Here is a 72,089-nt window from a genome sequence, read left to right on the forward strand (position 1 = left end):
GGCATTGAAATACACAGATTAGGAATGAGGGAAAAGACTGAGAGATGGAGAAAAGGAAACATATCTCAAGAAAGTTTGCATTTTGGTTGTTGTATTCTTTCAAATATTTGCCTTGATTCTTTTGAGAAAACCTATAATGCAGATCGGCATTAATTCTTAAGGCTTTTAGAGTTTAAAGCTGTTATTGAAGACAATTCCATGTAGGAATTAGCCCGTGTAAGAATATAACACATGGGAGGGTTGTGACTATGAATTCTTAAGAGAGTTTTTACCACTTTACTTTCTACCAGAATGTGTGATGTTCAGTTATCTTTGTGGTCCTCTTTGAGGCAGTAGAAACCAAGTTGATATCTAGCTCACCATTACAATGAGGGTGTAGACACCTGGAAATCCAACTTCATGGATTCTTATTAGACTTCTTAGAACCCTAGACTTATTCTTTCACTCACTACAAAGGAACAAAATAATGTTCACAATCATCAGCCTTTGAAGTGAAACTTGGTTCCAGGGCTCTACCAGTCTTTCTGAGTTCCCAGCTTTATTCAATCCCTCATATGAATATTCCTTTATTTCTTGATAGCTCATGTATTGGATGTCCCAACCAGAGAAATTAGACCAAAATAAATAAATAAATAAAAGGAATAAAAAGCATCTGCATTGAAAAGGAAGAAGCAAAATCATCTCTATCCTAAACAACAGAAGAAAAATAGACTGGAAAAAAAATTTGAACAGAATCTCTGGGAGATGACAAAAGGCTTAACATTCATGTCATTAGCATCCTGTAAGGAGAAGAATCCTATGTAGAATCCTATACTTTGCAAAAATATCATCAATCAACATGATGCAATTGACACTTGAGGTGTGCATTATGGCCTAGGATATACTCTGCATATATTCTGTGAACCCTTGAAATGAATGTGCTTTCAGTTCAGTTCAGTTCAGTTCAGTTCAGTTGCTCAGTCGTGTACAACTCTTTGCGACCCCATGGATCACAGCACGCCAAGCCTCCCTGTCCATCACCAACTCCCGGAGTTCACTCAAACTCACGTCCATTGAGTCGGTGATGCCATCCAGCCATCTTGTCCTCTGTCATCCCCTTTTTCTCCTGCTCCCGATCCCTCCCAGCATCAGAGTCTTTTCCAGTGAGTCAACTCTTCGCATGAGGTGGCCAGTGTACTGGAGTTTCAGCTTTAGCATCATACCTCAAAAAACTTAAGACAACAGAAATCCTATAGAATGCATGCCCTTACTACAATGGACTCAAAGTAGAAGTCAATGACAGAAAGATTAGAGGAAAATCTCCAAATACTTTGAAACTAAGTTATACACTTCTAAATAATCCAGGGGTCAAAGAAGAACTCCCAAGAGAAATTTTAAAAATACATTGAACTGAGTGCAAATGGAAATGCAACATATCAAAAATTGTGGGACACAGCTAAAACAGTACTGAAATGAAAACTTACAACACTGATGTATAAATTAGAAAAGGGGAAAAGGCTCAAATCAATAATCTAAAGAAAAATAAGCAAAATAAGTCCAAAGCAAGTAGAAGGAAGTAGATAACAAAGACAATCACAGAAACCAAAGAAATTGAAAGTGGAAAAAATGATAGAGAAAATCAATGAAATAAACATCTAGTTCTTTGGAAAGATGAATAAAATTGAGAAAATTTTTAGCAAAACTGGCAGAGAGGCAGGGGAAAGGAGAAGATTCAAATAAATCAGTATCAGGAATGAAACAGTGTAACAGTACAGACCATGAAAATTACAGATGAAATTACAAGGTGAAAAGACAAAGCACCACAACTCACTCAGTATGAAATAGACAATTTTAGTAGCCTTACAGCTATTAAGCAAATTGAATTTGTAAGTTAGAAACTAAAAAAGAAAAAAAAATCTCCAGGATCAAATAGTTTCACTGGAGAATTTTACCAAACATTTAAAGAATTAACCCCAGTTATATACCACATCCTCCAGAAAACAGAAGAGGAGGAAATGCTTCTTAAATCATTTTATAAAACATTTATAGTGCTGGAGTTCTAGCCAGCACAAGAAAGCAAAATAAAAGGGGAGGGGAATAAAAGGGATATACAAAAAGGGAAATAAAAGGGATACACATATGTGAAGATATTCAGTTCAGTTCAGTTCAATCACTCAGTCATGTCGCACTCTTTGCGACCCCATGAACCACAGCACACCAGGCCTCCCTCTCCATCACCAGCTCCTGGAGTCCACCCAAACCCATGTCCATCAAGTTGGTGATGCCATCCAGCCATCTCATCCTCTGTCGTCCCCTTCTCCTCCTGCCCCCAACCCCACCCAGCATCAGTCTTTTCCAATGAGTCAACTCTTCACATGAGTTGGCCCAAGTATTGGAGTTTCAGCTTCAACATCAGTCCTTCCAATGAACACCCAGGACTGATCTCCTTTAGGATGGACTGGTTGGACCTCCTTGCAGTCCAAGGGACTCTCAAGAGTCTTCTCCAACACCACAGTTCAAAAGCACCCATTCTTTGGCGATGTGAAGATGTGAGAGTCCAACTCTCACATCCATATATGACCACTGGAAAAACCATAGCATTGACTAGACGGACCTTTGTTGGCAAAGTAATGTCTCTGCTTTTGAATATGCTATGTAGGTTGGTCATAACTTTCCTTCCAAGGAGTAAGCGTCTTTTAATTTCATGGCTGCAGTCACCATCTGTAGTGATTTTGGAGCCCCCCAAAATAAAGTCTGCCACTGTTTCCACTGTTTCCTCATCTATTTCCCATGAAAAGATGGGATGTGAAGATATTAGTCACTCATATTTTGCTGGTGAGAATGTAAAACAGTACAGAAACAGTGACAAACAGTTTGGCAATTTTAAAAAATCTAATATGTCAAGACCATATATTTCAGCACTCCTGGGTACTTTTCTCAGGGAAATGAAGACCTGTGTTTACCCAAAAACCTGTAGACAAATGTTCATAGCAGTTTTATTCACAATAGCTCCAAACTGGAAACAACCCAATTATCCTTCAACAGGTGAGTGGTTAAACAAGCTGTGGTACAGCCACACCATGGACCACTACCCAAAAGGAACAAACTCCTTCCATAGGCAACAATGTGGATGAATTCTCTGGCGTATCACAGTGAGTGAAGAAGCCAATTCTAAAGGTCATATACACTGTTTGATTCCATTTATCTAACATTCTTGAAATGAAAAAAGTTGTAGAACTGGAGAACAGATCAATGCTTGGTAGGGATTCTAAAAAGGGTGGCAGCAAGAAGGAAGTGAGTATGCTATAAAAGGGCCACGTGAGGGATCCTTGTAGTGATGGAAACATTCTGTATCCTGATCCTATCGAAATCAAGATCCTAGGGGTGATACTGCACCATGGCTTTTCAAGATGTTACCATTGAGGGAAATAAGGTAAAAGGTGCATTACACATCTCCCTGTATTATTTCTTACAACTGCCTATGACTCTACATTCAAGAAGAAAAAAGTTTTGTTTTTTTTTTTTAAATTAGATCAGTTAGAATCAATCCTAATTGATCAATCGCCTTCATGTGATAAAAGGACTTGCCGGCTGCTGCTTGACAACAAGTACACAGGCTGCCCTGAAAGTGCCAACAAATGTCCTTTGTGCAGCCTGCTTGGTGATTATACCTCACGGTTTCCATCATAATTACAGTGGGGCTCACACTATATTTCCTATGCAGGAAATCACTGTATTCCCTTAGTAGTTACTCAGGGTCAGACACCTTTGGCTGTGAAGAGTTTGCGGTGGATGGCTGGCAATCTGTCATGAAGTCAAGAACTCAGCTGAATTTGGAGGCAGGATTGGGCAGTGGTCCACACTCCTAATATGTCTGCTGTGACTTGGGGAAGTGTGAAGAGCATTCTAATCATAAGTAGTTTGTTTTCAAGAATGATAGATCCCAGATAGTGCTTAATTTCTCTCTTTACAGCAAAAAAAAAAAAAAAGCATAGCTCAAGGAGGCCATGATGATAATTCATGTACATGGGCTCATTGTCCATCTTCACTTGGCTCCCAAAGCAGAACTTTGGCCAAGAAGCCTCAGCACAGAGTTCTCCAGGAGAGAGGTGATGCTTGGTTGACTGCCTGCTAGGTTGGAGGTACGTCGTGGACTTCATTCCACTGAAGCCTCACAATACTACCATGGCATCCTTTTTCCGAAGGAAAACCTGAGTCTCCAGGAAAGTAAAGGGATTTCCCTGAGGTTACAAGTGGAGTTAATGAGAGTTGAAACTGGAGCCTAAGTCACCCTCACCACAAAATTCTATTCGTCATTGTTTTGCCCCGTGGTAGCAGATGCTGCTCCAACTTCCCCAAGACACTGGTCTCACAGCTGAGAGTAAGAGCAATGTCAGCATTAAACAGAAGCCAGAAGTGCCTTGTATTCTGGAAACAGTACTGGATTTTGAAACCTAAATCCCAGATTCTCGTACTGCCTGCAGCTCCAAGGCTTCTACGTAAAGCCTTTCACTTCTGTGAGCCTGGGTTTCCTTGTTTGTGAAATAGTTATTGCAACAATTAAAGTAGATAACGAATGAAAAGTACAGTATAGGGCTTGGCTCCTAGATCAATCCATGATGGATATTGCAGTTGCTGTTAGGAATTCCTTGAGCTTAAGAAAGGGCAGGACACTCTGGGCCTAGCTAATCATTAACCCCTAGTTTGCAACAAGTACCTCTAGGCCACCTGCTTCTCAGGGATTTGTTCCAGGTACACGCAGTGCAGGAGTCGCCGTGTTTCCTCTTTGGACGTTGCAGGCTCAGAGCCTAATTTAGCACTCTTAAGTCCTGCCAATCCATGTGCTCCAAGGGGAACGTCACTGACTTAAGTGTTATCTTCTCTAGAAACCTTCCAGAACTGAGATTCATCAGCTGCTTGCTCCTCTCTCTCTCAAACCACAGTTACACGGCATTCATTGTGTGTCTGTCCCCCTGTAAGAATGTCAATGCCCTGGAAGCAGTTGTTGGCTTCAATAATGTGGCCTCAGGACCAAGCACAGGGCCTCGGAAAGAGAAGGCAGGTGATGCATGTATAAAAAGAAGTAGACAAATGGCACACACAGGTATGATCTCCTGGAGGCTGTGCTGGCTTTTTGCCTTATAGTGATCAATGTCAGTCCTCACTGCCCTGGGGTGTTTAATGTCAGAGGGAGAATGGGGATGTGCGTTGGCCTTAACTGCAGCACTTTGTGTTGGGCAAACAGGAACTTCTCCAGCAGAGCCGATGTTATCACACCTGTCAATTTTCATATTTACATTAAGTATATATAAAGAGGGCATCCCAGGTGGCACAGTGGTCAAGAATCTGCCTGTCAATGCAGGAGACCTAGGAAATGTGAGTTTGATCTCTGGGTCAGGAAGATCCCCTGGAGGAGGAAATGGCAACCCATTCCAGTATTCTTGCCTGGAAAATTCCACAGACAGCGGAGCCTGGTGGACTACAGTCCATGGGGTCGCAAAAGAGTCGGACATGACTAAGCGTCTGAGCACACACACATGTAAAAAGAACCTTCATGTGAGAGATTCAAAGCACTCTGACCCCTGGGCTCACCTCTGTAACAGTCTCATGTGTTCTTAGCATCCATTTTTCAATTTCTTTCCTAGAAGCAGAATCACAGCTGCTTCTCAGCTTGAGCTCCTGGACGGGTGGCAGGACCAACAGGGATGCTGGAGGAGGTCTTCACCCAGTTACTCCCACACTTTTCTGATGGCTTGGCAGCTGGTCGTGGTTGCTGGTGGGGAGTGTGGTCTGAGAGAGTCCGGTACAGGAGACTGTACAAGAGTACCTCCTCTTCTTTACTCTCTTCCCTGAGGGGGAGACATGGTGTTTTCGAATCCCAGCTCTGTTGCTTTACTGTTGTTGACTTTGTGCATAAAAGACTGATGGTGTGTTTCTGAACAGAATAGTAACAGTCATCCTTACGGGGCTGGGGAGAGAGTTTATCTATCAGTTCTGCAGTGTCAATTGTCTGTCTGCTATGTGGCAGGCATTGCTGTCAGTGATGGGAATACTTCAGGGAACACATTAAACAAACATGTCTGCCCTGATGGTTCTTACATTCTAGAAGAGGGTAACAGGCAGGGAAGAACACAGTAAGCAAATGTTATAGAAGGTGATTAGTGATGTTGGAGAAAATTCTGGGAGCAGGAATATGGGTATTGGGAAGAGGGAGTTCAGTTCAGTTGCTCATTCATGTCTGACTTTTTGCAACCCCATGAACTGCAGCACACCAGGCCTCCCTGTCCATCACCAACTCCCAGAGTTTACCCAAACTCATGTTCATTGCGTTGGTGATGCCATCCAACCATCTCATCCTCTGTTGTCCCCTCTCCTCCTGCCCTCAATCTGTCCCAGCATCAGGGTCTTTTCAAATGAGACAGTTCTTCGCATCAGGTGGCTAAAGGATTGGAGTTTCAGCTTCAACATCAGACCTTCCAATGAACGTTCAGGACTGATCTCCTTTAGGATGGACTGGTTGGACCTCCTTGCAGTCCAAGGGACTCTCAAGAGTCTTTTCCAACACCACAGTTCAAAAGCATCAATTTTTCAGCGCTCAGCTTTCTTTATAGTCCAACTCTCACATCCATACATGACTACTGGAAAAACCATAGCTTTGACTAGATGGACCTTTGTTGGCAAAGTAATGTCTCTGCTTTTTAATATTCTGTCTAGTTTGGTCATAACTTTCCTTCCAAGGAGTAAGCATCTTTTAATTTCATGGCTGCAGTCACAGTCTGAAGTAATTTTGGAGCCCCCCAAAATAAAGTCTGCCACTGTTTCCACTATTTCCCCATCTATTTGCCATGAAGTGATGGGACCAGATGCCATGATCTTAGTTTTATGAATGTTGAGCTTTAAGCCAACGTTTTAACTCTCCTCTTTCATTTTCAAGAGTCTCTTTAGTTCTTCACTTTCTGCCATAAGGGTGGTGTCATCTGCATATCTGAGAAGAGGGAGTATGCAGTATTAAATAAAGCAGTCAGTGAGGCAGGGGGCTCATTGAGAAGATGACATTGGAGCAAAGACCTGAAGTTGGTAAGAAGAGCAGAGACTTGGATATCTGGTGGAAAGTGTTCCAGGCAGAGGGAAGAGCAAGTGCAGAGGCCTTAGCACTGGGATGTCCCTGAGTGTTTGTAGAATGGCAAGGAGGCTTAAAATGCGTAGTGTATGTGTGCTCAGTTGTTCAGTTGTGTCTGATTCTTTTGTGACCCCATGGACCATAGCCCTCTAGGGTCCTCTGTGCATGCAATTTTCCAGGCAAGAATACTTCTCCAGGGGATGTTCCTGACCCAGGGATCGAACTTGAGACTTTTATGTCTCCTGCTTTGGCAAGCAGATTCTCCACCACTAGCACCACAATTTTCTAACCAAATTTTTTAAAAATATTTTTTAAATGTAATTTAAAAAACCAGATCAGTTATGATACCAAGTTCACACAGTGAAAGGGCAAGAGGCAAGATAGTAAAGGGAGAGAAGTGAGACATGAAGTCAAAGGAGATGGGGAGAATGTGTAAGACCTGCAAGCCATTTGAGCATTTTGATCAGAAGAGAGAACTGATCTGATTTGAGTTTTAAAAAGACTCTTCTGATGACTGTATTGAAGGAGGCTGTAGGCTGACAAGTGAAGAAGCCAGGAGGGCACGTTGTCAGCGAGGGTTGGAAATGATCTGTGTAAAGAATACAGAACCGTGTCGAGAATGGAGCCTGGCAGGTGATGGAGCATCAGTAAACGTTAGTGCTATTATTCTAGTGTTAACAAGGGACCACTAGCTGGTACGCATGGCCCTGGTGATGGGGACACTTAACCACTGTTTCACCTTGGCCTTGGAAACCTGATGAGCTCTTTAGAGGAACAGTCTCCTTTGCCAGTGGGGCAAAGTAGTAAAAGAAATCCATGATGTCTGCAGTTAAGGCATGTCTACACTGGAATCCTGGCACTAAAGCTTTCTCTGTGACCTTGGGAACATTCCCTCACATCTTCTTGGGCCACAGTCTCTTCTCTGGCAAACTTAATAATAACAGTCCCCTCCATATAGGGTTATTGTGAGCACTTATTATAATGACACATGTAAAGTGCCTGGCAATAGCGTGCACTCAAAATGCTAGTTTTAGTCGCCATTCATCATGCTCATTCATGCTGGACTTATTTATAGTCTATATTTCTCTAAGTGGTGCTTATTTCTTTTAAGTATTTTCTGATTCAGAGTCCTTCTGAAATAAAAAGCCTTTAATGTTTCCTAAACTTTCATGTTTAATAAAATAGTCTCTTTAATTTTAAAAGGACGAATGGTGTAGGCATGTACTAATCACTCCTGGCCAGATGCCCGTGGGAAGCTTGTTTGTTCAGATTATAAGGCTGAGCCAGCACCCAACTGAGTGCTGGGCATGTATTAGATGCTCAGTAAATGTTTGTTGAATGAATGCGTCAGGCTATAATCAAGGATCCACTAGTCACATAACTGATGGCATCGTACCCTAATGATAGGCAAAAGGGAAGCTAAGGGCTTATTAAAATAATGATGCTTCATACCTATGAAAGCTGTCAATATATTCGTTAGGTTGGTTCTTACAGTTTTTTAAAAATTGGTCTTTTAAAATGTTTTTCTATGTTACACAATTTTAGACCCTCAACATGAGAGCACTGAATTTGGAGTCCAAAACTCTGAACTGCTATTCAGTGTTCTCTCTTAACTCCCCTGGTGGCTCAGATGGTAAAGAATCTTCCTGCAATGCGGGATACCTGGCTTTGATCTCTGGATCAGGAAGATCCCCTGGAAAAGGGAATTGCAACCCACTCCAGAATTCTTGCCTGGAGAATTCCATGGACAGAGGAGTCTGATGGGCTACAGTCCACGGGGTCGCAAAGAGGTGGACACAGCTGAGCGATTAACACTTCACTTTCACTTGGTGCCTTCTGCCTGGCCTTAACATGTGACCTATAGTGTCTGGAAAAATCAGAATTAAAATATAAATGATCCTGCATAACAGTGAAGCTGAGAATATCCCAGAAACAAATGACCTGTGAAAGTCCTTTATGGATCCAAGCCCAGGTGTAGTGCATGGGAGAGGGGGGCCGTGGAAGCGTAAACCACTCTTTCCTTCTTCACAATTTAAAACTGAGGTGAAGCTATGTGGGCCACATGTAACTGTGGGTAATATTTATTTCTTATAAATAATTTTCTTCACTTGATGGTTTCATATTATAAAAACAACACATGCTTATCACAAGACCAATGCCCCAAAGCTCTCTTTGCCCACACTAATCTCTCTCTTCCTTTCTAGATAGCCAAGGTCAACAAACCAATGTCAATTTTTCCATCATTTTCTCTTTTCTCATTCAGACACAATCAAATATAAAGACACATGCATAGGGCTCTATTTTTTTTTTTCCTGAAATGGAACCATACTATGCTGGTTAGTGTATATATATGAATATATGTGCACATATACAGATAAGAGGTTTATTTCATCGGCAAACAAATGTGGGATCATATTATACACACTTACCTGTATCTGGCTTTTCTCACTCAACATGGCCTCTAGAAAAATCCCTTCCTAACTTTCATGCATTGGCGAAGGAAATGGCAACCCACTCCAGTGCTCTTGCCTGGAGAACCTCAGGGACAGGGAAGCCTGGTGGGCTGCTGTCTATGGGGTCGCACAGAGTCGGACATGACTGAAGTGACTTAGTAGCAGCTGCGGCAGCAACTCAACTGCTATAGTTTGAATGTATTCTTTACAATGACTGTTAGTTCACGGCTAAGAGAAATCATGATTTACTCAACCATTTCCCTATTGATGAGCATTCTTTCAGTTTCTAGTCTCAAGGCAAGTTAAGTTACTTCATTTCTTCATGTTTTTTTTTTTTTAAAACCTAATCAAGCTTAAAATGTTTTGAACAGCAAAAGAAACCATCAAAGAAATGAAAAGACAGCCTATGGAATGGTGGAAAAAATATCTGCAAATGATGCAACCAGTAGCAGGTTAATATCCAAAACAGATGCACAACTCATACAATTCAATGCCGAAAAAGCAAGCAACCTAATAAAAAAATGCGTAGAAGACCAACAGGCACATGAAAAGATGCTCAACATGGCTAATTATTAGAGATAAGCAAATCAAAAACACAATGAGCAATTACTTCACACTGTATAATAAATATTATCTGTAGGATGTAGAGAAAAAAGAACCTTCATAGGCTGTTGGTGGGAATGTAAATTGGTGCAGCCACTATGGACAACAGTATGAAAGTTCCTTAAAAAAAGTAAAAATTTGAAATACCGTGTGTGTGTGTGTGTGTGTGTGTGTTAATCACTCAGCCATGTTTGACTCTTTGCAACCTCATGGACTATAGCCCACCAGGCTCCTCTGTCCATGTGAATTCTCTAGGCAATAATATTGAAGTGGGTAGCCATTCCTTTTTCCAGGGAATCTTCCTTATACAGAGATCAAACTTGGGTCTCCTGCACTGCAGTCAGATTCTTTTCCTTCTAAGCCACCAGGGAAATCCATGATCTACCAATTCCAGTCCTGTGTATATCTGCAGAAAATAAAACTCTAATTCAAAAAGATGTGTGTATTGTTCATAGCAGCAGTATTTACAATAGACAAGACATGGAAGCAACCCAAGTGCTTTTTTTTTTTTTTTTTTACATTCAAAGATCTTGATATTTTGGCTCTTTTAGAGTTCTCAAACCCAATTACAGTATCCCCTTTTCTTATGTTTTCCCTATCCTTTTAATGGAATACCACCGAAGTCTTTCTCTGTGGCTATATTAATTGCCCCTTTTTCCTGTTATCTTGGCTTCTCCCTGGGGCAAGGCATACCTTCAGCTCACACATTTCCACTTGTCCTTATTGAGTAAAGTTTGTTGGGGAAGAAAAGGCTGCCTGGGCAAGGCAGGGGCCAGAAGGGCAGCCCACCTTCCCAGTTGGAAGGAACATCTAAGGGTGGAATCTCCAGTCCAGAGGGACATGCTAGTCCAGGAGGGAAGTTCAAGTCAGTATGCGGGGAAAGGAGGCCAGGCATGCCAGGTGTGACACTCCATTCGGCACAGGGTCACAGGCCCTTGGAATAGGCAATTACAATATCAGCTGAAAGGTTGTTAATCACCAACATGTGGCAAACAGGACCACTTCACCACTGGGGCTCCCTGGAACAAGTCTTTACCACTGGCATGAGCCAGGTAAAGTAGAAAAATCCAGACACATAGATTCCATGGCAACAGTGAAATAGCATGCTTGTCAGAGGGACCGAGATAGAAAACCAGTCCTGTGGGCCAGACTAATGCACAAGGGAGAGGGTACAGGGCTGGTAGGCAGTGGACTGGCATGTGGCCTTCCCTAGGATTCCCTGAGGCTGGAACCAAGGCCCTTGGTGTTCTGGGCTGGGCTCAGAGACAGAGGGCAGAGGTCACTGTAGTTGGGTGGGTCTGGAGAAAGAGGAAATAGTGCCATTGTCTTAACCAAACAATCCACATGGCTGTCTGTCGCCAGGCTGCACCTTCCAGACAGGTAAACAAATAATGATACCTAGTGTGACTCTTGCTGTAATAGACGTAAGTATAGGGATTGTGGGAGCACAGTGCAGAGTTTACTATACGAGGCCCTCCGCAAACGTTTGTGAACTGACTATTGAATGAAGCCTCTGTGCTTTCGAAAGAAACAGGAGAGAGCCTCTGCTTTTCCCTAAAGAAGGCAGGAAGTCTTCCAGAAGAGTTAGGGTTAAGTGGGTCTTAGGGTAAAGAAGAAGGAAAGAGAATTTTGTGCAGAGGGAGCTGTGCACCTGAGTAAGGAGATAAGACTGAGATAAGACTGAGGACATATGTTAGGAAAAGCCAGAGGTTTGGTGTGGCTGACCGTGTGGATGTGACTGAGAGGAAGTAGGAGATAGAGTTAAAGAAGCAGGTAAGGCCCTGCTGCAAAAGGCCTTAACTGACAAACCAAGGAACGTGAATTTAAGAGCAAAGGAAACCACTGTCACCAAGAAGACAGTGAGAGAGTCAGTGATGTGGTCAAACACATCAAGACTGTGTTTCTGAGAGGCTAAGTAAGAATCAGATGGAGACACATCAAATTATTTTTGTGCTCTGTTGTGGCACAATGTTTTTTTATCTTTATGGCTATTTGAATGACTCCTAACACTTGAGCATTTCATGTCATGTCATCCTCAAATACCGCCAAAATAGTAAGGTGGTCATGACTTGGTGTTAGAAGACCTACCAATGAGGCCATCAGAAACTAAGAAAGTTCTGAGCATCAGAAAGATTCAGAACACAAAATCAGGAGAGATGGAATCCCACTACTGGGAGCCCCTGAAATACTTAGCATTTCTATTGGTTATTTGACAGGGTGCCTGGAGAATGCTAAGGATACTAGCTAGGGAATCAACAGGCTTGACTTATCCTACCCCCCTGGTAGCTCAGATGGTAGAGAATCTGCCTGCAAAGTGGAAGAGCTGGGTTGGATCCCTGGGTCAGGAAGATCCCCTGGAGAAGGGAATGGCTATCCACTCCAGTATTCTTGCCCGGAGAATTCCGTGGACAGAAGAATCTGGTGGGCTACAGTCCATGGAGTCACAAAGAGTCGACACGACTGAGTGATTAATACTTTCACTTTCGTCTTGCTTTAAATAACCCCAGAACCACATGGAACTTGGGCCTCATGCATTGAGAGACAACTCCTACAAAGTGAATTGAAACTGGAAGTTTCTGGAAAATATGTGAAGTTCCCCCTTATCTTTCTGTCACCAGAGTTGGGACCTGGAATGCCATAACAGGATGAGGAGGTCATGAGGAGTCCAGTGCCACTTCTGGAGCTGGTGGGCCATGAGATGACATTTTGGCTATTAATTAGAGCTCACTTCTGCAGGCTTCCGTGGCGGTTCAGCTGGTAAAGAATCTGCCTGCAATTTGGGAGACCTGGGTTCAATCCCTGGGTTGGGAAGTTCCCTTGGAGAAGGGAAAGGCTACCCATTCCAGTATTCTGGCCTGGAGAATTCCATGGACTGTATAGTTCATGGCGTAGCAAAGACTCGGAAATGACTGAGCGACTTTAACTTTCAAGCATAAAATATAGTAATAGTTTAGCTTTTAAAAATTATGAAAAGATAAGAATCAGGATAACAGTTGAGTGTAATCTAATAAAAATTGACAGAAATAATTACATTTGTTTTCCCTTTTGGGGGGGGCTTCCCTGGTAGCTCAGCTGGTAAAGAATCTGCCTGCAATGTGAGAGACCTGGGTTCAATCCCTGGGTTGGGAAGATCCCCTGGAGAAGGGAAAGGCTGCTCACTCCAGTATTCTGGCCTGGAGAATTCCATGGACTGTATAGTCCATGGTGTCACAAAGAGTTGGACACAACTGAGTGACTTTCACTTCACTTCTTCACTTCACTGGCAGAAGCTAAGATTTATTTAGCATTCATTGCCTTAGTCCTAAAAATAAAACCCTGGGAAGTAGGTGTTGCTGTTATCACTTTTCAGGTGAGGCTCAGCGAAATTAAGTAACTTGCAGAGATCAGACAGCTGATAAGGGGCAGGCCTGAATTCAAACCCAGACTCTAAAGCCTGTGCATTCCCCCTTACCACTCCTGCCCCTTACCACTCCTGCCACTCTTGATACATAACCTGGCTGCTTTTCACATCTAGAGTTTAAAAAAATACTCTTAGGAGAGCCCTTAAAATTATCAAGTTCCATTAAGTGTTATTCTGAAACTCTATAATATATTTTAATGTTAATGTTATTCCCCCAGTTATGTCTGACTCTGCGACCCCATAGGCGGCCAGGCTCCTCTGTCCACGGGATTTCCCAGGCAAGAATACTGGAGTGGGTTGCCATTCCCTTCTCCAGGGGATCTTCCCAATCCAGAGATCAAATCCAGGTCTCCTGCATTGCAGGCAGATTCTTTACTGTCTGAGCCACCAGGGAAGCCCAATATATTTTAATAGTGGATGTTAATTATATTTGTGGCTGTCCCTCAGTTTTTTTTTTTTTTAAATAGGCTTTATTTTTTAGAGCAGTTTCAGATTCACAGTAAAATTGAGCAAAAGGTACAGAGATTTCCCAAGACCTTCCCATGACCTCCTGCCCTCAACAAGCATAAACTCCCCCATTATCGCCATCCCCTATCAGAGTGGCACACTTGTTACAGATGGCGGACCTGCATCAACACATAGTTATCATACAAAGTTCAGGATCTACATTAATGTTCAGTCTCAGTGTTGTACCTTTTAGGTTTTGGACAAATGTATAAAGATATGTAGCCATGATTATACAGAGTAGTTTCACCACCCTAGAAACATTCTGTACTCCGCCTATTCATCCTTCCCTACACATCATCTTTCAACTAACCTTTCTCTGGGACATTCTCCTGATTCCCAATGTAATGATCAGAAATCCAATTTTCAGGAAACCTGGAAGTTAGATCACAGTGTATTTTTGGCTTCATCAGTTGGATACATCCAAACAGGACTTCAAATTAGAAGTGAGCATTCTGAAGCAATGGGATCTTCCTAGGCATAGGAGCCAGTGCTTGCTTGACTGAGTCCCTGAGGCGGGGCTGGCACCAGGAATGCTGAGATGGAGGCTGTGCTAAAGCTGAGTTCTTGGCATCTTATATTTGGCATTGGTAGTGGTGACAATAATAATCCTCTTCTCATCCGCCTTTCTATAGAGTGCGTGTGCGTATGTGACAATTTTTTGAGATATATTCACATATCATACAATTCACTCAATTTAAAGTTTTAGAGCATTTTTATTAGCCCTCCAAGAAACCATGTCTCTTAGCTGTCACTTTCCAACTTCCCACCCTCCTCCACCCCCCCAAGCCCTAAACAACTATGAATCAACTTTCTATTTGCCTATTCTGGACATTTCATATAAATGGAATCATACAATATGTGGGCCTTTGTGACTGGCTTCTCTCACTTGGCATGAAGTGTCCAGGGTTCGTTGATGTTGTAGCCAGGATCTGTACTTCATTTCTTTCTTCTGCCAAACAATAATTCATTGTATTGTGGTTTTGAACACTGTTCCTGGAAGCACAGCCACAAATTAGTTTCTTGAGATTTTCTAAGAATTTTGACATCCTTTTAAATGTCTTTTAATAAATCTGTTTTCTGCTTAAATTAGCCAGAGTGGATTCTGTTGTTTGCAACTAAGAATCCTCACTGACAAATTTGGGGTCATTTAAGATTGTGATTTTAAAAATTTACTTAGACCAAGTCAACCATAAACTAGGTAGTCTCGAAGGGCCATTCACACTCTCTGGTGTGAATATCACATAAATATCATATTTTAAAAATATATTTGCCTTTAAAACATATACACAAAAGTCATGTCTAAAAGTAAAATTTTCAAAGGATGAGAATTAGAAAATAGCAAAGATATGTTATAAAAATTTTCTTCCCATGCCACAGTGGATTATCTTGCCCATCAGTTGCCGACACCATTGCTGTCTTTGGTTCTCTGTGCTGGTATCACAGTTAATCTTCACACGGCAGATCTGTCTAGGTTGGTTCCCTGCTCAAACCTTCCAAAGCTCCTAGGTGAAATGAACTTCTAATCATCTATCATCCTCCTTTCCCATGCATCCCCTTCTTTGGTTTTATCTCAGGACAACTCTGCTCCAGCTGGTTGGCTGGTTTTTCTGCTCAAGCCCAAGACAGTGCAGTCTCCAGGACCTCCTTCTTGATCCTGCTCACCCACCTCAGAGAACACTCATCAGAACACACAGCCCATATAATGTTGAGCCACATGTATAGTGAGCTTTAATAAAAATATCTTAGATCTATTGACTGAAACTTCAATAATCAAATGACTTTAACACACATTTTATATTTACCAGCTTCCCTGGTGGCTCAGTTGTAAAGAAGCCACCTGGCAAGGTAGGAGCCACAGGAGATATGGGTTTGATCCCTGGGTCAGGAAGATCCCCTGGATAAGGAAATGGCAACCCACTCCAGTATTCTTGCCTGGGAAATCTCATGGACAGAGGAGTCTGGTGGGCTAAAGTCCATAGATTCACAAAAGGGTAAGACACAACTCAGTACAACAACGTTACATTTATAATTCTTATCATCAGCCCCCCTTTCCCAAGGGAAAACTCAGTTTCACAAAAGTTGAGGGACTGGTCCAAATTCACACAGCTGGAGAAGCCTAGTTTCAACTGGTATCCAGATTGGGCTTGCGCTTCTCTCACCATCCACTGTTCTTCTGGTGGGATGAGAAACAAACATGAGTATTAAATTTGGTCCAACCCCTGGGGCCTCTCTTCAACCAGGCACTAGTCACCAGCCAGAACCCCTTTTCCCCTCAAATTCAAGAATCCCAAGTGGGGATAAGACATTCACACTACCCACTTCACAAGGCTGCTGGCGGTATTAATGAGCTAATGTTTGCAAAATACTTTGAGCTTCAAGAAAAGCCAGGTGCCAAAGAACTACAAAGGACTATTAAGACAGTAGACTTAAAATCCCCTTAACAAGCTCCCTGCCCTCAGAGCTAATCTGGTCTGGATCCTCCTGTCCTTCCTAAAGCCCTGGATCATTGCTCACCTCTGTACCTTGAGGGTGAGAGTGATGTCTTTTCTTCTTCCTCCATTTCCAGGACTCTCATCACTTATGAATTGTTGAGCCACAGGTATTTTAATATGGCATGCGGAATCCTTCCAATGCTCTGAATCTTATCATGATGAGGGTCCTTCAAGAGGATGTAGCCTATACTTAGATTAGGACAAAAGACTCAAGGAGAAATAGGTGCACGACCAAAGATCATGGCAAGATCAGTGGCACACAGGCCATGAGCTTTGCGTTTACACACCACTGATGCACTAAGCAGCAAGACTGGAGAGCCTTATACCAGTTATCTCTCACTCCTCCCCCAAGGCCAAGTCCATCGGGGGCAGCTGGGGTTGGGTTTAGGCTGGCAGGGTCCCTGAGACGTTCAGCCAGCCCCCATCCATGTCTAGATGTCCAGATGGGGAAGAGCAGTGTGGTGGAGGGAAAGAACACAGGCGGGATCTCGCACACCCCTGAAATTCTTCTCCAGCTCCCTGTTCACTGTGGGATCTTGGGCTGGAATTGGTCAGTGGGCCCTAGTTTTCTGACCTCTGCTCTGGAGCACAAGTCTGAACGTGTCACTCCCAAGCTCACTGCCCTTAATCCATCCTGTGGGGATCAGAGCTTTGGCAATATAGATGCTCTCTGCTCAGCTTTTCCCTTTGGCATTTCTGCCAGCCCCTGGTCATTCCTTGAACACTCCCATTTGCATTGTTTTCCTCATCCCTGCATTTTGTCACACACAGTTGCTTCTTTTCAGAGCAAACTTCCTCATCTTATTGGCTTGGAGAACTCCTTTGCTCAACCCAAAAGTTGAAAGTTCCCTTCTTCGTTGATCTTTCTTGAGACTCACCTACAAGTTAATTCTACTAACTGTGTTTTGTGCCTACCAGCACCAAGAATCCAATCAGAATTCAGGGAAGCTGGGATGGTTGGGACCCGCCGTCCTCCCAAAGCAGATGGGTAACTAGGGGACTATAAGAGAGCTGTGACAGAGGAGAGGACAGAGTGCCGGGAACAAGGAGGGGCTGGGCATAAGATAGATGAGTGGCAAGGAAAGAGGTGGAAGCTCAGCTGGTATCTGAAAGGCACATATGATTTAGCCAACAGGAGAATGGAGGATGAGAAGTAGAGAGATTCACCCAAAGCCAGCAGCACATGCGTAGATGAAAGATTCTCTAGAGGGGTTTAAGTCTGCATGGCTCGCCCACTAGGATAGCTGCTGCTGCTAAGTCGTTTCAGTCATATCCGACTCTGTGTGACCCCAGAGACGGCAGCCCACCAGGCTCCTCCGTCCCAGGGATTCTCCAGGCAAGAACACTGGAGTGGGTTGCCATTGCTTTCTCCAATGCATGAAAGTGAAAAGTGAAAGTGAAGTTTCTCAGTTGTGTCCGACTTCTAGCTACCCCATGGACTGCAGCCCACTGGGCTCCTCCGTCCATGGGATTTGCCAGGCAAAAGTACTGGAGTGGGGTGCCATTGCCTTCTCCACACTAGGATAGCAATTCATCCTTATTCACCAATGGAGAGCCAGCACAACTTAGGCCAGGGATCAACAAACTACAGCCCAAGACCTGATTTGCATGATTTGTAAGGTAGAGATGGTTTTACATTTTCTAAATGGTTGAAAAGAAATCAACGAAAATATTTCATAACTCATAAACGTTCTATAAAATTCAAATTTCAGTGTCGACAAAGCGTTTTTGGAACACAGCCATGGACTGTCTATGGCTGCTTTTTGCTATGACAGCAGAGCTGAGAAATTGCGACAGAGACCAGATGGCCCACAAAGGGAAAATATTTACTATCTAGCCCTTCACAGAAAAAATGTGTGGACTCCTGGCTTAGGCTGTGAAATCAGACTGCCAAGGATCTAGGCCTGATCCCTCTTCCTACTGCTTATGTGACACTGGGAAAAATTCCTAACCTCTTTGTGCCTCTGTTTCCTCATCTGAGGATTAAAACTACGGCTGTTTTGTTTTTTTTTTTAAACTGAGTTAACATGTTAATAAACAAAATATTTAGAAGAGTGTCTGGCATGTAGTAAACACTCGATAAATGTTCATTATCATCACCACTGTAGCTCTAGAACCCAGCAGTGGACTTGGCACACTCTGTTATTCCTCAAAGGATATCTATTGAAAGGGAGAATGAGTGAGGAAGTGGATGGAGGTGTATCGTGCCTCACCTGATACCATGCAGCCTTTTAGAAAGGCTCGGGAGGAAACCCTGGCCTCCAAATGCCTTATTCCACTTGCCTTTTCTCTTGCCAGCACCCCCGAGCATCTGCTAGCAATCTGGGTCTTGCGGCACTTTCCTCCTTGTGCTGTTAATTTTTAAATGGATTTTTGGGCTGTGGATGATGGAAGGAAAAGTAGAGGGCATGGGGAGGGAACCCCTAGACTGTGGACAGTGGGAAGCCATAATTGTGGGGTGTGTGCCTAAGAGATCATGTTTCCAGAGGGTAGGGGGGCCCCTAACATAAACAACCCCTACAAGAAAAAGAAAAGAAACAACTATTTCTCGGAGTCCCCCTGTGAGTCCCATTGGGAACTGTTCCTCCTCAGCATTTGGAACTTGCAGCAGCCTCCCGGTGAAATCAGCCCCAGGACCGTAGAAGAGAAGGGCAGAGTGGCTCAGTTGGAGGCCGAATGTGTTTCTCGCCGCAAGGCTCTCTTGTGGTTTGGAATAAGGCTCCTGTCCTTGGCGTGGCATCTGTCCTTTAAGAACTAGCTCAGAGCGCTCTGAACACCTCCAGTGGAGCTCTGAACTCATCCTTCAGGGAATATTTGATCTTTCAACTGACTGGAGCGCCAATGAATCTGAGCCAAGCCTTCTGGGTCATGACAGACCCTGCTTTTACTATTTTCCACATTCAGCCGAAGAGTACTTTGGGAACCCCGCAAAGGACAGAGTGTGTGGATTCATGTCTGCCTTATCTATTTATTCACAAAAGTTACTAGCATGGACCGGAAGAGCTAAGTGCCACCAAATGTGTGTCAAAGAATCCATTTCAATGCAGTGAGTTCCACACAGGCCAAGCCCTGTCAAAGGAGAAACACCACAGCCTATGGGCTGATGGCTGATCACACTGTTTACCTCCACTTCCCTTGTTTTCAGCCACACAGCTTATCCTGAGATGGGAAAGGATGCAGCTTGTGACTCTTACTCACTCACCTCCTGGTACATCGAGAACTGGAATCTCGCTTCAACAGTAATTACTATGATTACAGGTCCCTGTGGAACTCGTAGGGTGAGCTCCAAACACAATTCCTCAAACTTGTCAAATCGCTGCGTCGATTTGCTTATGAAAGGTAGTTCTAATCAAAAGGAGTAATTACAATATTAAGTGCCAAGCCTTGGTGTGCAAACTCTTGAGTCATAAGATATTAAGCTTAATTTAACTCCACTGAAGGAGGCATGTAACATCATGTACTCAGCCTTCTGAATGGAGGTGAGCCCAAAACTTCACTCCAGGAAAGTGGACAAGTTACTTGATCTATTAGCCACTCAACTATCGCATACTCTACAAGCCGGAGCACCTGTCTTAGGGAGCTGTTTACTCTCGGAAGTCCTAATGATTTAATGGGTTACTGAGTAAGACCCCTCATGCACTGACTTACAAAGCTCTTAGTATTTTGGGGCTGTAACTACACTTTGACCCGGCCCTGTACCCCAAACCATCTATTTACTCACTCATTCATTCATTCAATATATGTTGAGGTACTAGGCCCTATGCTGAGCACAGTGGATGCTGAGATAAATAAAACATGCTCTGAGTCTTCAAGAAACTGACTGTTCATTTGGGAAGATAGGCTCATAAACAGGTGATTAACCTATAGTGCAAAAATTCTATAATTTAAAAAAAAATGTGTTCAGGAAGAATAGGAAAAGGGATGCCTCTACCAAACTCGATGAAGTCAGATAAGGCTCCGAGAGGAGGTTCTATAAGGATGTGAGTGGGTGTGAGGGACTGTCAAGAGTCCCAAGAAGAGGGACCAGCGCAGCTGAGGAGTGCCAGTGAAATAACTCGACGTATCTCAGGAAGCTATAAACAGTTCACCGTGATTTTTAAGCATAGTGTGTACACATACACGGACAGGTCCATGTCCACAAATGCTTGGACGGAGGTTGTGAAGAGGTCCAGGAGAGGGAAGCAGGAGCTAGTAATTGGATGACTGTCCTATGAGGACCATCCAAGTTCTTCTCCCCAGAAAGAGGGTCAGGATCTAAGTGCTGCTACTATTTTTAGGAATCTACTCAAAAATATGGTGGCGGTCAAAAAGATTCCACAAACCAAACCCTGACACACGTCACACATGTAGACACAATCACCTTGCCCCACAGAACACACAGGTGCTCCTGCTGTGTGGGGATAGCACCCTCTCACACACACAATGACCCGGGTACCCTCAAGGGTACGCTCTTATCTCAGAACCAAGTCTTATCGGGGTTCTTTAGCAGCAAGGAAGTCTTCCCATAAAATAAGTGGAGTGATCAGTCCTACTGATCATTCTGATAGATTGCCTAGTGGATGAATGGGCCATGCTGCTCACAATGACCTGTTTTCATTAATGATGGAATCATCCTTCAGTTTGGCTAAGGCACTAGAAACAAGGATAGCATACATTTGAATCCACTTAGTTCAGGACTTCTGTTTGTTTTTCTAAAGAATATGAAAACAAAGACTTCAGGAGAAGGAGAAAAAAAGAGACATTACATGCTCTGGATGTCCCATGTTTTTAATATTTTTAAAGCTAATTTTAGAGTATCACTTAGGGTGGAGAAACTATTTACCATTCCATTAAAAAAATGAAGACATGAAGGCTCAGAGAGAGTAAAGTATTAGCCAAGATCACCCAGAGAGTGGATCAAGGACTAGAACTCAAGCCTGATCATTAAAGCTGGACTTTTGCAATAACATGCTGCTCTCTCTTCTGATGAGAATGAAGGAAGATAATTATATTACTTATGCATTTTTTTCCTTCAGATATTTATGTGAAATAAACGAATCTCTTAAAAATTGGAAATAGTGGCTACCATATTAACTGTTCACTGAATACTTTAGCTGCTCAAGCAAGAAAGTATACAACGTTGGAAATGACACATCGTGTTTTTTCTTGTCTGAAATTATCGTTTTTCTTATTGTCTTCTCTCATGCACACATTTCCCTAATAAACACTGAACATTTTCTCTCTGTTTCCTGGCCTGTGCTGTGTACAGTCATTCAGTCATGTCCCACTTTTTTGCAACTGTAGTCTGCCAGGCTCCCCTGTCCATGGAATTTTCCAGGCAAGAATACGGGTGCAGTTGCCATTTCCAGCTCCAGGGGATCATCCCTACCCAGGGATCGAACCCACTTCTCTTGCATCTCCTGCATTGGCAGGTGGATTCTTTACCACTGCACCCCCTGGGAAGCCCCCTCTGTTCCCTGCTAGGTGGCAATTCTCTTTCCCTGAATATCTCTCTTTCATGAAGTCATGGCAGTCAAAGCACATTATATAAGAATCTCAGCGGTGTGTAAACAAAGACTTGCAAGTTCTAGCACTTCAGGCAACAGTATAGAATCACAGAATTCTCAAGGTGAGAGATACCTAACAGGTCATTTGTAGTGACACAGTAGAATTTGAATACAGATAAAACCAGAACATCTGGTCAGAGTTGCTTAAGACCATTAAAAATATAATTACATTAAAAAAATCAAATAAATCATTTAAGTAAATTGTTCAGTATCTCACCAAATTAATGTTATTTATTTTTTACCAAATTAATCAGCCACAGGTCTAATGTTGAGACATGGCCCATAAGAATTGCAGAACGGTAGGTATGTGTCATTGCCTTTCTTCCACTAGCGTCCAAATGAGACGTGTTTGAACCAGCCACCACATTCACCACTGGTCCTGTGCCACCCTACTAAACATCTTAACTGCTCCACAGCAACATTTAGAAATGAGACCTGCTGTGAATCCTCAGCTGAGGAGGTTCTGGGGATAAGAAGGCCAAATTCACAAGCCTGATCTTCTCATTATCCAGTTAGCCTCATCATATTGTTCCTTTGCTAGACTGCAAGAGAGGGGCTGGAGAGAAAGTGTACTGTTGGGCACAAAGCCATCCATTTACAGGAATGATCATTCTGCCTGGGGTCAATGACCAGGATGTTAGGCCCCAGCACAGGCCTAATAATTTGAGACAGAAATATGGACTATCTGTTTTCAAGGCTTAAGACTTCCAAAGTAAAACTTACTAATCTTTTCTTTCATGTTAGGAACAATCGGAGATGTTTTTGGTTGAATCAGATTTGAAGGATAAGAGTTCATTTCTTTAAGCTCTTTGAATGAATAATAACTGCCCAGAAATCTTTCTGTTTTTCCACTTAAGACTTTCCTTTTGTTACCAAATGAACAAAGGCAATAATTACTGGTGCTTCCATTACTTCCTAATGTCATAAGCGATGTTAACATCTGTCCTTATTTAGAACCACTTCTATTCCTAGGAAATGTTTAAAAAAACTATGAACTTTCATTGGACTTTTCTCCATTTCGATTCAAAGTTAGTTGGAATACAAGGAGAATACAGTCTTGCTGCTTAACCCCAGTTTAAAAGCCTGACTAATATAATTCCATCCTAGGACTGTTCCAGTACTGTTGAGTTTTCTCTTGGGGAGTTATCAGAGAGGCTTAGACATCTGGTAACAAGGTTATACTGGGTCATGTTGTTCAAGACTTTCTGATAGAAGATTTCATGAGGGGTTGAGATCTTGGGTTGACCTGTCCTTTCCAGGCTTTAATATATAGTATGGAAAGAGAAGTAAGAGGTTAGTCAAGTGACAGAGTTTCTAGATTCGGGCCTCCTCCACTCACTAGTGACCTTGGATAATCCAGGTCCACTCTCTGGACTTCAGTCTCCTCTATAGAGTAAGGGCGCTGTGCCTGACTGTCTGAGAGAAAACTATTCTGTTTGTGACATCATAAATTTAACAAGATGGCAAATATTTAATTGAGCATCTATGATGTTTGGGACACTGGACTAAGTGCCACAAATAAAAAGATGAGTCATAAATGGTCTTGTCTCTGAGTTTTCTGGATCTAGAAGGAGAGGTATATACAGTTAGTGTTGACATAATATGGATTAGAAACATATCCAGTCCATTATTCTATGAAATGTTCTGGTTTACAAGGGCAAAATGGCTTTTGAATCAGTGGAATAAGAGGAGATTACATTGCAGAGGTGTTCAGGAGGGGAACTGGAGTGAAAGATTGTGGAGAGATTGATTTATTAGGGGAAACTCATTGGATTCTCAATGTTGTTTTTAATCTTCATGCAACAGTGTCTCCTGTGTAAAAGGCAATGGCAAGCTCTGGAGATGGAAGCGCCATAAACAAGCCTGCTATTAATCATTATCTTAATGATCTGAGCCAACCTGCTGAGCCTTTTGATGTTTGCTCAACTCCAAGGATTAAGATGCAAATCTGGGTGTGATCTCTATCACCACTGCATGAGGATCTGTGGTCCATTAATCTCAGGCTACAAATGAGCAGAGCTAACCTCAAACAGACACAGTGCATTTCACCTTCCACCCAGGGGAGGGGGCTCTATGTACCACTCCCAGCCCCTTACCCTAGCCCTCACAAAACCTGGGGAGGGCTTTTTTGGGTGGAATCCGGTCTGAATGGGGTCCTTTCCCTCTATTCCAGTCATAAAAAATATTTTCCTAGCGCTTCCCTTCAAGTTGAATCCCCAGTGGCCATGGGAACCTGCCAAACCAGATACTTACCAAGAGGAATATCTTCATAACCAAATCTGCAAAAAGATGAAAGAAAAGGAGGAAGGCACTCAAACATCAAAACACCAGGCATAAACCCAAGATCTGAACATATGGCAAAAGGATGTCAGGTGACAGCTTTAGGAAATGAGACCTGGTTCAGATCTCAGCCTTGCTCCTGCTTGGTGTATGCCCAGATGGCGGGGCATTTAGGACCATAGCATTGAGAAACAGGTAAATATCCAGGCTCTGTGACTTGCTCTGTAGCCTGGCTCACATAACTTGACTTCTCTGGGCCACTTCTATCAAACAAGAATATTAATATATACACACCCCTACAGGGTGGTTGTGAGATAATAGTATTTCTAGAGCCATTGAATGTAGATTGTAAAGAAGGGATCTCACAAATGGGAGCTGTCTGTGAACTCAGAGCAAAGATAATCCCACTTATAAGCCTCTCACCCCTTGCCCACTCATCAGGCTTCCAGGCAGGTACAGTAGGGTTTCTTCTTCCCCAAATTCTATCACCCAGCTTCACTTGCTCCTGGGATGTGACCATGCTGATGGGTCAGCCTGGGGGATATGGTCTCGCCTAAGTTTTGCGTTCCTTGGGGTGGATGACGTAAGATGATCAGGCAGTTAGCAGTCCAAAGGGCTTTCCCAATGTAGATTCCCTGACATTTGCGGCCTACATCAAAGTATTTGTTTCCCTCTGTCACTTCCCCGTTAAAAGCTTCTGACTGTACTGGCTTTCCTTTAGAATAAACATCAGCCAGTGGTCAGTGGGTACAGTGATTCTGCAAAGTCACTGGACTCCTTTGGAATAATCACCCTTGTACCTGCGCCGTGGTGATGTTTTCCCATGTTTGGCCTTTGTTTTGGGGGCAAGCTGAGAAACAAACCACCACAACGAAACAACTCTAAAATGGCTCATAAGGTAGCAGCCAACACAGTTTAATGCAAAAATGACAGGAAAACAGAAAGGCCACACAAACCAAAAGATAAAGGAACGCTCTATCTCATATGTATCAGAGTTTTATACACTTGAGTGTCTGTGCAGATAGATGTCAGGTGCGGTTGTTTTCCCACTGTGATGTAGGTACTTTTGGTCTCATATTTTGGTAATCTGAATGAATGCGCTGCCTGGAAAAATCCTGAAATTCTAACAAACAGCCTGATTGCAAGCTGTCTTGGAACTAACTGATGGAAGATGACTCAATTCAGATACACAAAAGGGATGTCCCCAAGAAATTCTCTTTTCACATCCACCCCACCATTTGCCCAGGCCCAGCAGAGTACCTGACATCAAGCGGGCACCCCATGAATGAAGAATTTAGCTCATTCTGTCAGTTTATTTAGGATACGTGGTAAAGATCCTTCACATTATTTTTTATTCCTCATCTCCCATGAACCACACTTAAACATCCATTTTGAGATTATTTCCAATGGAGTAACACCATAGCTAACTTTGAGAGAACACAGACTATGCAAACAGTGTTATGCTTGGTGGTTCCTTTAAGACAACCAAGAATTTATTCTGGCAGGCTTGTTCCTTTGAAGGATGTCTCCCTTTAAAACTCCCAGAATACACAGAGTGCGTGTGTGAACATAGGCTCAGGTCCCCACATTTTATGGAAATGACACTGAATCATTTTGCAACAAAGGAAGGGCTTTGGATGCTTTTTGGAGGTGTGGCAGCGTGGCAGGATCCGGGCAAACCAGTCAAATGGGTGCACCCCTGAGCAGCCAATGGCCTACTCTGGAAGGACTGGGTTCAGAAGCCAGAATGAACTGTGATTACAGAAGACTCTAAGCACTCCCACCTACAATCCAGGGACGTTTGTATTCTTCATGACCATGTAAGGAAGTTCCTACCAGTGGATGGCCTGCTGCTCACCAGAATGAGAGCTGCTTATACCTTCCCATTTAGAGTCTCTTGGCCAAAGAGTCCTTTACAGAACTCCAGCCTAGTAGTTTTGGGTCTTCTTTCCAAGAAGCCAGAGCTGCCTTTAAAGTGTCAACTGCAAGGGCAGAGATGGGACTGCAGAAGTCCTTAAAGCCCCTGCTTCACCTACAATGGTTCTGATTTTGTTCTGTTACATATCTTGGACTCTTTTAATGCTTTAAGAAAAGAGTACTTCTGCTTTAAAAGTGTTTGAAAATAATTTCATTTATTTTTTAAACATAGACAAACTGGGACCAAGAGATGAACAGTCAAACTGATCCCCTCAAGGTCACCATGTTGCTAAATCCAACCCTCTTCCTCGTTGACCTCATCTGAATGCCACTACTTGCGTATCTACAGTCCTCACCTCTCCCACTGAACTCAAGCACTGAAAATTTAACTTTCTGTCTTTCGCTCGTGGATATCTATTGGGCATCTCAAACCTAACAATTTGAAGACAAGACTTGAATCTCTCACCTTCAATCTATACCTTGTCTGCCTGTCGTAGGCAGTAACTGTAGCCTTCCCTGTCACTGTGAATTTGGACTCTAGAGCTGTGCTACTGGCTGTGGAATATGTTGCCAATAGGACTGCCTCAAATACTCTGGGCAAAAACTTAGGACCTGTCCTTGATTCTCCTCTTTCTCTTGTGCCTACATTCGGTTGATCAGTATCAGGACTCCGGTTCATCAGCTCCTTCCCCACACATGCCATCTGAACTGATGCTCTTTCTTTTTCACCTGCGTTAATGGAATAGCCTCTTACCTGGTCACATTGCCTCTTCTCCTGCCTCCAGCTCCCTCATAATCCATTCTCTCTACAACAATATAATTTCCTGAAAATGGGAATCAAACCTCTCTTGTTCAATACCTGCCAATAACAACCTGTTGCCCTGAGTATAAACTCTGCATCCTTTCCTCTGCCTATGGGGCCCCTGCCTTCCTCAGTGACCTTGGGTGGTCCAACTCTTACCCTCACTCCCCAAGTTCTAGGCACACAGGTTCTCTTCTGATACCTGGAGCACTCCAAGCTCAAGTTTCACACTGAACTTTTATAGTAGCTGCCCCTTATTTCCCAGAATGTTTCTCCCCCAAGTCTCAAGCTCAAGTCTAAATGTTATTGTTGACCTTCAGAGAAACCTTCCTTGACTTACTTTTCAATTGTAGCCTTCCCAGACACTTTCTAACATGTTTTCTTGCTTCATTTAAATCATAGAACATACAACTCTCCAACTTTTCATTCTTCTTTCTCTTATTCATTTCTGAATGGGCTTTCTCTCTCTGAACAAGGTCCATGAGAATAGAAATCTTGCCAGTCACAAACCTTGTGCGAAGTTTTCTCCCCAGCCCCTAAAACAGTTCCTAACACACCACTGATATTCAACAAGGATGTATTGAGTAAATGAATGAAGGTGATTTGTCTAAAGACACACAGTCCTGGTAGAACAAAGACTCTGATCAGGCTTCCAGGCTCCTACTTCACAGAGAGACTCATAAGATTAACTTCAAATGTCTCTGTTTAGGGTAGCATTTTATGGATTCGTGTGATGTTTTCCTTTCCATAGAGTGAAAGAAAGAAATAAAGTTCCTTGAGATATAATCTCTGAAGTCATGAGGATATTTTACTGCCTAGAAAATAATCAAATTATTCCATAAACATTTATTGAGAGGCTATTACCTAGAACTGTTAGGCATGAAGAATAAAAGCATGAATAAGAAATCGTCCCCACCCTCTTCTCTAGACAGGGAGAGAGAGGCACCTAAACAGATGATGACAGTATTAAACTTTTAGTGGATATAAAAATAATTGCTAATACTTACTGAGCACTTATTGTGAATGGGATGCTCTTCTGAGCATTTTAACTGCTTAACGCATTTACTCCTCATAGGAACCCTATGTCGTATTTACTGCTAGTCCTCTGGTTTTGCAGTTGGAAGAGACTGAGGCATAGATTAGGTAATTTGACCAAGGTCAGGCAATGAGCATGTGTAACCTACTATGGGGTGCATCCTGTTAGTCACTGAAGCTATTCTGCCTCCCTTATAGAGCTGTGCAGAAAGTGAGAGGAAGATAGGGAATTAGGCCCTCCAGCTTTGGTGGCCAGGGGGATCAGTGAAGTCTTTACTGTGGAAATAATGCTTGACCTTGGATCTTGAAGGACAAGGGGGAGATTCCCTCAAGGGAGAAGTTGTGGAAGCATGAAAGATATAGAAAACAACTCATGCAAAGCCACTGAGTTGTGAAAAAGCCTCTGTCTCAGAAACTAGCCAGCACATTGTGAGTAGCAGAGAAGGGGTGTGTATGTGTATTCAGTCATGTCCAATTCTTTGAGACCCTATAGACCTTAGCCTGCCAGGCTCCTCTGTTCATGGGATTCTCCAGGCAAGAATACTGGAGTGGATTGCCATTCCCTCCTCCCAGGGATCTTTCTGACACAGGGATCAAACCCATGTCTACTGCGTCTTCTGTGTTGGCAGGGGAACTGTTTACCACTGAGCCACCTGGGAAGCAGAGAAGGGATGGGAGGTAAAACTGGAGAAAACGCAGGGGCCAGGATGCAAGTTTTCTTCTCCTGAAAGTGAAGGAGAATGAATTTTCCACTCAATGAGAACAAGTGGAGACTTTCAAGCCAGTGATGTACACATTCTAAGCTTGCTTTACATATTTGACAGTCTTCATGCAAAGGGTGGCTTGGCGAAGGGGGGAAAGTAGTAGAAAGACTAGGAAGTCTTTGCAGTGGTCCAGATGGGAGAGGCAGAGAGACTGCAGGGTATCGTGGCCCCTGTTTCCTGCAGGTGAGCAAAGTGCGCCTGATGCTGCATGTGGAAGGAGAGGGAGAGCAGCTGCTTGGGGTGAGCTAAGCGTGCTCGCCTAAGGCGTGTCTGGGACCATTTCTCCAGCAGCCAAGGAGGTCAGCAAAGGCTCAGCTGCCCCACCCTCTGACTCCAGCCAGCTGTTGCAAGGGCTCCAGGAACAGAGCCTCTTCCACACTGCTGTGTCTTCAGGGCTGGTTAGGAAAAGGCGGCTGTCCTCTTGGTAATGCCTGTACCTCAGCCCAGCACAGAAGTGATGTCAATGCATTTTTCTCCTGCCTGTCTGTCACTGTTCTTTCACAACAGGTTTTAAAAACATGCTGAGGTCATAAGAGAATGTGTTAATGTGTTTGGTGCATTATTATCATTCTGTCATTTCTCCAACTGGTTAGAGGGGTGAGTTCTTTTGGTGTTTAGACAAGAGAGCATGGAATTACCATTATCTCTCTCTGCAGTTGATGCGTGGAGATGATCCAAGAAGAAAACAACTGTAGCAGCTGATGTATCCTTTCATCGACTTCCCTTACCTCTCCTCACCTGAGCATTTCACAGACCCTTACCTACATCCCCGTTGCCCTCATGGTAAAACATCTCAGGACAACATCCAAGTGTTTAAAGGAGAGATGGCTGAAGGGGAATTGCCCCCAGTATTCTCTGCTGGTTTGCAAGAAATTATATATATATATATATATATATATAATTAATTATATATAATTATAATATATATAATAAATATAATATATAATTTATATATATATATATATATATTATTTTTTTACTAAGTACTCGGAAGCCTGGATATTAGCTTTATTTCAACTCCTGATCCCAATGCCTAAAAATATAGCAGTTGCTGTTGATACGGTGATCATAACAAAACCTCTCTGTCATTGACTTGTTGTTTTTGTGCTTCAGTATGTTGTGATTTTATCTACCTAACAGATACTTGTAGACAGTTACAAATGTTTTTAGACTTAGAGATCTTTTATCAGCCTGGGGACTCCCCTGATTTTGCCACATTAGGAAAGGATGTGTGCTATGATGTTTGAAGATTCCAGTACATTGAAGGACGGCTGCATGGGCTAAGTATGTTAAAAGGATTATGGTTAGAATTGTTTAGGGCAGAAAATTTTAACGTATGTTTGAAAAACAAGTTATAGGAGTCGTTTTAAGGACAAAAAAATTCCATTGTGTACTAACTTTAGGATATGGTAGGTATTTTTCTGTCTTGGAGATTCATAATATAACAAAAAAAAAAACTGTGTTTTGTACAGTTTTGTGTAAACATAGCATTTTCTTGTGTTTATGATGACCACGGGGTGTATGTGTGTGTGTGTGTGTGTGTATAAAAGAGTGCAAGACATTTGTAATGCATGATTTTTTAAGGTTTCTAAAAAATGCAAAACATGTAACTACAACCAATATTCTGTTCTGTGTATGGATTTTCCATTCAGATTCTATTAACATTATCCATTTTCTTAGAGATCTTTTCAAGCTTTGGGTAGTTGGTTGGACGTTCATTTTTATGATTTTTTTCCAGTCTCAGATTTCCCACATCATGCATCATATGAGTGGGGAAAATATTCTAGGTTTCTCCTACCTCTTGTTCACTTTCCACTTGCTAGTTAATTGGACTACATCATCAGCAGGTCCCCTTCACACCACTGTCTCAGGCCGTAATTATGCATGCATACGGGCTGATTCACTTTGCTGTACAGCAAAAACTAACACGACATTGTAAAGCAACTATATGCCAATAAAAAAGTATACACACTACTATATATAAAATGGATAACCAACAAGGATCTTACTGTATAGTACTGGGAACCATACTCTATATCTTATAATTACCTATAATGGAAGAGAATGTAAAAAAGAATATATATATATATATATATATAAAACAAAATCACTTTGCTATATACCTGAAATTAACACAGCACTGTAAATCAACCACACTCTAATAAACATTTTTTAAAATTAAAAAAAACTCAAATACCAATTGCAAAGATTTTTCTCACATGCTTCTACCCTTTTTGAACCCGTTATTAATTGTTTCAAAATAATTTCTCTCTGGGAACTCCAAGTTAAGCTTTCAGGATACTAAACTATATTTATGTCACTGCTATCCCAGCCGTTTCTGCCACTACATGCCTCCCTTTCTTTCTTCCTCATTCAAATAATAAATGAGCTGCTACCTATTAAACATCTATAATGCATTTTTAACAGTTTATCTCATTTAACTTTTATAATGGAGATTGGGAGTAGTCACCCCATTTTACTGTTGAGAAAGTAAAACTCAGAGAGTTTAAGACACCTGCTTAAGGTCACACAGCTGGAAAGTGGCAGGCTAAGAAATTGAATTTGGATTTGTCAAACTCCCAATTTTGTATCATTTTCTGTAATTCTGTATCACAAGCTTGGATATGGGTATCCCTGGATGACAGCAGGGATCTGTTAGCAGGCCTAGGGAATCTATTAGACTAGCCACGCTATCTAAACATTATGGGGAGAAAGTAAATAGTATTTTAAAATATTTTTCATGGTAGAATGAAATAATTCATAATATGGGCTGAAATACATATTTTCAAGTTAATTTTTAAGATGCAACTGAAACTGCTATTAAATGTTGTGCTTTTACAGATAACTTTGAGCCAAATTCCTAAGCTCCCAAGGATATTGGTTTGTTCTTATATACCAGTTGAAGCTGAAGCTCCAGTACTTTGGCCACCTGATGTGAAGAGCCAACTCATGGGAAAAGACCCTGATGCTGCAAAAGTTTGTGGGCAAGAGGAGAAGGGAGTGAGTGACAGAAAATGAGATGGTTGGATGGCATCACCAAATCAGTGCACACAAATTTGAGAAAACTCAGGGAGATAGTGAAGAACAGGGAAGCCTGGCATGCTGCAGTCCATGGGATCGCAAAGAGTTAGACACAACTTAGACACTGAACAATGAGTGACAACGATATACCATTAGGGTTATACCAGGGAAAAGAAACTTGGTTTACACCTGTTACTCCCCATTGCAAAAAAGGCATTATGTAAAGTTCTGAACTCAGGTCTTGTCTAATATTTTTCTAGAGTGTATTATAGTGGTTTCATCCACTCACATGGTCCTGTTCCTAGTTTCCAGTCTCTGTCTATCATGGCATTGATATGATTATTCATTAGTTCATGAGAACCTGACTACGCACCTACGAATAACCCACGAGACATCTTTAGTTCCGTGTGTGTCCAGAAACATCTAACAAAACAGTTAAAAATGAAATTCCTTATGCATCCCTTCTAACGTGTTTTTATCAGTGAACTTTACTGCTGTTTCCCCAGTCCTTCGTGTTTGAAACGTGAAGATTCCCTTGGACTCCATGTTAGCCTTTATCCTGACATATGTGAGCTGGCAACGTCAGCTGCTCCACTATCATCCTCCATTTTCTTTGTGGCTGCCCTGTACCTGGCCATGACTGGTCCTTGCTTAAATCAGCGGTTCTCAGATGGGCAAGTTTGTACCCCCCCACCCCATCAAGGGAACAGTTGGCAATGTCCAGAGATATTTTGGGGTGTCACAATGGGCATTTAGTGAGTAGAGGCCAAGGATGCTGCTAAACACCCTATAATGTGTGGGATAGCCCCTCACAACGTTGAGCCCCCAAAGCCCAACGTGTTGTGGTTGAGAAACCCTGGCCTGGTCCATGGGAAAATCGTGTTCACTGGTTCCTCCTCTCTGCTTCTGCTTCACCTTCCACCCAGCTGGCCACATCAAGATTTCTAAACCATATATCTTCTGATGTCATCCCACTGGTGACACCTTCCATGGTGCCTAGTGAATCTCTCATCCTGTTATTAAGATTCTCCAAATTAGTTCTAGTCCTGGTTCCCACTCCCTCCCTTCATGCCAGACTTCTTACACCAGCTTTTCCCCCAGGCCTCTACCCTGGATGCCTTTATTTTTCCCTTCCTCACCCTCACCCCTCCTGTCAAAATCCTGCCCCTCCTTCCAGCCCAACCGCAAAGGCTACCTTACTTTCTCAAGCCTTTCCTTGTTCCCCCAAATGGCATCAGCTCTTCCCTACTTTTCTCTATGGGCTGCCATCATCACGTTGTATCCCCTGAGGACAGCCACTGCACCTGGCTACTTACATTCAGATCCACACAACACTGAGCCTCATCCGGCATTTTCAGGGTTGCAAATTAAAAGGAAGAGGCAGGAGGAATGTGAAAGGAAGTGGGCATTCACACCAAGAGGGGCAGAGGGGAGCATAAAGGAGCACAGGGGGTCTGATCACAGGGCCAAGAACTGTGACTCAGCTTCACCTGCTTCTTGAGCTTTTCATCACGGAATCACTTGCTACCTCAATCCACTCTTCCTCCTTTCTTCCCTCTTTCCTTTTCTCACTTCCTCTCTTCCTTTCTTTTAGAACATTTATTCTTTAAGAAAGGAGCAGTGACATTATTACCAAGGGGATGGAAATTAATTCTTAGAATATGAAAAAAAAATTAGCTATTACAATGGTGTGTGACTTTCCAAAGCTCAATTCTGCCTAAAGAAATCCTATTAATTTCCCTCATTAGGGGTAAGCAGCATTTTAATTTATGTTTTCTCTTAATGGGGGATAGGGTGGTGTCAATTATTTTTTTTTTAATTTTATTTTATTTTTAAACTTTACATAATTGTATTAGTTTTGCCAAATATCTAAATGAATCCATCACAGGTATACATGTGCTCCCCATCCTGAACCCTCCTCCCTCCTTCCTCCCCATACCATCCCTCTGGGTCGTCCCAGTGCACTAGCCCCAAGCATCCAGTACTTGGATCATCAACTTCTCATGCCTAGTTGGATTAAGTCTCATCATTATTGCTCTTCCAACTTGTATTCCCACTTTAAGCACGTAATCACGTCAACCAGTAAAGGTACTATAAAAAATTGATACAATCCTATAAATGTAATTATTTTTTTCCTTTCACATCTGATTATTTCTTCCTCTTTGTCCTCCACTAGGGATAATTTCATGCGTTGGAGAAGGCAACCCACTCCAGTGTTCTTGCCTGGAGAATCCCAGGGACAGGGGAGCCTGGTGTGCTGCCGTCTGTGGGGTTGCACAGAGTCAGACACAACTGATGTGACTTAGCATTTTTTTTAAGGTTGAGAATCATTGTATTAGAAGAAGGTAAAGGGTATATGCATATGTACATTTACATATTTTTAAAACTCATGGAGAAAGTTTTTTTTTTTAATTTTAAAGAAATATTTATTTTATTTATTTAGCTGTGTTGGGTCTAAGGTGCAGCATGCAGGATCTTTGATATCTTGTTGTGATGTGCAAAGTATCTCTAGTTGCAACTTGTGGGGTCTAGCTCCCCAACCAAGGATCAAACCCAGACCCCCTGCATTGGGAGCACAGAGTCTTAGCCACTAGACCACCAGGGAAGTCCCAAAACACATGGGCAAATTTTTGAAGGTTTGACTCTTTGATTTGTCATTAGAGAAAATATAAAGTATTGCAGTTTTGGTTGTGATTCACTCACATACTACTTTCTCCGTTTATCAATAAGAAAAATGAGGCTCAAAGAAATGAGTGTATTCATTCGTCAAGATCTCATCAAGACCTATAAATTCATAGAGCAAGGTTTAGGAGAATTCACTGAAGTATTTAGGAGCAAGACTGGCACATGCTGGGCATCAGTAATATAGCCAACTGCATTAGCACCATTTCTGTTGCTTTCATTACCTCCCAAGCTCTACACTGAGGGGCTGGGAATAAGACAGTGGTGGAGACAACAGATACAGTCTCCACCCTGATGTAGCTCACACTCCAGTGGGTGAGACAGAAATCACCATAGGGTATGTAATTGCAAACTGTGTTGAGTGCAGGAAGCCTGAGAGTGCCTAACAGGAGAAACAGATTTAATGGTGGGAGGAGGGGGAGGAATGAGGAAGGCTCCGAGGGCAGATAATGAACTGAGATCTGAAGAATGAGTTAAGTGGGTGAATTGAGATGTGAAAAGTGCTCCCCTGGGGAAGGACCAAAGGACGTGGAGGCTTCTGAGCAGAAGGGAGCACCGAGGGTTTGAGAGACAGACACCAGCACCAGTGTGCCTGGAGCCTAGAAACCCAGGTGGAAAGCAAGTCAGAATGAGTCTGAAGAGGGAGGCTGGGCACAGGAGACCATGACAGGAGATTTAGTTTTATCCTAGGTTAAATGGAAGCTGTTTGCCAGTTTTAAGTCAAGGATTGATGTGCCTGGACTTAAGCTGTTGGGGGAAAAATGAACTGGGAGAGGATGAACAGGGACCATGGCAGAGGAGTGACAATTAAGACTTCTTGCAATAGTAGTTAGGTCTAAAGTAACGGCAGGGCTTCCCTGGTGGCTCAGATGCAGAATCTGTCTGCAATGTGGGATACCTGGGTTTGATCCCTGGATCGGGAAGATCCCTTGGAGAAGGGAATGATTACCCACGCCAGTATTCTTGCCTGGAGAATTTCACGGGCAGAGGAGCCTGGCAGGCTACGTACAGTCCATGGGGTTGCAAAGAGTCAGATATGACTGAGTAACTAACAAAGTGACGGCAATGAAGATGGAAATAGACAAGTTTGAAGATATTTAGGAGGCAGAATCAGCAAGAATGGATTGCCTGTGGAGGGTGAGTGTCAAGGACAACACCTGGGAGTCTGGCTTAGGAAAATTCATGGACAATGGTAACAAGTTGTAGGCCACCTAGTTAGTAAACAGCAGAGCCAGGCCTATAATCCAAGCCTTAGATCATCCTGTGACATTGTAACTGGTTCTCAGTGTCTGGGGTTGATTAATTTCTGCCCAAGTTCTCTTGAAACATTGTACTCTTAGATATGAACCTCAGGGAAAAGTTCTTCCAAAGTTAGAAGCAGCTAACAACCTCTTGGATTTAGGGAAAATGAATTAAAATTCCTATAGCATGGACAGGTAACTCAATACTGCTGAGCTGGCATCCTCATTCTGTTAAACAGATAGTCAAAATACCCACATCATTGATTTTTTTTTTTTTTTTTTTTGGTCACCATTTGGCATGCGGGATCTTAGTTCCCCAACCAGGAATTGAACCTGTGCTCCCCGCAGTGAAAGCCCAGAGTCTTAGCCACTGGAGTGATGGGAAGGTCAAAAAACATCCACATCAGAAGGAGGTTCTGGAGTAGAGGTTAGAAAAGGTAGAGTCAGTCTGCCATGGGTACATCTGACCTTGGATCCTGGCACCTCTTTCCATCCAGTTGCTCCAGTCACAGCCATGTCTTTTTCTCTATAGGTGGTTCCTGTGACACGGGGGCCAAGAGGAACTCTGGGTTTGGGTGTCTTTTTGTCCTGGTGTCCCAGGTGAAGTCAGCTGCTTTTTTTTTTTGCATGTTAGAGGCTCAGGAAATATGTGGTGACCAACCTTGCCCCACAATCTACCCCTCATCGTCACCAGGTGGGCCACTGCCTGCTCTCTGTGTATGAGGTCTCAAGTCAGTTAAGAGCCCAAGGCAGATGATCCCAAACTTCACAGTGCATAAAAGTCACCCTCGCCTGTGATGACTTTTTAAACTACAGATTCCTGAGTCCCACCACCCTAGGTTCTAATTCAGAGAGCCAGAATGAAGCTGAGGAATCGGTATATTCATCAGTTCCCAAGGGTGAATGTAAACTTGGAAAGTTGTCGATTTGGCTGTGATTTTTTGAAGGTCCCCTAACTTGGGGTCCAGTAGGGTGCTAAATAAGCATTTGAGTACAATTGAACAAGCACTGAATTTTGTCAAGTTGGATTACTGTGCTGTGGCCCTACTGTCCTTCCCTTTGATCTCGTCAATTGTTGAAGAATCTGCTATGATTTTAGGAACAATAAACTTTATTGAAAGGAGTGAGGGTCAGGAAAATGTGTGTGTAGGAATATATGTGTGACATGAGGAGTTATAGCAATCCCCAAGTTACTACCAAGCAGCTTAAGAGGATTTGGGGTTCTCATTTTTAAGGACCTGCTGCTGATGAAACTCCACTTTATACACCCAATATTTTTGAGAAAATAATTATAAGTAAATGAAGCCAGCTCCAGGCTGAACAAGGCACACTATCTCCTCCCGAGGCATCTTCTGAGAGCTGAGGTGGCTCAGTTCCAGGGGTCCCCTGAGCCCTGAAGGCAGCTGATTGCAGGCTGCCCAGCTTCTTTTTGATCATATAGGGTTTAATCCCCTTCCCTATGTCATCTAGTCTGCAGCAGCCCATCCATTTCCCACTCCTCCCTCCTGCCAGTATTGAAATCTATTGATTGTGAGAGACAAATGTTCCAGTCATTGAAGTTTGGTCTTGCTACCCCCATAGGCATGGCCACTGACTGGCTCTCTCCTATGTAAACCCATGTTCAACCTCTGGAATCTAATAAGTTCTGTTCAGTTCAGTCGCTCAGTCATGTCCACCTCTTTGCAATCCCATGGACTACAGAACGCCAGGCCTCCCTGTCCATCACCAGCTCCTGGAGTTTACCCAAATTCATGTCCATTGAGTCAGTGATGCCATCCACCATCTCATCCTCTATTGTCCCCTTCTCCTCTGGCCCTCAATCTTTCCCAGAAACAGGGTCTTTTCAAATGAATCAGCTCTTCACATCAGGTGGCCAAGATATTGGAGTTTCAGGTTCAACATCAGTCCTTCCAATGAACACCCAGGACTGATCTCCTTTAAGATGGACTGGTTGGATCTCCTTGCAGTCCAAGGGACTCTCAAGAGTCTTCTCCAACACCACAGTTCAAAAGCATCAATTCTCTGGGGCTCAGCTTTCTTTATAGTCCAACTCTCACATCCATACATGACTACTGGAATAACCATAGCCTTGACTAGACGGACCTTTGTTGGCAAAGTAGTGTCTCTGCTTTTTAATAGGCTCTCTAGGTTGGTAGCTTCCCTAGTGACTCAGAGGGTAAAGCGTCTGCCTACAATGTGGGAGACCTGGGTTCGATCCCTGGGTCAGGAAGATCCACTGGAGAAGGAAATGGCAACCCACTCCAGTACTCTTGCCTGGAAAATCCCATGGACAGAGAAGCCTGGTAGGCTACAGTCCATGGTGTTGCAAAGAGTTGGAAACGACTGAGTGACTTCACTTTCATTTTCTTTTCAGGTTGGTCATAACTTTCCTTCCAAGGAGTAAGTGTTTTTTAATTTCATGGCTGCAGTCACCACCTGCAGTGATTTTGGAGCCCCCCAAAATAAAGTCAGTCACTGTTTCCACCGTTTCTCCATCTGTTTGTCATGAAGTGATGGGACCGGATGCCATGATCTTAGTTTTCTGAATGTTGAGCTTTAAGCCAACTTTTTCACTCTCCTCTTTCACTTTCATCAAGAGGCTTTTTAGTTCCTCTTCACTTTCTGCCATAAGGGTGGTGTCATCTGCATATCTGAGGTTATTGATATTTCTCCTGGCAATCTTGATTCCAGCTTGTGCTTCCTCCAGCCCAGCATTTCTCATGATGTACTCTGCATATAAGTTAAATAATCAGGGTGACAATATACAGCCTTGACATACTCCTTTTCCTATTTGGAACCAGCCTGTTTTTCCATGTCCAGTTCTAACTGTTGCTTCCTGACCTGATCTAATAAAGTGCACAATAAAAGTAATGTGTTTGAATCATGCCAAACCATCATCCCATCCCTAGTCCTGATATGCATTTGAAAAGCAAAATTTAAAACAAACCATACACTTGAACAAACACCCTCTTCCAACAACACAAGAGAAGACTCTAAACATGGACATCACCAGATGTTCAATACCGAAATCAGATTGATTATATTCATTGCAGCCAAAGATGGAGAAGCTCTATACTGTCAGCAAAAATTAGACCAGGAGCTGACTGTGGCTCAGATCATGAAATCCTTATTGCCAAAGGCACACTTAAATTGAAGAAAGTAGGGAAAACCACTAGACCATTCATGTATGACCTAAATCATATCCTTTACGATGATACAGTGGAAGTCACAAACAGATTCAAAGAATTAGATATGATAGAGTGCCTGAAGAACTATGGATGGAGGTTTGTGACATTGTACAGGAGGCAGTTGGAGAAGGCAATGGCACCCCACTCCAGTACGCTTGCCTGGGAAATCCCATGGATGGAGGAGCCTGGTGGGCTGCCATCTATGGGATCGCATGGGGTCGTGAAGAGTTGGAAACGACTGAGCAGCTTCACTTTCACTTTTCACTTTCATGCACCGGAGAAGGAAATGGCAACCCACTCCAGTATTCTTGCCTGGAGAATCCCAGGGATGGGAGCCTTATGGGCTGCCATCTATGGGATCGCACAGAGTCAGACATAACTGACATGACTTAGCAGCAGCAGTACAGGAGGCAGTGATCAAGACCATCACCAAGAAAAAGAAATGCAAAAAGGCAATATGGTTGTCTGAGGAAGCGTTACAAATAGCTGTGAAAAGAAGAGAAGCAAAAGGCAAAGGAGAAAAGGAAAGATATACCCATTTGAATGCAGAGTTCCAAACAATAGCAAGGAGAGATAAGAAAGCCTTCCTCAGTGAACAATGCAAAGAAATAGAGGAAAACAATAGGATGGGAAAGACTAGAGATCTCTTCAAGAAAATTAGAGATACCAAGGGAACATTTCATGCAAAGATGGGCTCAGTAAAGGACAGAAATGGTATGGACCTAACAGAAGCAGAAGATATTAAGAAGAGGTGGCAAGAATATACAGAAGAACCGTACAAAAAAGATCTTCCAGATAATCACAAAGGTGTGATCACTCACACTCACCTAGAGCCAGACATCCTGGAATGCGAAGTCAAGTGGGCCATAGGAAGCATCACTATGAACAAAGCTAGTGGAGGTGATGGAATTCCAGTTGAGCGCTTTCAAATCCTAAAAGATGATGCTGTGAAAGTGCTGCACTCAATATGCGAGCAAATCTGGAAAACTCAGCAGTGGCCACAGGACTGGAAAAGGTCCGTTTTCACTTCAGTCCCAAAGAAAGGCAATGCCAAAGAATGCTCAAACTACCGCACAATTGCACTCATCTCACACGCTAGTAAAGTAATGCTCAAACGTGAACCATGAACTTCCAGATGTTCAAGCTGGTTTTAGAAAAGGCAGAGGAACCAGAGATCAAATTGCTAACATCCGCTGGATCATCAAAAAAGCAACAGAGTTCCAGAAAAACATCTACTTCTGCTCTATTGACTATGCCAAAGCCTTTGACTGTGTGGATCACAATAAACTGTGGAAAATCCTTCAAGATATGGGAATACCAGACCACCTGACCTGCCTCCTGAGAAATCTGTATGCAGGTCAAGAAGCAACAGTTAGAACTGGACATGTAACAACACACTGGTTCCAAATTGGGAAAGGAGTACATCAAGGCTGTATATAAGCTTCACCCTGCTTATTTAACTTATATGTAGAGTACATCATGAGAAATACCAGGTTGGATGAAGCACAGGTTGGAATCTAGATTGCTGAGAGAAATATCAATAATCTCTGGTATGTAGATCACACCACCCTTATGGCATAAAGTGAAGAACTAAAGAGCTTCTTGATAAAAGTCAAAGAGGAGAGTGAAAAAGTTGGCTTAAAGCTCAACATTCAGAAAACTAAAATCATGGCATTTGGTCCCATCACTTCATGGCAAATAGATGGGGTAACAATGGAAACAGTGACAGTCTTTATTCTGGGGGGCTCCAAAATCACTGCAGATGGGGACTGCAGCCATAAAATTAAAAGATGCTTACTCCTTGGAAGGAAAGTTATGACCAACCTAGACAGCTTATTAAAAAGCAGAGACATTACTTTGCCAATAAATGTCCATCTAGTCAAGGCTATGGTTTTTCCTGTGGTCATGTATGGATGTGAGAGTTGGACCAAAAAGAAAGCTGAGCTCCAAAGAATTGATGCTTTTGAACTGTGGTGTTGGAGAAGACTCTTGAAAGTCCCTTGGACTGCAAGGAGATCCAACCAGTCCATCCTAAGGGAAATCAGTCATGAATATTCATTGGAAGGACTGATGTTGAAGCTGAAACTCCAATACATGGGCCACCTGATGAGAAGAAGTGACTCATTTGAAAAGACCCTGATGCTGGGAAAGATTGAAAGCAGGAGGAGAAGGGGATGACAGAGGATGAGATGGTTGGATGGCACCACTGACTCAATGGACATGAGCTTGAGTAAACTCCGGGAGTTGGTGATGGACAGGGAAGGCTGGTGTGCTGCAGTTCACAAGGTCATAAAGAGCTGGACACAACTGAGTGACCGAACTGAACTGATACTCTTCAACGATATATGATTTTGAAATATGATGAACAAAAGGATGTAGTTATAGGAAACTCATGGGGATGAGCAAAAAGGCCTTTGAAAGTACAAGGAAAACAACTCTAAGACTTTGGCACTAGGGACTGGTTTCATGGAAGACAATTTTTCCATGGACTGGGGGTGGGGGATGGTTTCCAGATGATTCAGTCACATTACATTTATTGCACACTTTATTAGATCCCAGAGCTTGGGGACCTCTGCTGTTTACGACTAGTCTTTTGCCTTCATCCCAGCCAAGCTACCCACTAGTGTTGATTCTCGTCACCTACTTCTTTATTACCACAATTGCTGTTCTACTTCTTTCTTCCAGACTGGTTCATGCTTTCTGAAGGAAACTGATTTTTTGCCTGTGACTTTTGACTGATCATGTGTCACTGATGGTAAAGAATCTGCTTGCCATGTGAGAGACCCAGGTTTGATCCCTGGATTGGGAAGATCCCCTGGAGAAGGGCGTGGCTACCCACTCCAGTACTCTTGCCTGGAGAATTTCATGGACAGAGAAGCCTGGCAGACTACAGTCCATGGGATTGCAAAGAGTCGAAAATGACTGAGTGGCTGTCACTTTCACTTTTGATGTCATAGGGTCAGTGTCAGATTATAGAAGGCCATCATATGGATAGGAAGACATTGGTAGTAGATAGAACCACATTTGACTCCTGGATCCCTTTCATGAGTGACTATGGATGAAATCTTCCACTCTAACAAATACCTGTGTTATCCTCCACGTCTTCCAGATGGGGAATGAACATTAGGGCAAGAAGAAGTGTTTAGCACTGAGTCTGTGACTCAGAGGGCATTGGAGCCCTGTCTGTTTATTAGAGGAGACACTATGAGCAGGATGTAGGCTTGTTTGCTAAGGTTTATTTTAGCATCAGAATTTCTGCTCTCCATTTTAAAGTTTGTGGTTTATTACTTATTTAATTGGCTGCACTGGGTCTCAGTTGTGGCATGAGGAACCTTTTAGATACAGCATGTGAACTCTTAGTGGGGGCAAACAGGATCTAGTTGCCTGACCGGGGATTGAACCCTGGGTTCCCTGCATTGGGAGTGCAGAGTCTTAGCCCCTGGACCAAGGAAGTCCCTAAAAATTTTGTCTTTAAATGTATTTGTTTGTTTGTTTTTTCCTCAGTAGTATTCTGTAACTTTATACTATACCCCATTGTACATCTGAAAACTCTCTCTAGAGACATTTGTTGGGTGGGCAGTTCACAAACTCAAAGATATGTGGAGAGCCATTGCATGCAATTTACAGGACAAGTTAGTGAGTCCTAGCCTAAGCTGAAGGTGCACCATTGGTAGCAATCTTTACTAATACATTTCCCCTTGCATCTGAGAGAGACTTGGTTTCCCAAACTGAAAGTCACTGAGCAGAAATCTCCTGTTTTTCCAAACTGTGGTCAGTCTCTGGCTGAATCTAAAGCAGTTCTGTGATGCCATGGTGATGGTGATTTATTCACTCAGTCATGTTTAACTCTTTTGCAACCCCATGGACTGTAGCCCACCAGGCTCCTCTGCCCATGGGATTTCCCAGGCAAGAATACTGGAGTGGCTTGCCATTTCTTTCTCCAGGGGAGCTCCCGGACCCAGGGATCGAACCCACATCTCTTGCATTGCAGGCAGATCCTTTACCACTGAACCACCAGGGAAGCGCCCTCTGAGATGCCATAGAGAAAAATAAGAACAAGTTCATTGGCACTGGCAACTTTTCTTGGAAGTACAGTCCACTCCTCTCCCCAACCCGCACCTTCCACAAGCTTCTCTGTCTGAATCCAGCCCCTGCTGTATCCGGGACAGAACACACCCTCTACTCTGTAATGTACTTTAGAACATGAGTGCATTAGCAAAGGAATGACCAATCTCCCGAAGGTCCAGAGGTTCTATTTGCCAGAGAGGTTGGACCGAAGAACATTCTGGGCTCCACCCAACCCCACATGAGTAAGAAATGCGTTCGCATACAGGACAAAGGGAAGGCATCTTATCAGACAGGATTTTACTGACTAGGAGTGAACCAACAATTGAACCCAAAGAGTGTGAACTGAGGAAAGAAACTCCTACTCTATCAGCCTGTAAACCTCATTTCTAACATTCCAGCACCAGCTATACTATTCAAACATCCATCCGAATTCCTAAGAGCACTCAAGTTTGGCCTAGAGCATGAGTCACGTATTGAGAACTGCTGTCCTGTTATGCTATGTTAGGCACAGAGAAAAACGAGACAATGTATAGGAACACCTGGGAATGGTATCAAGGTCTGGGACATAGGAGCTATAAAAGGTGTTATTTTTGTTGTTGCTGTTAGTTGCCATTGTTCCTGGTAAGTTTTCTGTCTTGTAGGAGTAGTATTTGACATTGTGGATAAGGTATTGTCTTTTTAGAGCGTGCTTGTTCTAGGTTTGCCTCCTAATTCTTGATCCATGACTTCCTTAATCTGCATTTTTGTTGTTGCTGTTGTTGTCATTGTTTGTTTTTTGTTTTATTTTTGGCTGTCCCACATGGCTTGCAGGATGTTAGTTCCCCAACTAGAGACTGAACCTGCACCCTTGGCAGTGAGAGCACAGAGTCCTAACCACTGGACCACCAGGGAATTCCCTTTTATTTGTTTATATAATAGATAGCTTTATCTAGCTCTTATCTATCTATCTGGCATCTCCCACATTTTATTTCATTCTTTTCTCTCCAGTTTCACTATGATTTAGTCTGGATTATAGCAGAAGCTTCTTTTAATCTCTCTCACTTGAGTCTGTGAGCCCACTGAAGGCAGGGGCCAAAGATTATATCTTTTATATGACCAGAGTTTTGATAGGAATTCCATAAACATTTGCTGAGTGTACATATGATCAATGAACTGATAAATGAATGAAGAACTAGCTCACTAGTCTTTCCACCACTAGTCTTTCTGTCTCTGGCTAGTCATGCCCGCTGCAAGCATGCTGTCTCCCGGAAATTTCATCTCTATGCTGTTACTCCCTTGCTCAAAAATATAAGTGGCTCTCCATTACCCTTTAAGCCAGACTTCATGCCATCCCCACTCTCTTCTCTTGCTCTATCTCATGTCTCTCTACAAAGCCCTCTTCTTCTCTTCTGTGTATAAATCCTAGGGCCATGCAGGCTGGACTTCTCTCAGGCACTAAATTTCTGTATACTCAGTCTTTCCAGATCCTTGCTTATGTCTTTGCCTCCTTTCTCTTTGTATATCCAAATTTGACCCATCATTCAGTGCTCACATCCCAGACTTTAGCAATAACACAGACCATAGAGACATAGTCCCTTCTCAGAACTTTCCACACGGACATGGCCCCTGCTTGGCTCCTTGCAAATGCTACCCTGTATTATTATCTGACAGTCAGTTTTTAAGATCTTGAGAGTAGGAGCCATGCCTTATGTTTCTTTCAATCTGAACTATTGTTAGTGTGTCTTGTCCAAATGAATTATTTTAATATTTTAATTTAATCATCAAATTCCTATGAAGTAAGTTCTACTGTCCTACTTTACAGATAAGGAAACAAATCAAAGCTTCCAACATCATCAAACCCTGACTTGGTTTCATACCAAGTGTTAGATCCTGATGATACAGGTATGAATCAGGTAGAGTCTCTACTCTCAAAGAGTTTAGAAATTAAGAGAGAGAAGAAAATTAATAATTATGATTCAGTTTGATAAAGAAGTGCAATATATGAGCTAGTATTAGCCTTTCCCCTATCAAGTGAAGGCAGAGACCAACCCTCTCCAATGTCTAACCAATGCTTAAATTTCTTAACAACAGTATTTAACTTCTGTAGTCGTCCTCCTAATAACCTACACTCCCAGTTTAGTCATGAGAAAACATCAATAAATTCTAAAAGAAAGATATTCTAGAATATACCTGAGCAGCACTCCTCTAAATTATCAAGATCATCAATAACAAGGAAAGCTTGTGGGATAGTCACAGCCAAGAGGAACTAAGGAGACACAATTGTTAAATATTCGTGGTATCTTAGATGTGGTCCTGGGACAGAAAAAGGATATTATATAAAACCAAAGGAAATGTGAGTAAAATATGGATTTTAGTTAATAATTATGTGGCAATATTAGTTACTTAGTCATAACAAATACAGCATACTAATAAGAGATTTTAATAATGGAAAATGACCATGGTGGTGCTAGTGGTAAAGAACCCACCTGCCAATGCAGGAGACCTAAGAGACGTCGGTTCGATCCTTGGGCCGGGAAGATCCCCTGGAGGAGGAAATGGCAACCCACTACAGTATTCTTGCCTGGAGAATCCCATGGACAGAGAAGCCTGATGGGCTACAATCCATCTCAAAAGAGTCAGACACAACAGAATCAACTTAGCACACATGGGATAAATAGGAACTGTCTGTACTATTGTCTCAATTTTTCTGTAATTCTAAAATTATTTTCAAATATAAAGTCTACTAAAAAATAATAATGTTAACTCTTAAAATTAGGGTTGTGAGTGATTGTCAGGATAAGGAAGGCAAGGAATCTGAGCAAAGGAATCCATTTATGGTGGGAGGTAGAGAGGGGAAGAGGGGGAGTTTGGTTTTGGAGATACTGCCTTGGAGAGGCTGGTGGGAAGTCCAGGTGTCCAAAAGGCAGCCTAAGAGCTTGACTTGGAGTCTAGGGGTGTGGAAGAGGAAGACCCCGGTTGAAGACACACACTTGGGAGTCCTCATGCACATAGATGATAGTTAAAGCATTTGATATTTTAAACACCATTCCAGAGATCAACAGCCAGCAACTCTGTTATTACTGAGTGACGGATGAGCCGCAGGAGGGTGGGGGGTAGTCAGTTTGATTATAACTACAGAGCAGCTGGAGCTTTCATCCTCGGGGGGAGCCAAATCAGCCATGTGGGCACAGATGCTGTGTTTTCCTTATTCTGGAAGGCAATTCTCCGAGATAAACTCTCGATACAGTAATTATGTTGGTGAGTAAGTTGATGTAGCCTCAACTGCATAAATCCCACAACAACATGCTCCCATGTTATTCAATACATTAGCTTTTCTTTTTTTTTTTAAGAAGAAAATTTTAATTCTGTATTACATTGTAGGTTTAAGGTAATTATCCCAGTTGAAACTATTTTGATAAACATCTTTCTTGAGGACACAGCACCTCAGTAGTTGAAAACCTAAGTTAATTAGATAGCTGATGTTAACAAAAGCTTCCATTAAAAAAAAAAAAAAAAAACCTTCAAGAGCTATACCCCCCAGACTCCTGCTACAGCAGAAGAGTCAATGCTAAGTACAGTTTTTATCATCAAACTGGCACTTTGTATAGTTAATCATAGATGTCTGCTGCCTCTGGGACAGAGATAGTACACCCCCGACTTTTCCCCCAAGGATGAAAGACTCATCACCATGGTAAAATCTGTGTTTTTCACATGACAATACCAGTGAGCTGAGTCTCATGTACACTAAGGTATTAATGTTGCTTATTGTCTAGTAGGAAAAAGCCATTTCTTGGAAATTTAAGGGAGAGAGTCTCAGTTAACTCTAAGTATCCCAGTGAGCATGAAAAGATGAATAGAATTATCTAGAAGTGAGCAAAAGGACCAGGCTCCTAGAAATGTTCCTAGCAGTAAATTCCCAGAAGAGTAAGGTCTTCCAACTATAAGCAAATGAAGTTTAAAAAAGATTGCTGTAACAAAACAAAACAAGACTGCTATATCCTTTATAAGCCTCCCTACCACACCCCAAAAACAAGCATGGATAAGAAGACACATACATGCACACGCATTTGACTTCCAAGCTGTGCAGTGCAAGGGTGAGTTCATCAGCTTGCTTTAGTTCAGAGAAAGAAAAGGTTGGTAGCTAGAAAGGCTGCATTTTTGACTCTTGGCAAATGGCAAAGAGTGGGATCTCTGTCCACAGGCAGCCTGTGTCTGAGCTCCTGAGCCATCTCACAAAGGCTCTGTAATACCAAGGATGTTGCCTAGCTCCCCTGAGTCTCAGGCTCCTTCTTCAAGAAAATGGAGATAGAGATGCTCATTACTATTCAGCTAATACACATTGAATGTCTTCCAAGCAGCAGGCACAGTAACAAATGAACAAGAAAACACAACAGCCCCACTCAGAGATAAATGCATCTCTGGGAGGTTGCTTTGAGTATTCAGGGGTTCAGGATACTTGGCCTGTTTGTGGCTGGACACCTGGTCAATGTGTATACAATGTTACTGAACTTTTCCCCCACCCTGGGATGAGCAGTTGAACTTGAACAAAAGGACAGTCAAACTAAGGAACATTTAGCAGCACCAGGCCTAGGACTGAAGGGTGTTAGTTTGTGGTGCCTCAAAACACTTTAATAGCAATCACATTGAAAAACCCCAAGAGCTCAGGAGTCATAAAGAGCTGGTCCTGAAATCTCTGCCTTGTCAGTCACTGCCTATATGGTATTGTGCAGTTTCTATAATCTCTTTGAGGCTGAATTTCCTTATTTGTAAACTGGAGCTCTTATTAGTCATATCTACCAAAGGTTGATGTTACAGGTGATAAGGGAAGTACTGTATGTGAAAAGGGCTGGTTCACACATTAATTATTATTGATTATGTTCATTGTTATTGATTATGAAACTCCAGCTCTGATGACAGCCCCTATGTGGTGCCTTTGGGGCTGAGGTATTGCAGTAGCAATGGTAACATACTTCAAAGGCTCCAGGATGACCTCCAATCACTGGAAAAGATTTGTAAATAAGTCTCCAATCTCATCAGGAGCAGATCCAAGGATTGTGGCTTTCTTTCAAGTGATAGCCACAGAGACAATGGCACAGAGAAGAGGCCTGCGAACAAGCCTGTCCCAAGTTCTCAAGAGCAACTCATGGCTCCTGCTTGGTCTTTTCCCCAGTTGACTTGACCCCTTTCCACATCAGGGGTCAAGTGGAGAGAATTTAAGCACCACAACTGTACATCAATCTCAGACACACCGCTCACTGCTAGTTCACCAGAGTTCTAACCTGAGGCCAATCTCTTTTGGTTTTTATAACCCAAGATGAGTTCTAGACTCACTTGAAGAACTATCAATGAAGCACTTGAGGAACCTCCATGATCTCCACAAAATAGAATTTTAATCCTGATTGTGCTGGAGGTCTGAGTCAGTTGGAAGGGTTTCACCATGTTTTCTAAGAGGCCATGTGCTGCTCATGCAGACAGACTCTTGGAGAGCATCTCAGATGGTAGAACAATGTAATGGGATCACTGTGTTAGAACATGTAATGGGATCACTAAGGCTAACTTGGGCTTCCCTGGTGACTAAGATGGTAAAGAATCTGCCTACAATTCAGGAGACCTAGATTCAATTCCTGGGTCAGGAAGATCCCATAGAGAAGGGAATGGCTACCCACTCCATTATTTTTGACTGGAGAACCCCACAGACAGCCAAGTCTGGTGGGCTACAACCCATGGGGTCACAAAGAGTTGGACATGACTGAGCGACTAACACACACAGGGCTTAGATATGCCATCTACCATAGCGTCATGAATTCATCATGCAACTTCATACCCTGGTTCCTTTGCACAGGTTTTCACTCTGCTTGAGGGAAGCAATTCCACCTCTGCTTGCCTGTACTCTCCCTATCCATCCTTTAAAACCAAGCTCAAGCATCTGTCTATGAAGATATTCCTGATTCCCACTCTCCACTTTGCCAACAGACCTGGCTGCAAGTCGGAGGACCTGGCCCATTTAGTGTGTTCTCAAGAAGCGATTATTGTTCTCTCAAATTCTTGAAGTTGACCTCGTTTCTTCTCCAGTCTCTGACAATTAGACTGAGTGCCATGTGAGAGGCTGGAAATCAATTATGCAGTTGTGAAACCTTTGATTGGAAGCAAGATTCTAGGTTGCTCAAATGTGAGTTACATAAGCTACACATTGTGCAATGGGGCAGGAGGATCTCACTGAGAGCACAGATTTGGAGGCTATTTCTGGTATACGAGCACCTCTGCCTCCTTCCCACTGGGGCACCATAACTCTCAGCCCCAGCACAGCTCCTGGTCCAGAGCTGGCACTTAACACAGATTTGCTCTTTCTGTGGGACAAAGAAAGCAGCTCAGAGGGGAGAGGACCTGGGAAGTCTTTCCCTCATCTTCTCTCTAAGATTTAGTGACCTATTTGCGGGAACCCATGTTGGCTGCCCTGGCAGCCTTTCCCCTATTCTAGGATAGTAATTGGCTGCTCCAGCAGCTGTTTCCCCATTCTAAGATAGTAATTAGGACAGAGGAGGCAATCTCTTTATTGATGATGAGACTCAGTCTATGGAGCAGTGTGTGTTTGGATGATCAATGCCATCACAGCTCAAAGAAGTCATCACTGTCTTATCACAATTACTAATAAAAAAGTTTTTTTTGTTTTTTTTTTGCTTTTTTATGGTATGAGAGCCACTATTTTAATATTCTTAGAAAACAATTCCCATTCCATATTCATCCTTTAATTTTTTCTATTTGGATATCCTTCTGCTGCAGATCTCTACCAGAAGAAAGAGCTGAACCAAGAAAAATTAAATCTGGGGGGGCTCCACGGCAATTAGGCCAACAGGGAGTGGGGTGATGTTCACCCCGAGATATGGAGCCTTCGGTAGACTAAATTTTCAATGCATCTCAACCCTACTCAATACTTCCTTCCCCTGGAGGCCTCTCCTGGCTCCTCAACCAGAGGTGGCCTTTCTTCCTCCACACCTTGTTTTTCTAAAGATACCATAGCTGTTTGTGTGTCTTAGCAAATTAAGAACACCTTAATTTTTAAGGCTCTGACCACGTGGTTTGGTGGATAGAAGATACATTCTAGAGACAGACAAACTTGGGTTCATTTTGTTGTTTTTGATCAGCTGTGTGACGCTAGGTAAGTCGCTCAATCTTTCTGAATTGGTTTTATCATCTCTGAGACAGTGATAACATAACCCATTTTGCAGATTCATTCTGCTGATAGAGTAAGATCATATAAATGAAGGGTCTGGCAGTACAGGTTAGTGCTGTGGGATTAGACAGCCGCCCCCACTAATCAGCCCATCAGTTCTGTCAAGTATTCTGACCCTCTAAGCCTCTGTTTTCTCTTCTGTAATAAAGGACCAACAGGACTCTCCTCATAAGGTTTTCAGAGGATTAAATGAGTTAACACATACAAAAAAGCTTTTCACCTAACTTTACAGCAAGAATGCTCAATAAACATTGGCGATTAGCAGTGTTTCACCCACTGTGAGGTCTCTCCATTCTACCCTGATCTTCTGAAGCATTCCACATGGTGCCGGGCAGAGTCAGGAGATAACTGCTGGGCTGAAATGATGTTAGGATGCGCATCACATGAGCTTGGATGTTCATGTCTCCTGTTTCAATGTTTTACAGTCGCAAGGATTTTCCCCAGTTTTTCCCAGAAATTAATTTCCATATTTAAAAGGAAGACCTCAGCTAAAATGTCCCCATTCAGTTAGTTTAGAGGAGAAGAGGAAATAAGTGCTATGAGAAAAGAGGCACAGAGAGAGAGAGAGAGAGATTGGAGGAGAGGAGTGACTAAAAGGGGAAGAGGCAGAGAATATTCCAGAAGAGAACTTCTAGGTTAACCTGGCAGAGAGGACTGCTAGTTCAGGTCACTAGGCTCCTCCTACACTCAGGCGTCTTTGGAGATACGGCCACTGTCTCCACGGTATCATTGGTGGTTGGAGGATGGTTGGAGGTTGGCACGTTTCTTACCTAAACCAGGAAGGTTTAGCATCCAGGAATCTGTGACCAGCATGGATCCAGCCCCATAAACACTTCTCACAAGAAGTGCAATGAGGTCCCCATCAGGACCCCAAGATGGTGGCCCCAGTGGTCCAGAGAGTGTTTCTCCAAAAACCGGATGTGTCATTCTTAGTCAGAATTGTTCCCCCTCAGAGTCCTCAGGGGTCACGGTCAGGCCCCTCTGCACTTGGTTGAGCAGCAGAGCCCAGTCAAGGCAGGTGTTGGGCTGTGGGCCGTGCTGACCTTGGCCGGTCCCCTCTGCTTCCAGGGAGTCAAGCCCAGCAGGCAGCCTCTGGAGTGGATAGAGCCCTGGGTCTCTGCTGCAATTTAGCATGTGAGTATAAAATCCAAGATGATTCTATTTGTAACAATTCTCCTTTCACCAAATCCCAAACAACTCTTAGAAACCACCCAGAAATCCATCCTTGCAGCAACATATCCTTTGTCTCAGAACAATCTCAGGGACGGGAGTCAGGTCAGGGGCCGGGAAGAGAGTATTGTCTTCCTTTTACTCTTTTATTCCCGGATGTAAATTGAAAGGTGCGCTACCCTGGAAAGGGCTCGGAGGTCAAGGACACGAGGTGTTCACACAGGAGGTTTCACCATATCCAAAATTTCTATCAAGAAGTTAGGCAGCTTCTTTGCTCCACCCACTGGACCAGGTAACATTTCCTTAAGGTTCCTGCGGGAGACAGATCTCCTCATCCACACGTATGCTCTGGATTTTGGAAATCATGCTTTAGGGTAAAAAGTGGTTTAACTTTTCTAAAACTAGCTAATACACTAGGTCATGTTTCACCTCACTTTTTGACTCATAAATCTCCCATGAAAATATGGGGGTTTGGCATCCACCCCCTCCCCAGGGTGTCCAGGGAATAGTACATTTGTGGTTTCCTTATGTTAAGGAAAATTTCCTAATTTCCTTTCTTCCCTCCATCCCATCCTGGAGTTGGGCTTTGCTTTGCAAATTTTTGCTGAACAGAAGGTCCTCATCTCGTGGTCTTGCCTCCCATGTTTCTTGACTCTTTTCTTCTTTGCAACAAAAGCCCACAAGGTGTATTCTTTTCATGCTCTTGCTTCCAGACAGCAGTCCCCTGCAGGAAACAAGCACTTCCCAGTGGTTCCCCTCTCCCTCTTCTTCAACCACAACATGTTAAAGAAATACTGAGATGTAATATACCTGCAATAAAAATTCACCAATCTCAGATACACAGTCCAGTGATTTTTTTTTTTTTTTTTTTTGCCTAATATAAACACCTATGTAACAGCCACTTTGATCAAGACATAGACCATTTCCAGCTTCTGGGAGCCTCCTGTGTGCTACTTACTTGCCAATACTTCCCCCCAAAAGATATCACTATTCTGACTTTAATTTTACCTATTCTTGAACTTCATATAAATGAAATTGTACAGCACGTACACTTTTGTATCTGGTTTCTGATGCTTTTCTACTGGGAATTCATCTTCTTTCTTGACAGGGGAGGGGCACTGAACAAATATTCACTGAAATAGATGCACAAAAGATCCATGTATGAAGCTGATTTTTTAGTTCTAATGAGGTGGATGAAACTGGAGCCTATTATACAGAGTGAAGGAAGCCAGAAAGAAAAACACCAATGCAGTATACTAACGCATATATATGGAATTTAGAAAGATGGTAACGATAACCCTGTATGTGAGACAGCAAAAGAGACACAGATGTATAGAACAGTCTTTTGGACTCTGTAGGAGAGGGAGAGGGTGGGATGATTTGGGAGCATGGCATTGAAACATGTATAATATCATATATGAAACGAATCGCCAGTCCAAGTTTGGTGCATGATACTGGTTGCTTGGGCCTGGTGGTCTGGGACGACCCAGAGGGATGGTACGGGGAAGGTGGAGGGAGGGGGGCTCAGGATGGGGAACACGTGTATACCTGTGGCGGATTCATGTTGATGTATGGCAAAACCAATACAATATTGTAAAGTAATTAACCTCCAATTAAAATAAATAATTTATATTAAAAAAAATAAATAAAAGAACATGGATTTTAAGGGAAAGAGTTTCAGGGCAGATAAGATCTTCTCTATCTGGAAGGAAAGTAAAGGCATTAGCAAAATCATTGCTCCTAGGTGATATTACAAAAGAAGAATATGAAAGATATTCTTCACCTACTTCCTGCTCCTCAGCACCCACAATGACAAATTCTGTCTGCTGATCAGTTCACGCTGGTCTCTCTTTTTTTGATTATTATTTTTGGAGGGGAGCCTGACCCCAGGCAAGGGCACAGCTCTAGAGTCAGCGAGTAGGTTGGCATCACTGTGAGGATGGCACAGTGGAGACAGTCAGGACACTTGCTTCAGACACTTACTGATTGTGGGTGCTTGGAGAGTCACTCAGCATTTCAGCTTCAGTTTGCTACCATAAAATAAACTATTGAGTGGATTAAAGAAAATGATGGTTATAAATGTACACTGGGAACTACAAAGCACTGAACAGATTCATTCCATAAACTAGTTGTGACGGCTCATTTTATGTGTTAATCTGGGTAGGTCATAGTGTCCTGATATTGGTCAAATATTATTCTGGATATTTCTGTAAAGGTGTCAATTTTTGGATGATATTAACATTTAAATTGGTGGACTTGAGTAAAGCAGATTGCCTTCCATAATATACGTGGGCCTCATCCAGTCAGTTGAAGGCCTTAGTGGAACAAAGACTGAATCCACCCTGAGCAAGGGTGAATGAATCCTGACAGCAGATGACCTTTGAATTTGAACTACAAATTTTCGCTAGTTCTCCAGCCTGATGGCCTACCCTGTAGAGCTTGGACTTAATTAGCCTCCATCATCACATGAGCTAATTCCTTAAAATAAATGTCTCTCCCTCTCCCTCTCTCTCTGTGCATCCTCAGTCACTTAGTCCTGTCCCACTCTTTTTAACCACATGGATTGTATAGCCCTCCAGGCTCCTCTGTCCATTGGGATTTTCTAGGCAAGAATTCTGGAGTGGGTAGCCATTTCCTCCTCTAGGTGATCTTCCCAACCCAGGGATCAAACCTGGGTCTCCTACACTGGCATGTGGATTCTTTACCACTGAGCCACCTGGGAAATCATGTATATATATATGTGTGTGTATATTTTCCTGACCCAGGGCTCAAACCTGGGTCTCCCACACTGTGGGCAGATTCTTTACCATCTGAGCCACCAGGAAAGCCGTGCGTGTGTGTGTGTGTGTGTGTGTGTATACTTCTTCTTGCTAGCTTCTTCTTTCATTCCAAATGCTAGCTAGTTTACTGTTTGTTTTCTAAATCATTGAAGAATATATTTAAATCACATTTTCTTTTTTGCTTGTTATTAAATCTATTTCAAGTAATAATTTTTCTTATATATGAGAAAGAAAGGTGGAAATAACGTTTTTGAAGACACACTATGCGTTTCACTCTGAGCTATGTTGTTAGTGACATCTAGAGACATTATTTCTTATCATCCCATTAATTTCAGCATGCTATACTTATTGCTCATGTATCTAGACCTATTGGCTCACTGCTAGGCATACTCCACCCTCTATGACACCACGATCGTGCTTAAATTTCCCTAGAAGATTCAATGTAAATCCAGGTACTTGAATTTAGTACACTTAGCTTGTCTGACACCTAGAATCCTTCTTTCTTCCCACCATAATGAACCGGTAAAATCAAAATGTGAAACTTTTTGACATCTCTTTGGTCCCTCCCCTAACACAAATTTCAATCCAGAATTATTTCTTCTAGATCCTTCTTTATTTTTCTTGAGGGCCTCCCAGGCAAAGGGTACAGCCAGTCTTGCCTCACTGTTCTATATGACCTGTGGAAAGGGAACTAATGGGGTTTGGGGAGAAATTTTTATCTTCTTCCTTCCTAGTGAAAGCCCCACCCCAACCATGGCCAGTTATATGCCTTTGATGACCACAAAGCAGGTCAGGGTACTGTCAGACAAAAGGACACAGGGCCACTGTGTCTTCTGTCATTAAAAATCTTGCTCTTTTTCTTGGATTGCTTCACTGATACATACATAATTTCAGGTTCTAAAAACTCCCATGTGATCAGATATCTTTAGCTTTATTACTTTCATCTGACTTTTTTGAATCATGACTTAAGAATACAACGAGTGGGATTTCAGTTTTATATTACTGAGTTCATCTCAGATCTCTATGAGCTCTCCTCTTCATCCTCTTTTTCCTACTTCCTATCACTTCCTCCTTCTAAAAAAAGTTATGGTGGGGGACTATTTCCTAGATTTTAAATATAGTTTTTCCTGATATCTATCAGATCTATGTAAACATTTCCTCTTTTATTTGCAGAAAATGTTCTTCAAGTCTTTGATACTACATTGGTCTAATGTCAGTAGATTTTTAGACATGCTAATTAAGCCATTCAGTCATGTACCAATAGCCAAAAATAATATGATTTATCATTTGGTCTTAGATGCTCATTTATTCTCTCCATATCTCACCTTCTTCATATGTAAAGAAGGGACAACAATGTTTGTCTTTCAGTGAGTTTGTGGTGAGGATTACAAATAATGATTATTTTTAATGGTTCCTTACATTAGCTTTGAAACCTGCAGATGCATTACATATATGCCTCTGTGTGTATCAAATATTTTATTTAAGAGAAAGTAAAAAATGTTTATGTGGTGCTTAACATGGTGCTGGGTATAACGGGTACTCAATAAATGGTGGCTACTACTGTAGATATTACAAGTTCAAGTCATGGGTCTATATATGAGAAGAAATGTCAGAAACAAGTATTTAAAGTATTCAGTTCAAACAACCCAATCAAAAGATGGACAGAAGACCTAAATACACATTTATCCAAAGGAAACATAAAGATGACCAAGAGGCACATGAAAAGATGCTCAGCATCACTAATTATCAGAGAAATGCAAATCAAAGTCACAATGAGATATCACTTCACATCAGGCAGAATGGACATCATCATAAAGTTTACAAACAATAAATGCTGGAAAGGGCGTAGAGAAAGGGAACTCTCCTGCACCACTGGTAGGAATATAAGTTGATGCAGCCACTATGGAGAACAGTAGGGGGGTTCCTTAAGAAACTAAAGAGAGGGCTACCATAGGATTCAGCAATCTCACTCCTGGGTATATATGTGGAGAAAACATGATTTGAAAGGATGCATGCACCCCAGCGTTCACTGCAGTGCTGTTTATGATAGCTGAGACATGGAAGCAACTTAAATGTCCATCAACAGACGAATGAATAAAAAAAAAATGATACATATATACAGTGGAATATTAGTCAGCCATTAAAAATGAAATAATGCCATTTGCAGTAACATGGATGGACATGGAGATTATCACACTAAATGAAGTAACTCAGACAAAGGCAAATACCATATAATATCAGTTATATGTGGAATTTAAAAAATATGATACAAATGAACTCATTTATAAAACAGAAACAGACTCACAGATATAGAAAACATATGTATAAATTATGATGAAACAAAGTTTTAAAGAATATACTAAATATTAAATGCATATAAAGCTCCCAAATAAATGTTTTTAAAGTTTCTAATGAATAATTCAGCTTGTGTTCATTAGCATAACTTTAGAAACTTTTAGTCTTTATACTTGAAATGACTGCACAATCCCTGCCCATGGTATTTTAATAATTATCTCTTCAAATTCTTGACCAGAAACTTTTCACATAGATGTGGTTCAAATTATGACATTTTTATAGCAATTTAAAATTTTCCACAGTTGAAATTGTGTTTAAAGAACCTAACAGCTCTTCCTTTTTTATTGGTAACAATGGATTGTTTACAATAATGCAAATGGACTTCAAATCCAATTAAACTTCTTTATGTCAAGAGTTTCAAAATAATGATGAGGCTCTAATTTGTATGACATGCAGGCATTCTTAGAGCAGACACCCTTCAGCCAGCTGATAAACAACTGTCAATGGAAACATCTTGCTTGTTTTATTCTGATTCAGAGTATCTCAGCTTTGACACTAAAGACATCTGAAGGCAGATAATCCCTTGTATGGGGGGCTATCCTTTGAACTGTAGGATGTTTAACATTTTCCTAGCCTCTACATACTAGAAGCAATAAGCCCCCACATCTCCAGACATAACCAAGTGTCCCTTAGGGAGCAAAATCACCTTTTGTTGAGAATCACTGCTCTTCATACTAAATGAGACATTTGTAAGGCACCTACTTGGCACACAGTATTATGGTTATGACCTGGGTTCAGACTTCTCTCTTCCACTTGTAGACTAGCTGACCTCAGAAAAGTCACTCAAATCCCCTGAGCATCATTTCTTCATTTTAAAACAGGAGCATCATCCCTACTGGCTCTGCCTCACTGGATATTTATGAAAATCAAATAAGATCTCAGATACAGTAATGCATGTAAGCCATCAAAGCTGTCAAAACCTGCCTAGAAACACTAGGACTGTGTGGTGAAAAGTGTGGCAATGAGGCTGCGTGGCTCAACTAAAATCCCTTCGAAGTGACTTAAGATATCAGACTGCTCAATACATTTTGGCTTCTATTGTTATCGTCTGCATTCTTCAGGCAAAGAAGCTGAGGCTCTAAGAGGTAAAGGAGCTTGACCAATAGCGCATGGAGACAGGGCTGAATTCAGAAAATACGAACTCCAGCACTGGCGCTACGTCCATGACATTCATGCGCTTCCGAGTGACGCGTGCCATGGGTACAAATAAAAGTAACCCCTTCTGTGAGCAAAGGGGGTTGCCATTTATAAAATAGATCTCTGTCTTCTGGCGGGAGTTGGAGGAAGTACCACAGGACAACAGGATAAGATAATTTTGATACTTTTCTCCTGCTTTCAACTCAGAAAGGCCATATCTCCTTAAGACCTGCTTGAAGGAAGCTAAAAATGAACAGGCAGGGCCAACCCCGCCTCCCTGCTATGAATCACTCACTCAGAGGGCTAAGTTCTGCCTTCCGCATCTGGGCTCTTTTATTTTTAACTTTGCAAGCCTCGGTTGTTCTGGCTTCCTAGGGAAAACCCCATTGCTGCCAGCAGCCTCGCTCGAAGCCCCGGCTGTCTTGTGAGCATCTTGCTGGCGGAAGGGGAGCACAGACGAGGGCTGTCCCCTTGGCTGCCTTCCCTGAGGGAAAGCTCCTGATCTCTGGAGTTCTAAAGCCTGAGCCCAACAGCTACCTACCCTCTGCACTCAAACACAGTTGGCTCAGCTGCCTTGTGGAGAGAATTTTCCCCTCTGGGTCTTGCCTGATCCTGGACATTACACTGAGCCAGGGGTGTCTTCTCAAGCTCCCAATTTGTGGTCTGTGGTTACAGAATCATCAGAAAGGCAGCCTCCGCAGGGTACAGGTTACATCCAACCATGCACCTCTTCTCTCCTAAGCCCCTGCTTTGACACTGGATTCCTGGATTCCTGGATTCCAGGTTAGCACATGGAGAGACTGGGGGTTAGCACATGGAGATCAGCTGCAGGTCTCCCCTGTAGAGTCCCCCATGAAAAAAGAGGAGGTTTCGGTAGTTTGGGCACAGCGTCCTCCAGGAAGATGCCTGGCAAAGTCCTCAATATGTGTCAAGAAGTGGGATGTAGGGAGAGGAGCATCAGCTTTGGAGTCAGGAAACTTGGATCTGGAACCCCAAATCTGTCATCCATGAGCCACCTGAACTTCTACTAATCATTAACAAAAGTTAACTGTTTCTTTCTTTTTCCTTCCCAGATGCTTAAACATTAAAAAAAAAAGAAAAAAAAGCTAACCTCTTCAACTCTGTACAATCAGGTAATTCTATCAAACTCAACTGAGGGGAGACTGTTCAAACAGCACAGCACCCAGCATAAGTACTTCAGTAAGTGTTGCTTCATGTCCTTCCTTCAATGACCCTTTGTTCAGCACCTGCTGTGTGTCATTGTCCTGGGTCTAGTCCCAGATGGTCTTCGTGTTATTTTTATTGTTCAGTCACTCAATCGTGATCGACTATTTGAGATCCCATGGATTGTAGCATGGCAGGCTCCTCTGTCCTCCATTATCTCCCAAAGTTTGCTTTTGGCCTTTTCATACTGTCCTTTGGGTTCCCCACACAAGAATACTGGCATGGGTTGCCATTTCCTACTCCAGTGGGTCACGTTTTTTCAGAACTCTTCACTATGATGATGGTCCTTACCCTGCACCTTATAATGCTGCAAGCATGGACTCTGCAGCCAGAGCCTGACCTTAATTCTAGTTCCTCTTCTTACCACCCACACCACAAGGCAAGTCATATCCTTTCTCTGAGTCCACATCTCCTCACTTGTAACATGGGGAGAACACTTACAGGATTGTGGTGGTGACTTCCTGAGATCACACACCTAAGGCAGTGCCTGGCACAGTGAATGAGTCCATACATATATTTTTGGGGGGCTTCTTCCTTTCTATTCATCTGCTAAGTACTCAAAACTGCTCAGAGATTGGGAACTTCTAAAATGCTTCTGATTGTTGCCCAAACCAGTACAAATATTGCCCTTCACACTAGTTGACTGAATACTAGTAAGACTGAGTGGTCCTCATGCCAGCTGATACAGGCCACCATTTCTGTCTCTGTCTTAGCAGTACTAAACTCTGGCTATTAAATCATCTGGGGAACTTAAAAAAATATCAGTGTCAAGGCTCTCCTGTGGAAGTTTCTGATGGACAGCGAGGAATGAAAACTACCGGTTCTTTTCCAAACTTTTCCATTTGAAAAGTTCAAAGCTCAGAGAGGTTAAGTGAGTTGCTGGAGGGCAATCAGCTAATATGGAGCCTGAATAGGAGTCCAAGCTAGCACAACAATATTTTCTCTCTTGTTATCTCAACAACCTTCAAACATTTGATTGGCTTATCTGATTCAAACTAAAAATGAGGCCTGAGAAGGATTCCCCAGAGGTGGTCTCCACAGAGCAGAGACAGTAGACCTCTCTAACTCAGCTTGGAATTTCCTGGAGTATCTTCATTCCACAGATCATTCCTGAGGCATCTGCCATGACCCACAAGCTGAGCTGAGTCTGATGATGCATATGAATGAGATATAGCACCTGTTATTGAGGAGTTCATGGCTGGTTGTTATGGACTGAATTGTATCCCCCTCAAATTCATACATGGAAGTCTTAATCCCCAGTGCTTCAGAATGTAATGGTGTTTGGAGACAGAGCCTTTAAAGAAATAACTAATTTAAAGCGAGGTCATTAGGGCAGACCCTAATCCAATATGACTGGTGTCTTTTCAGAAGAGGAGATTAGGTCACAGATACACACAGAAAGAAGAACATGTGAAGAAGATGGCCATCAACAAGCCAAAGAGGAGGCTTCAGAAGATCTCAAGCTTCCAGTCTCCAGAACTGTGGGAAAATACATTTCTGTTGCTTAACCTGTGCAGTTTATGGTACTCTGTTATGGTATCCTGAGAAAACTCATACATGCACTGGTTCTAGAAGGTAGCCAGACAGGTAAGGCATTAGTCTGCTAAAATACTCCATAATAAACAACAGGATGACCATGAGCTGGGGCTGCTCGAGCCCAGGGGAGTTCCCCAACCCTGAAGGGAGGGCTGGGAAGCTGACACAGATGCCTCCACCAGGGAAGAAACACAAGCTGTGTTTTTGAGAACAAGGAGGAGGCTGCATGGGGAAGTGGGAGAGTGAAATGCAGGAAATCAGAACAGGGAATGGGGAGGTAGTATCTCCTGCAGTACCCCTGGGGTGAGTCAGGGGATGGGGCCTGAAGGGTGGTGAGAGATAAGGCTGTGACATACACAAGGGAAAGTTATCCAGAGCCCTGGGCACATCCAGATAACAGGCCAAGGTTGGGTAACAGGAGCCAGTGAAGGGCCTTCCACAGGGGAGGACCAGGTTACGTTCTGTAAAGTGACACTGACGCTCACTTGGAGGCTGGGTTGGAAGGGAAAGACCAAAGGCAGGGCTGCTATCAGAGAGTTCCTACAGCTGTCCTGGCGAGAAATGAAGGAGGTTGGAACTAGTGCACAGTCCAAAGCATGGAGAGAATTGAGTGAGTCCTCTGGTGAAACAGAATGAAACAAGTGGAGAATTTTTCATAAGACATTGCTTGTCTTAGGACAAACAATTGGTTAGGTGAGAAAGACAGAAGGAGTAGGGAAAGTCAAGGATAACTTCCAGGTTTCTGGCTGAGACAAGTGGGTAGGTGATGGTGCCAACTGCTAGAGCAGAGTTCTTTTCCCTTGCTGTCTTAGCCAGCTGAGGCTGCCATATCAAAACATCCTAGACTGCATGGCGTAAGCAAGTGAAATGCCAGAGAGTTTTCTTTCTCTCCTATAAGCACTCACAATGAGAAAGCGGCCATCTACCAGAAAGGAAGAGAGGTCTCATCTGAAACCAACCATGTTTTCACCTTGACCTTGGACTCCCAGCTTCCAAAACTGTAATGTATTTACAGGGAGAGAGAGAGAACAAGCTCTCTGGTATAATTTTTTATAAGGCACTAATTCCATCAGATCCAGGCCCCACCCTCATGATCTCATCTGACCCTAATTAATTCCATAGGGTACATTTCCAAACGCCATCACCTTAGGATTAGGGCTTCAATATACGATTTGGGAGGATACAGTCAACACTACTGAAAAGAGGTTAATAATGATGCCATGTATCCCGGCCATCTCCTTGTCCCAGTTGATTTGAGCCTCTTTGATGATTTCAGGAGGAGGCTTGCAAGCACATTTGTTTACATTCATTCATCTAGGCTTCTATCCATGGGGGCAGGTGGTGGAAATGAAACCTCAGTAGGAAAGTTCGGGCTAAGCTGTGAGTTGATAGTGAAGACTTTCTAACACAAGCACTAATCTCTTGAGGACCCAATCTATGTGAGGCCTTGAACTGGAAATAGGGTATCAGCTGAATTTGATGCACCACACCCCTGTCCTTAAGAATCTCACTTTGTAGATGCAAGGGAGACTTTCTCTGGTCAGACTCGAGTCATGGACCACTTGCTTCTGGATAAGAAGATTGTTAGGGATGATCCCGTCACTCTCCTCTCCAGGACAGAACTGCATCTAATTCCTCAGGCAAGGGGCAGTCTGCTTGTTTGACTCCTAAGTGGTTTGTTGGGATGAATCATGCCCCAGTTCTCTAAGAGGGTTTACTTGTTGGAAAGAGTGTTCTCTTTGATCTCATGGCTTAGAGTGTGTAGGTTTTGTCCAGTTAATCATGTAGCTGGCGTCAAGCTTTGTCAGCTTTTATTTATTATTATTATTATTATTATTGAGGCTATATGGCATTCAAAGGATTTAGGCACTGGCCCTGTAGCCAACATGGCTTCATTTCAACAATAGCTGGAGCCTGAGTCTTTTTTCAGGCCCTTGATAATAACTGAGCATTCAGTCCGGTCTATTCTAAAGTGTCTCTCAGATGTAAGAGGTGACTGAAAGAGTAGATCTTTAAAAGAACATACTCTCTTCTCCTGAGAGATTCCCACATGGTTGAAAGAGCCACCCTGATAGACTATGTTGCCTAATGCTCTCCAGTTACAAAGCACATTCATTCTACCATCACCTTAACTTCTCAAATCAGCTCTGAGAGGTAGACAGGGTGAGGTAGATGGGTTTAGTTTTACAAAAGAGAAATTCTAACACTGATTAAAGGGTTTACCCAATGTCTTATGGGGAGCTGTGAAACAAACTCACATTTAATGATGTGCCAGATTCTTTCATACTAACTTAGTTAATCCATAAACAAACCCAGTAGAATAGGTATCATTGTGCCCATTTGAAAGACGAAGACATTGAATCACAAGAGATTTAAATCACAGTTTCAAAGTTCTCCAGACCATAAGGAGCTAAGACAACACTGACTCCCTAGTCTTCTATTAACTAATCCAGTGCTCTTATTGGTTATGCTGCATTTAAACTCTCCAAGCCTGACTATAATGAGGAAAATAATATTTCCGCATAGTTGGATTTTGGGTAAAAAGAGCCACAAGTGGAAAAGTCGGTTGTTCTCCCTATTTATAGATAGACTTGGATTTTTTTTTTCCTTCATATACAAAATGAACAAGACTCAGAGACATGAACCCACTGTCCCATGCACTCTTTCAGAAGTCTAGCATTCCAACAATCAGGCCTTGTAAACCAAGCGAGACTCTCCAAGCTTGGTTGCATTGTTTAAGACTGCAGGCCAGGGTAGCAGCCCCTTCATGGAGAAGGCCATGTCTTCCCTGATTGTTGTTTATTTTCCTCTTCTCGTGTGCTCTGTGGTCTGGCAAGGAGCCGGGCACCTCAAAGGGAAGCCACCAGAGTGGCAAACCTCAGTTCCCGGTCCGAGGAAGCCCAGCTCAGTTTCTCAGGCTGACAGAAATGATAATCTACATGAACTGAAATCATTTAACCTATCTGACAGAGCATTTGCTAAGTCCAAAGACATACAGACCCAAGATAACAGAACAGGTAGACATTCTTCTGAAAACTGCAAGAATGGGGCAAGAGCTGTCATCCCAGCAGCCTCTGGCCTCCCTTCCTGACACTCCCTCTTGGGACCTCTGAGTGTTTGCTCACGGTTGTTCACGGGGTCCCTGGATCTCAGCTCTGAATGAAAGTGAGAGGGAGGGAGGCCAGGGCTGCTGTAGGTTAGGAGCCCATGTGCTCCATCTCATTTAATCTCTATTAAACTCCTTCTTTGTGAAGTGGCTGTTAAGCCCATCTTATAGCTGAAAAAAGTGAGGCTATAAGAGGTCTGTGGTGGCTCAGTGGTAAAGAATCTGCCTGCTAATGCAGGAGATGCAGGTTCGATCCCTGGGTTGGGAAGATCCCCTGGAGAAGGAAATAGCAACCCACTCTAGTATTCTTGCCTGGAGAATCCCATTGACAGAGGAGTCTCACAGGCTCCAGTCCATGAGGTCACAAAAGAGTTGGACATGACATAGTGACTAAACAATAATAACAATAGCAAGAGGTATGGTACTTTGTTTAAGGTAACTGGCAAACTTGCATTTGAGCCTGAATCTGATTGCCTGCTAAACCTGTGTGCTCTCCATCATTTTATATTACCAGCTGGCACACACATAGTACTTTCTATTCTATTTCATTTCATTCCATTCTGTTTTTATCCTATTCTACTGTAATTAATGGCTATTTAGAGCCAAACCTTTTCTCTCCAGCAGAAATGAGCAGTTTAAAAGCAATGATCCTCCTGCTCAACCCTTCATCTCTCACCAGACCCAAAAGGGGGCCTTGTTCATAGCTGCTTGCTTTTATTGATTTAAACACTTAGATGTGCATTTATCCCATGATTGTTTCTGCTCCAAAGTCAAAATCCACTGGCCATGGGTGGCATTTCCCTGTACCCAGAGCTGATGACTCTTTCTGTTCTAATAAGATTTCTTGCCCATCCTCTTGGGTAGCAGCAGAAGCATTCAGGAAGTGAACCCTCTAACGCAACCCAACTCTAATCAGAGATGTGAAGGGAAGCTCGATTATCTGGAGCAGGTTATATAGGATAGTGGTGCTTTGGACTCTACAAATTCCCAAATCCATGTTCAAGGTCTGTTTTCAATCTTCAGGCATTGTAGGCATCTCCTGGGGCTATGAGAAGAATGCTCTCATTTCAGGACAGAGTATAGCCAACAGCCAACTTGGCAAGGACCAGAGGGATATAAATTCAGAGTGACAACCTAAGGAACATGGTTTTAATAGAAATATACTTCTATTTCTTCTCCAATCACATGTTGACTGTCTGTTCGCATGGAGAAACCTGAACTAAAATGAGGATAGTCAGAACTGGTAATTGAGGGGCTCTGCTTTTCCCCTAAAGCTCTCCTGTCCTCCAGATGACAACTATGAGAGATCACTTGGGTGGCTGGGGACTCAGTGAAGTCAGCATTACAGAGCAGCCAGGGAAAATGTAGGTATGATTTGCTTTATACCATGGGGTACAATTCTGACAAAATTCATTCAACATCATGCTAACAAATATCCGGACTGTATTGGGCACATGTTAGGTGGCAATGTTTCAAAGGTGAATAAGATAACTCCTTGAGGAGCTTGTAATCCAGTGGAGGAGACAGACATATAAAGAATTACCCATATTAGATGTATTGCCTGTGTCACAATATACATCTTTGGACATGGGATGGGAAGTAGAGAGAAGGCAACCTCACAGAGAATGTCTAGGAGTTTTCAGGATGAAGAAGGGGGAAAAAACATTCCAGAAAGATGGAGATACTAAAAAAAAAATAGGGTGTCTCGGGAACTAACATAATACAGTTTTAGGGCCAGTGTTGTGTTTTGGGACCTGGTGGAAAAGTAGAAGTCCCTGGGGAGCTATATGGAGTGAGATTATGAATGGCCTCATACACCACACCAAGAAGCTCAGGCTGTCCCCTATGGAATAACACGAGAGAGACATGGTCAGAAGTGCTCCATGGAGCAATTGCCATGGCTACAGCGTGGTAAATGAATGAGATGGGGATGTAGGAGATGAAAAAAAAACAGAACTGGGGTTGATGTGGTGGTATAAACAGCTGATGAGGGTCTGAACCAGGCAGGACAATGGGACTGAAGAGACTGGAAGGGGAGATAGATAAGAGGCCTCCTTCATAGATTGCTGTGATGTTATCCCTCAGAGAAATCACTGATTGCCAACAAAAGACCTTGCCTGGGTACCAGAACCTCAGTATGGCTACTCCCCTTACCCTGAGTTGCTATGGTAAAGAGAAATGTAGAGTTTCAGAAAAGCAGATCCTCACATACACACAGGGTTTACTGTTTACAAGATCTTTTTCATGTGTATTATCTGTCATCACAGGAGTCCTAGAAAGCATACATTATTCATATTTAAAATTATGTTTTTGTTTTTCTGATTATAAACAATTATAGAAATAACAATTGTAGGATGCCTGAAATACTTTAAAAAAAGTAGGAAATTAGAATTGGCCTAGTACTCAGATGGATAATTAGTTAACGTGTTGGTAAACCAGTTGCTTATAATACAATGCTAAGTGAAAAAAAATACAAAAATATATATCAATTACATAACAGATTTTTTTAGATTTTATTGGGATTAAAAAATTGGGATTAAAATATAAATATTTTTTTTTCTTTTCTTAGCATTAGATTACAAGCATTTTTGTTGATAAATCAAATTCAAAAACCTAATTTTTCATTGCTGCATAATATTTTAATATACAGGTGTGCTGAAATTTACTAATACTATTATCAGCTGCTAGGTGTTGTTGATGGACATGTTGGATATTTCCATGGATGGGAATCTTTACTCTCATGAGTAAAAATTGTTTTGTTGAATATGTTTTGCTGAATACCTCTAGCATACATTTTCTCCATTTATTTCTAATTATTTCCTTTTAATAAATTTTAAAAGTGGAATCTCTGGGTCAAAGGATATGTGCATTTCAAAAATGGTATTAGTTGTCAAATTGGTAAGGCTTCCCTTGTGGCTCAGCTGGTAAAGAATCTGCCTGCAATGTGGGAGACCTGGGTTGGATCCCTGGGTTGGAAAGATCCCCTGGAGAAGGGAAAGGCTGCCCACTCCAGTATTCTGGCCTGGAGAATTCCATGGGCTGTATAGTCCATGGGGTCGCAAAGAGTCAGACACGACTGAGTGACTGTCACTTTCTTTCATTGTTTATTCCAATTCACTAGACTTACCCACAGTGAATTAGCCAGCCCATACTATCCACTTTCACCAGCACTAATCATTCTTTTAAAAAATCTTTGTCAATCTGAAACACATAAATGATATCCCATTGTTAGCTTACTGTGAGCATCCTCATCACATGTGTGGTGAGTTCTTTTTCTCACTTTATGGATAAGGGTTGGTCACCTGCCTGGACCATAGGTTCAGTAAGTGTCTGAGGATGGACTCCTCCGGCAGTGCTCTTCCCACTGTGTGATGATACTGTGTCTGTGGGAAGAGTTGCCCCAACTCTGCCATGTTGACGGGGCTTCCTTTCATTGGGGTCACACCCTCAGGAGCTCCTGCCTGCATGTCAAGGCACGAACACGCCCTATCTCCCAAGGGCCAGTGGCTCCCTCACCCTGTTGGAGATCCCAGCGTCAGGGACAGTTCATGCCGTGCTCTGGGTGGAGGCCCCAGGTATGGTATGTGCTTAGGTGGGTGGTGGTTCCCATCGAAGCCGAGATGGAAAATGACACAAGGAAGTGAACCCCGTGTTCTTTCGGAAAGGAAAACTTGGGTTGTTAACCCTCGGCCGAAAACCTGTCCTTGTTCCCTCGCTGCTTCTAGGATCTGGTCTGGGCTTTGCAGTCTGACCCGCAAGGCCCGGAGGACCTGGCCCGGCCTGCCTCCACCACAGGGTCCACACCAGGGGCTCTCACGCCAACACTGCATCATCTGTCTACACTTCATGTTGTCCTAGAACCTCTTGTTTCTCGCCCTTCAGGCCTCCGTCTCAATGTCAGCTTATTTAAGAAGCTTTTCTTGCTACCACAGCCCTCTGAGCTTACCCTTCCTATAGTCCTCCTCTGGGAGTCAGACTGGCTGTTTACATATCTGCCTTCCTTCTGGGGAGAAGGGAACATGTCTTACTCATTCCTGAGCCAGGCACCTGCACAGCCTTGGCCAAAGGTTGCACATCTACAGGTACATGGACTGAGTGGACAGTCCCACAGAAAGCCTACAAGATTCCATTTGAGATCGGTCACAGACTCCTTCATTCACTCGGCAAGTATTCACGGAAGGGCTTCAACAAGTGAGGGGCTACCAGGCTTAGCGATGTTAATCGACATGCCTGCTCCAGCCCCGAGGCTCTCATTCACCAGCAGCTCCAAGTGTTGGCAGCTCTCAACTTTGTCTCTCTCCGGAAATGTCCTCAGCTGAAGATAACCACCCAGACAAAAGTTTCACCCCCTTCGTCAAGGCAGCCTTCATCCAAGACAGGTCAATGGGAGGGTGTCCACTGAGGCCCCATCTGCTTGTCTCAATCTGGGACAACTCTGAAGTTTTTCCCCAGCTCCAGGGCCAGCTGAGTCCTTTGGGCCATGACATAGCAGTTCAGGTTCTGTCTGCCCAATCCTGTTTCCCCTACTCTCCCATCCTAGTGGCCCTCCTGGTAAACTGAGAGGGATGCAAACTTCCCTCTCAGAGTCTGCTGGCTGGGGAACCCCCGCTGCAACAGCAATGAGCAAAACAGACACGATATGTATTCTCACAGAGCTTTGGGGCTCAATTTGTCCTTTAGTTCCACCTCTGTTTCTCCCCAGGGATAAACCAAAGGGCTTCCCCAGTGGCTCAGCAGGTAAAGAATCTACCTGCAGTGCAGGAGACACAGGTGACACATGTTCAATTCCTAGGTCTGGAAGATCCCCTGGAGAAGGAAGTGGAAACCCACTCCAGCATCTTGCCTGAGAATCCCATGGACAGAGGGGCCTGCCAGGCTACAGTCCATGGGATCGCAAAAGAGTCAGACACTACTGAACAGCTGACTAAGCATAAGGATAAACCAAGGACATTCGGCCCCAGAAGAGCTGTGCTCGATGTCACACCTGCCAGTGGCCCAAGTACAGACCCGTGCAGCCACACCAACCCCCAGGGCCATCACTAAGGCAAGAATGGGACTGAGTCGGCAGCTTGCAATCATCTATCCTTATTCCATAAAGGATATTGAGTGTCCTCCTGTCTCCGGGTGCCGGGGCCAGATATCTATGAGGTAGATAGATTCCATCGTCTTGAGGGAAAATGGACAAAAAAACAACAGTCAACTGGGGACATAAGTGTCCCCACGAAGACCTGCAGAGTGCTGTGGGAGCCCAGAGAAGGAGGAGATGGCTTCCCAAGGGCGCAGGAAGGATTCCCAAGGAAGCAGGAGAAGTGGGGCAGGGTAAGGGTAGTATTGATAGAAAAGAAAGGGGAAAGGAATGTCAGTTTGAAGATGTGTCATGTAAAAGCAGGACTAGGAGTGAGTGAAAAGCAAGCTTGGCGTTACTCTACGGAGCTGCACAACTAAATGAGGTTGTCTACAAGGATAACCTGTTTCTGTGTTACGGATAGAGACACTGAGACCCTTGAAGGAGAAACAGCTTAGACAAAGTCATTAGAAGTGGGTCCCTTGTGACTTGAACTTGAGTCTTCTGACATCAGATCAGTGGCTCTGTTTAGTGCCCTGTCGCAAACACTGAGTTTTGCTTTAACAGTCAGCATTGTGTCCAGCGAGGATTAAAAGGACTATAAAGTCAAGGCTTGGCTCTTAAAGCAATTATATATAGCAATAAAAAATCAATAATAGCATGGGACAAATGCAGGGGTCCAGGCCCAAGCAAATGCCCTGGGTTCAGTGCAGAGGTATGCCCCCGAAAACTGTCCTCAGACCTGTTCAGTATTTGGTACCAGTGACTTGGACAAAGGCATAACAAGTCCACTTATCGCAGCTATAGCTGACACACAGCTGGGAGGGAGAGAAGAAATGATTGATGGCAAAATCAAACTTCTAAATGATCTCAGTTGGCTGGAATGATGAGCCGAACATTCGGCATCCAGCGAGATGAAGTGCAGCAGGGGTCCATGTGAGGGCCAGAGTTTCCCTCCAAGCAGTCAGTTGTGCTAGACGAGGAGAGGGTAGCCCCGCCTGACCCCCGGCCATCAGGGAGACCCCTGGGGACTTCCTCAGGCCTCAGTCTAACTTTGTTGTTGTTGCTGTTCAGTCGATAAGTTGTGTCCCACTGGAGAGGCTTGTCATTTTCTCCTCCCAGGGATCTTCCTGACCCAGGGATCGAACCTGCATCTCCTGTGTCTCCTGCATTGGCAGGTGGATTTTTTTTTCTTAGCTGCTGAACCGAAAAGTATAACAAACTAGGACATCTATGGCTGTGTGAAGATTATAGTCATAGTTGTAGCTCACCTTTAATAGGACATTTTATGAATTACCTTGGAGATGACTTAGTGGGACATCTTATGATTCTCTCCAGTGGTGGCCTGGAAGTGAGGGCCAGCACTGTCAGATGGAAGAGGAAGCTACTTACGTACAGCTTCATATGGGCAACAGTCCCGTGAGCTTACCTTCTGACAGGTCCTGGACAGCAGAGAATATTAGCCAAGGACATGCTGGGACCTGACAGGACTCACTCACATTCTGCCACTAACCAAGTGTGTGACTGGGAAAGTCATGAAGGCTTGACTTCTACCAAAAAAAAAAAAAATATATATATATATATATATATATACTGTTTATAGCATAAATGGGCTTTCCTAGTGACTCAGATGGTAAAGAATCTGCCTGTAATGGAGACCTGGGTTTGATCCCTGGGTCAGGAAGATCTCCTGGAGAAGGGAATGACTACTCATTCCAGTACTCTTGCCTGGAGAATCCCATGGCCAGAGGAGCCTGGTGGGCTACACAGTCCATGGGGTCACAGAGAGTTGGACACGACTGAGTGACTAAGTACATGTACAGCATAAAGCACAATTTTACATTCTATTTTTATTTTAAAATTTACAGAAATGTCCTTAAATGACAGTGTTAGATTGTCAGCTTTTTTTTGAAAAGATGATTTTTCTTTCTGAGATTCCATCTTTCTTTTTTGAGGGGGGTGGCTGTTAAAATTCTCATCCTTTTATGAAATGTTTATGACAATTGATGGAACCTGTTTTTTAAATGGGCTTCCCTGGTAGCTCTCAGCTGGTAAAAAATCTGCCTGGAAAAGGGAAGATCTGCTGGAAAAGGGATAAACTACCCACTCCAGTATTCTTGGGCTTCCCTGGTTATTATTTTCAATTGAATTACTTGAAAGGATAAAAAAAATTCCCTGTTCTATGAAATACAAAAAATACCTGAAAACAAATTTAGTAACAATTTATGATTTTCATTCCTAAGGTAAGGAGGTAACTCTCCAATGTGGCTTGAGAGGAAGTCTTGGTTCTCCAGAATCTAATGTCAAATTCTGTGTCTAACAATTGGCTGGGCACAACACGGAAAATATGAAAGGGCAATCCCTGATTCCAGAGCTCTTGGCATCACGTTTTGAAGGTTAAACAAGGGTTTGGAACAATTTGGTGTTTAGATGTTGCAGTGACACCCTCTGCCTGTTAACTACAGATGGATATACATTCAGTTTAGCTCGGCATTCAAGGCTCTTTGTGGTCAAATTTCAACTAGTCTTAAGAACCTCATTCCTCTTCCTCTTCCCTGTAGCCTTAAACTCTGTGCTGGGAACTTCTTTGGAAGTCTAGAGAAATACATATCTCCACCCACCAAAAAAAATCTGTAATACTGTGTATCACGTTACCACCACTTCCTAGAATCAGCTTCTGCCTGGTTGTGCGCTTATCTGTATATTTCTTTTTCTTCCTTTCTCCTCAGACGGACAGTTGGCTGCACTGGAGCAGGAGCTCGAGCTTCTCTCTCTTCCTTTTGGTCCTAACAGAGCTAATAAATACGGGATGAGTTGAATGGAATTGAACACCTCTCCCTAGTTCATCTGACTCAAATAATCCACACTAAATTACTGAGTCTTAAATGTGAGCAGGAAACCTCCAGACATCAGATGTCACCTCCTACTTGCTGTCTCCCTACTTTAGACTCCCAACAAGCCTGAAATGGCCCTGAGTTGGTTTTCTTTGGCTGAAGCCATAACAAGACCTAAGATGTGAGTGGGAAGAAAAAAAATAAAGTCAAGTTGTCAAATCTGATAAGTGTTGGCAAGGTTCTTCTGATGTTTGTGCGGAAGACATGTCCACCCCCACTTTATTGACTTAGGAAACTATGTCTTTTTTAAGACAATCCAGCATGGAGCTGCAGAACCTAGGGGCTAGACAAGCCAGTGGCTCTGGCTCCTGCTAATCATAGATGGATATACACACAACTTGGCTTGGCATTCAAGGCTCTCTGTGGTCTTAACCCCAAACTATTCCTCCAACCTTCTTCCTCTCCTCTTCAGCTCAGTGCAGCCCAGCCACCATATGCAGTTCCCTGCATAGTGACAGCAAACAGAAGAGGCACTGGGGATAAAGGATGGAGAAGATCCAGGCCATTCCTTTGA

The sequence above is a fragment of the Bos taurus genome, chromosome 8, assembly GCF_002263795.3.
Source record: "Bos taurus isolate L1 Dominette 01449 registration number 42190680 breed Hereford chromosome 8, ARS-UCD2.0, whole genome shotgun sequence".
Taxonomy (NCBI): domain Eukaryota; kingdom Metazoa; phylum Chordata; class Mammalia; order Artiodactyla; family Bovidae; genus Bos; species Bos taurus.